The 72089-nt window shown below is 39.3% G+C and overlaps 1 long non-coding RNA gene across 1 annotated transcript; it reads right to left on the reverse strand.

Moving 5' to 3' along the window:
* Window positions 1-25328: 25328 nt before the first annotated feature.
* On the reverse strand, window positions 25329-44624 carry LOC129010123 (uncharacterized). Its single transcript, XR_008492929.1, has 3 exons — window positions 44500-44624; window positions 41771-41921; window positions 25329-25943 (listed from the first exon to the last, which is right to left on the reverse strand). It is a non-coding gene; the product is annotated as an uncharacterized LOC129010123 (long non-coding RNA).
* Window positions 44625-72089: the final 27465 nt, after the last annotated feature.

Here is a 72089-nt window from a genome sequence, read left to right on the forward strand (position 1 = left end):
TTGTAAGTTGTATTGCTAGGTATTTTATTCTTTTTGTAGCAATTGTGAAAAGGAGCTCACTCATGATTTGGCTCTCTGTTTGTCTGTTATTAGTGTATAGGAAGGCTTGTGATTTTTCGCATTGATTTTGTATCCTGAGACTGCTGAAGTTGCTAATCAGCTTGAGGAGATTTGGGGCTGAGACAATGGGGTTTTCTAAACATACAATCATGTCATCTGCAAACAGCGACAATTCAACTTCCTCTTTTCCTGATTGAATACCCTTTATTTCTTTCTCTTGCCTGATTGCCCTGGCCAGAACTTCCAATACTATGTTGAATAGGAGTGGTGAGAGAGGGTGTCCTTGTCTTGTGCTGGTTTTCAAAGGAAATGCTTCCAGTTTTTGCCCATTCAGTGTGATACTGGCTGTGGGTTTGTCATAAATAGCTCTTATTATTTTGAGATACGTTCCATCAATACCTAGTTTATTGAGAGTTTTTAGCATGAAGCGTTGTTGAATTTTGCCGAAGGCCTTTTCTGCATCTATTGAGATAATCATGTGGTTTTTTTCATGGGTTCTGTTTATGTGATGGATTACATTTGTTGATTTGCATATGTTGAACCAGCCTTGCATCCCAGGGATGAAGCTGACTTGATTGTGGTGGATAAGCTTTTTGATGTGCTGCTGGATTCAGTTTGCCAGTATTTTATTGAGGATTTTTGCATCAATGTCCATCAGGGATATTGGCCTGAAATTTTCTTTTTTTGTTGTTGTCTCTGCCAGGTTTTGGTACCAGGATGATGTTGGCCTCATAAAATGAATTAGGGAGGATTACCTCTTTTTCTATTGTTTGAAGTAGTTTCAGAAGGAATGGTACCAGTTCCTCTTTGTACCTCTGGTAGAATTTGGCTGTGAATCCATCTTGTCCTGGACTTTTTTTGGTTGGTAGGCTATTAATTACTGCCTCAATTTCAGAACTTGTTATTGGTCCATTCAGGGATTTTACTTCTTCCTGGTTTAGACTTGGGAGGGTGTACGTGTCCATTGATTTATCCATTTCTTCTAGATTTTCTAATTTATTTGCATAGAGGTGTTTATAGTATTCTCTGAGGGTAGTTTGTACTTCTTTGGGTCAATGGTGATATCCCCTTTATCATTTTTTATTGTGTCTATTTGATTCTTCTCTCTTTTGTTCTTTATTAGTCTGGCTAGCGGTCTATTTTGTTGATCTTTTCAAAAAACAACCTCCTGGATTCATTGATTTTTTGAAGGGTTTTTTTATATCTCTGTCTCCTTCAATTCTGCTCTGATCTTAATTATTTCTTGTCTTCTGCTAGCTTTTGAATTTGTTTGCTTTTGCTCTCTAGTTCTTTTCAGTTGATTTTAGATCTTTCCTGCTTTCTGTTGTGGGCCTTTAGTGTTATAAATTTCTCTCTAAACACTGCTTTAAATGTGTCTCAGAGATTCTGGTACACTGTGTCTATGTTCTCATTGGTTTCAAAGAACATCTTTATTTCTGTCTTCATTTTGTTATTTACCCAGTAGTCATTCAAGAGCAGGTTGTTCAGTGTCCATGTAGTCGTGTGGTTTTGAGTGAGTTTCTTAATCCTGAGGTCTAACTTGATTGCACTGTGATCTGAGAGACTGTTAGGATTTCCATTCTTTTGCATTTGCTGAGGAGTGTTTTACTTCCAATTATGTGGTCAATTTTAGAATAAGTGTGATGTGGTGCTGAGAAGAATGTACATTCTGTTCATTTGGGGTGGACAGTTCTGAAGCTGTCTATTAGTTCCGCTTGGTGCAGATCTGAGTTCAAGTCCTGGATATCCTTGTTAATGTTCTGTCTCATTGATCTGTCTAATATTGACCATGGGGTGTTAAAGTCTCCCACTATTATTGTATGGGAATCTAAGTCTCTTTGTAGGTCTCTAAGAACTTGCTTTATGAATCTGGGTGCTCCTGTATTGGATGCATATATATTCAGGATAGTTAGCTCTTCTTGTTGCATTGATCCCTTTACCATTATGTAATGCCCTTCTTTGTCTCTTTTGATCTTTGTTGGTTTAAAGTCTGTTTTATTAGAGACTAGGATTGCAACCCCTGCTTTTTTTTGCTTTCCATTTGCTTGGTAAATATTCCTCCATCCCTTTCTTTTGAGCCTATGTGTGTCTTTGCACGTGAGATGGGTCTCCTGAATACAGTACACTGATGGGTCTTGATTCTTTATCCAGTTAAAAGTCTGTGTCTTTTAATTGGGGCATTTAGCCTGTTTACATTTAAGGTTAATATTGTTATGTGTCAATTTGATCCTGTCATTATGATGCTAGCTGATTGTTTTGCCCGTTAGTTGATGCAGTTTCTTCATAGTGTTGATGGTCTTTACAATTCGGTATGTTTTTGCAGTGGCTGGTACCGGTTGTTTCTTTCCATGTTTAGTGCTTCCTTCAGGAGCTCTTATAAGGCAGGGCGGGTGGTGACAAAATCTCTCAGCATTTGCTTGTCTGTAAAGGATTTTATTTTTCCTTTACTTATGAAGCTTAGTTTGGCTGGATATGAAATTCTGGGTTGAAAATTCTTTTCTTTATGAATGTTGAATATTGGCCCCCACTCTCTTCTGACTTGTAGGGTTCCTGCTGAGAGATCTGCTGTTGCTCTGATGGGCTTCCCTTTGTGGGTAACCCAACCTTTCTCTCTGGCTGCGCTTAACCTTTTTTGCTTCATTTCAAACTTGGTGTCTTGGGGTTGTTCCTCTCAAGGAGTGTCTTTGTGGTGTTCTCTGTATTTCCTGAATTTGAATGTTGGCCTGCCTTGCTAGGTTGGGGAAGTTCTCTTGGATAATATCCCGAGATATTATCCAACTCAGTTCCATTCTTCCCTTCACTTTGAGTTACACCGATCAAACGTAGATTTCGTCTTTTCACATAGTCCCCTATTTGTTGAAGGCTTTGTTTCTTTTCATTTTTTTTCTCTAATCTTGTCTTTTTACTTTCTTTCATTAAGTTGATCTTCAATCTCTGATATCCTTTCTTCTGCTTGATCGATTCAGCTATTGATACTTGTGGATGCTTCACAAAGTTCTTGTGCTGTGTTTTTCAGCTCCATCAGGTCATTTATGTTCTTCTCTAAACTGGTCATTCTAGTCAGCAATTCCTCTAACCTTTTTTCAAGGTTCTTAGCTTCCTTGCATTGGGTTACAACATGCTCCTTTAGCTCAGAGGAGTTTGTTACTACCCATCTTCTGAAGCCTACTTCTGTCAATTCGTCAAACTCATTCTCCATCCAGGTTTGTTCCCTTGCTCGCGAGGAGTTGTGATTCTTTGGAGGAGAAGAGGCATTCTGGTTTTTGGAATTGTCAGCATTTTTGTGCTGGTTTCTCCCCAACTTCATGGATTTATCTACCTTTGGTCTTTGATGTTGGTGACCTTCGGATAGGGCCTCTGAGTGGATGTCCCTTTTGTTGATGTTGATGCTATTCCTTTCTGTTTGTTAGTTTTCCTTCTAACAGTCAGGCCCCTCTGCTGCAGGTCTGCTGGAGTTTGCTGGAGGTCCACTCCAGACCCTGTTTCCCTGGGTATCACCAGCAGAGGCTGCAGAACAGCAAAGATTGCTGCCAGTTCCTTCCTCTGGAAGCTTCATCCCAGAGGGGTGCCTGCCAGATGCTAGTGAGAGCTCTCCTGTATGAGGTGTCTGTCGGCCCCTACTGGGAGGTGTCTCCCAGTCAGGATACATGGGGGCCAGGGACCCACTTGAGGAGTCAGTCTGACCCTTAGCAGAGCTTGAGCGCTGTGCTGGGAGATCTGCTCTCTTCTTAGCCATCAGACAGAGACGTTTAAGTCTGCTGAAGCTGCACCCACAGCCGCCCCTTCCCCCAGGTACTCCGTCCCAGGGAGATGGGGGTTTTATCTGTAAGTCCCTGACTGGTGCTGCTGCCTTATTTTCAGAGATGCCCTGCCCAGAGAGGAGGAATCTAGAGAGACAGTCTGGCCACAGTGGCCTTGCTGAGCTGCAATGGGCTCCACCCAGCTTGAACTTCCTGGCGGCTTTGTTCACACTGCGAGGGTAAAACTGCCTGCTCAAGCCTCCTCAATGGCGGACGCCCCTCCTCCCAGCAAGCTCTAGCATCCTAGGTTGACCTCAGACTGCTGTGCTGGCAGCCAGAATTTCAAGCCAGTGAATCTTAGCTTGCTGGTCTCCATGGGGGTGGGACCCACTGAGCCAGACCACTTGGCTCCCTGGCTTCAGCCCTCTTTCCAGGGGAGTGAACGATTCTGTCTTGCTGGCATTCCAGGTGGCACTGGGGTATGAAAAAAAAAAAAAAAACTCCTGCAGGTAGTTCAGTGTCTGCCCATATGGCAGCCAACTTTTTGCTTGAAAGCCAGGGCCCTGGTGGCATAGGCCCCAGAGGGAATCTCCTGGTCTGCAGATTGTGAAGACCATGGGAAAAGCGCAGTGTCTGGGCCAGAGTGCACCATTCCTCATGGCAAAGTCCCTCAGGGCTTCCCTTGGCTGGGGGTGGGGGGAATCCCACCTGTGCTTCCCAGATGAGGCAATGCCCCACCCTGCTTTGGCTCACTCTCCATGGGCTGCACCCACTGTCCAACCAGTCCCAGTGAGATGAACTGGCTACCTCACTTGGAAATGCAGAAATCACCTGCCTTCTGTATCGCTCTCGCTGGGAGCTGCAGACCCAAGCTGTTCCTATTCGGCCATGTTGCCAGCAAATATAGAAAAACTTTTGATAAACTTACTAAGTTCTCTTTTTGCCAATAATATACTTCTTTTCATTTATTCTTTATTTTAATTTGTTTGTTTTTAGAGATTGGGACCCCCTGTGTTACTCAGGCTGGTCTCAAATTCCTGGCCTTAAACGATCCTCCCACCTTGGCCTCCCAAAGTGCTGGAATTGCAGGTGTGAGCCCATCATTTATTCTTTTGAGTTCTCTAGGTATGGGAAAAATAATTTTTCTACTTCTTTCCCATTTCTATACTGGATAGTATTTTCTGAAAAGCTGAATAATACTGGAGATACTGGGTATCCTTGTCATGTTCCCAGTGGTAATGAGAATTTTTCTACCATCTCATCATTAGGCATGAGGTTCTTTATGCCTACTTTACTAAGATTTTGTATCTTAAAAAGTCAGGTATGGCTGGATGCGGTGGCTCACGCCTGTAATCCCAGCACTTTGGGAGGCCGAGGCAGGTGGATCATGAGGTCAGGAGTTCAAGACCAGCGTGGCCATGATGGTGAAACCCCATCTCTACTAAAAATACAAAAATTAGATGAGCGTGGTGGTGGGTGCCTGTAATACCAGTGAATAGTTTCTACTTAGGAGGCTGAGGCAGAGAATTGCTTGAACCCGGAGGTGGAGGTTGCAGTGAGCTGAGATTGTGCCACTACACCCCAGCCTGGGTGACAGAGTAAGACTCCATCTCAAAAAACAAAAAAGTCAAGTATATATATATATTTTATGTATATAATTAATTAATTAATTTTTAAGAGACAAGGTCTTGCTCTGTCACCCAGGCTGGAGTGCAGTGGTGTAATCACAGCTCATTGCAATCTGGAACTCCCATGCTCAAGGGATTCTCCCACCTCAGCTTCCTGAGTAGCTAGAACTACAGGCATGGGTCACCAGGCCTGTCTAATTTTTTCAATTTTTTGTGAAGACAGGGTCTCACTATGTTGCTCAGGCTGGTTTCAAACTCCTGGCCTCAAGTGATCCTCCTGCCTTGGCCTCCCAAAGTGCTGGGATTATAGGTGTGAGCCACCACACCCAGCCAGGAATAGATTTTTTATCTTGTCAAATGCTTTTATAGCATGTAGGGCTTTGAACTTTTTATTATTTTCTTACTTGACTAATAAATATAAATTATATAAACATATTTATTAACTTTGAACCATTTTTGCATTCTAGAATCTCTTGACTTGGTTATGGTGTAATACTCTTTAATATATTATCTAATTATAGTTGCTAAAATCACACTTAAGATTTTAATGCCAACATTCATAAATGAGCTTGGTCTTTTCTTTTTAGACTCTATTTAGGTCAGATTTATGTATAAGTATTATGCTGACTTTGCAGAACAAGCCTTTCTTTTCACAGCCCTTTTTTCCCCCATGCACTCTTGGAAAGTTTAAATAGTATTGAAATTAATTTCTCCTCAAAAGTTTTAAGGATTTCCCTTATGAAACATGGTACTTTAGGCAATTTAGGATTTTGGTAAGTTTCTCAACTTATCCCATAGTTATCAGTCTGTGTTTTCTGTCTCTTCACGGTTCAGTTTTGGTGATTTTTTTTTTTTTCCAAAAAAAATTATTTGTTTTCAGATTTATTTGCTTTCAACATTGCAAAGACTTTGTTAGGAGCCTTCCTATGTCCCATTCCTCAGATTTCTATTGATGGAAGAGAATGTATGAGTATGATATTTTTGACTGCTCTGTCACCCTTGGTGCCTCTCCCTAAGGGCGGGGGAGTGACTTCTCTGGCTGTGAAACTGGGAGCTTAGCTGAACACGAGTGGCTTGACTTTATCTCTTTCAAAGGAGCTGCTCCTCAGAATTCACATGCTCCCTTTGGTTTGAGGAGACTGGCCTGGCCCTGCAGGGCCTGACAGTGGATTGGATGGTTTTTTATCCAAGTTCTCTGGAGTGTTTGGAAGCTCATTGGGTTGCAATTCTAAGCCTTATATTCTAATCAGCTTAACAACAACAGGTCTGACTTTTGATCTTTATTGATTTCATGCCTCTCTCCCAGTTCTCCATATTTTCTCGCTTGGGAGGAGGAAAGAGTGGTTTTATTCATTAGGACCTTCAAACCCTTAATATTGATTTTAATAGATGGCTAAGGACTAGAATTTAGGGGATAAAATAATACATAGAAATGGAACCTTCTTAAAGGCCAGCTTGGGTAGTTTGGGACTATGTCAAGACACTAGGTATTTGAGAAGTGGTTTATAACCACTATTGTCCTGTACCTGGTCTTCACCTGGCATGGGCCTCAGTGTGGGGAGAGAGAGAGGGCAGCTCTGTAGCTCATTGACACCAAATGCTGCACCTTTGCTTTCACCAAAGCAAACAGCTAGGACAAGGATTAAATGATCAGAAAAGAATCTTTTAGTTTTAGTTAAAGCAGATTGAGATTCAGTGTGCAGATTTTGTAAGTATTGTGGGTGCAATGAATTTCTCTCTGTAACTTTTTATTCTCAGCAAGGACTGCAGAGAGCTAAGTTATGTAAGATCTCTCAAACTTAGATGTGCAAACAAATCTCTCGGGGGGTCTTGTTAAAATGCAGATTTGGATTCTGTAATTCTGGGGTAGAACCCAAGATTTTGCATTTCTAGCAAGTTTCAGGTGATGCTGCTACTGCTGATCTGAGAGATGCACATTAGTGAAGTGTTAGACTTCGCTTAGCAGAACCCAGTTTGATTTCTTGTTATCTTGTTTTGAACAGCATTCAAGGTGAAAGAGGCCATTTTGGACTCATGCAGCTTGTCCTAGGCTTTGGGTTCAGATTAACCTCCGCCATGTGGCCTCCAGTTGGCGCTGCATGTGCTAATCACATAAATTCTGATCCAGCTTCAAATGTCAGTGACATAGGCTATCTCTTTACTATGCAGAAGTGGTAGATTTCATTAATAAAAAAAATTAAAAGTAAACTGAACTTTTGTTGTATAGCAAATATGTCATCTTCTTGGTTTGAAATGGAGAAACAATTCAGTGAACTTATTTCAAATTTGCAGGCTAAAGCAGGCGATTTTAGAAGGCTTGTGCCTGGAATACTCTGAGAATCATTTTTCCTGGGGAAATCAAGGAGGAACTAGATTGGTATTTAAAAATATGCTTTCCACTACCATTGGTATTTAAAAATATGCTTTCCACTACCATTGGTATTTAAAAATATGCATGCCCACTACCATTAAAACAGGGATTATGGGCAAATGAAAGAAAAATTAAGGAAGACAGACTTAAGAAGAGAGAGAGTTTCCCTCTGAGAAAAAGTGAGACCTTACAGGATAGACTAGCTACATATATAGAAAATATATATACTCATATCCAACTGCTTTTAAATATAGGCTTGCAAAAGGAAAGATATTTTGGTATTTATCTGAAAAGAGAGGGGTTGCTAGAGAATAGAGAAATCTAGACAAAAATTAGAAGAAGCAATGCTCAGATACTAAGAGCAAAGAAGGTCCAAGAGTGCTAGCATTATACAAGATTGAGAAAGAAAGGAAGCCCCTTAAGAAGGAGGTTAAGCATTTAAAGACCTTAGCTAGGCCCTCCTGAAAGGAGAGAACCCCAGCGGGGAAGAACACAGTCCACTGCAGGTAAAGCTGCAGCAGAATGATCATCACTGTAAGCCCAGAAGATTCAGAAGCAGAGGAAAGAAAGGGCCTTCAGGAGATCAGGACAGTTATTAGCCCTCATGAAAGCCCTCAGGGCACAGGCTTCAGACAGCCTCATAGGCACTCCTGCTCGGAAATTGGCTGAGGATCCTCTAGCAGAAACACATGTGAAGACAAGGAGAAAAACTGTTCCTTGGAGCCAGGTGTCATGGGCTTCAGCAATCACATTGCAAGAGACAGCAGTAGCTGCCACAGTGTTGCTGACAGGTGCTGCTGAGTCTCTGGGATGTGATAGACCCCAGTGGCATGTATCAGGTTCTACTAAGAACTGGTTCTGAGAATGTTATTTTGTTACGTTAACTGCTCTAGGGGCTGTGGATTTACTTGAATTGTTTTAAACTTTGGCAGGTGTGAGGCTGGTGCGTCACATTTGAGATCTTTTAGTCCTTTGAACTTTCCACTTTTAATCAAAGAGAAAACAAAATCCCATAAAAGAAAACCAGCACACAGGGAAAATGTTTTGTAACAAATGTGACAAAGGCTAATTTTCTTAATGCAAAAAATCCTAAAATGCAGTAGAAAAAAATGGGCAACAAATATGAACAAGCAATTTACAGAAGAGATAATATGAAAGCCCTTTAAGCAAATGAAAACACTCAACCTCAGCTGTAATTTTAAAAATGAAAATTAAAACAAAGTCCTTTTTTACCTACTAGATTAGCAACAAAGTTTTAAATGTGAAAATGCACTATGCTGAAGATGTGAGAACACAGGCATGTATGCATTTCTGGCAGAGTGTAAATTGAAAAACTTTGTTTGAGGCGGGGTGCGGTGGATCATGCCTGTAATCATAGCACTTTGGGAGGCTGAGGCGGGCGAATCACAAGGTCAGGAGTTTGAGACAAGCCTGGCCAACACAGTGAAACCCCGTCTGTACTAAAACTACAAAAATGGTGGGGCGTGCTGTATTCCCAGCTACTTGGGAGGCTGAGGCAGAAGAATCGCTTGAACCCGGGAGGCAGAGGTTGCAGTAAGCTGAGATTGCGCCACTACACTCCAGCCTGGGTGACACAGTGAGACTCCATCTCAAAAAACAGAAAAAAGAAAAAACCTTCTTTGGAGAGCAACTTATCAATATTAATAAAAATGTTTTAAGCCCATAGTCTTTGACCTAGTGATCCAACTTGTAGAAAATATTTCTACAGAAAAAAATTACATGTATGCACAAAGATATGATGACTGTGTGTCTATGAGAGTGTATTTCCCAAAGCATTGTTTGTAGCCTGAGAGCAATTTCAATATTCATTAACTGGAAAATGGTTCAATATATTATGATGCATTCATATAATGAAATGCTACGTAGTCATTAAATGAGTAAGATTTATGCTGATGTGGCTATAGTCTGCAAGATAGATTGCTAATCAGTTAGAACAATGTACAGAACATTGTGAATAGGATGCCACGGTTTGTAGGGAAAATGTGGGGTAGTACATTTATATGCATAAATGCATTGGATATGTTTTATTCTCTATTTCAATGCAATCGGCACTTACCCCTAACTCCAGCCACTGCTATGATGACCAGTTCTTTGCAGGCTTCAACAAGCTTCACACTGGTGCACTGTGACAGTGTCTCTTCTCAGGCCTGCAGTGTGTACTATTTGCTCCTGCCTGTCTTAGTCAGCTCAGGCTACCGTAACAAGTACCATAGACTGGGGTGGCTTAGAAAATCCAAGATCATGGTGCTGTCCATTCAGATCCTGGTAAGGGCTTTCTTCCCAGTTTTCAAAAGGCTGTCTTCCCTCTGTGTCCTCACATGGCAGAGAGAGTGAACTTCAGTCTCTTCTTTTCTTATAAGGACACTAACTCCATCATGGGGCCTCCACCCTCATGACCTCATTGAAACCTAATTCCAACAAAGGCTCCACTTCCAAATAATATCACATTGAGGGGTTAGGGCTTCATCATAGGAATTATGGAGGGACATAAACCTTCAGTCTATGACACTATCCCAGGGCTTCTCTGAAGCTGCGGAGAGAGACTCTCACACAAACCCATTCAACATTCATGCACTTGCAGTGTAGAAGTGCAAGGGAATTAACTGTTTGGATACCCTCCATCAATAAAGCACAGGAAAAACTAGATAAATGCCTCTCATTTCACACTCAGGTGGACAGTTGAGAGTCACAGTTTATGAAGCTTTCCAGAAGCCCCATCAGAATCCAGCTCTTGTTGCTCACAGTAGTGGCCAATTCAATGCTGCATTTCTTTATTGCCTGTTTCTCTTAACTTGTTTAACTCCCCCTGACTGCTACTCCTCCTCCTTGGGATCATGTTGTCAGACTACCTACAAAAAAGCTTTGTATCAGCTCTGATTTCAGAACAACTCAAGCTAAGAAAATATATATGCTTGCATATGTGTAAAATTGTCCTAAAAAATAAAATATGTAAACAATAGCTATTATTTACCTCTTTGATGGAGACAGAGCTATGAGAAGAAAATCCTTATTTTTAGTATATATCTTCCTGTACTTTTGAATTTTTAAAAAGGTGTACATGAATTACATACTAAAGAGTTTTTTTAAAGTGTGACATTTTGGGTCACACCTTCACTCAAAATTTTCAGACTTTGCTGCATTATTTTGACATTGATAATTGCTGCAGTAAGATTTGAGGCCAGTCTCAGATACTTTTTTTCCTTATCAGTGACTTACTATTTCTGCCTTAATTGATGAAAAATTTATTCTTGAGTTTATATTTGATATTCAGCAACTTTACCAGGATATACTTTGTGTCAATGTTCTGTATCAACATCTCCCTAAACATATGTACTTTTAGTTTGCACATTTTCTCTTCCATTTTGGAAAATGTTTGTTCCATTTTATCTTCAGGTTAGTTTTTTCTCTGTTCCATGAATTGGGCTGTCACCTTCAAAGACTCCAATTATACTTGTGTTGAAATATCATTGTCTTCCCACTCTGTTGTCTTTTTATTTACTTTATAGATTTCCTTCTCCTTTGCATTTAGTTTGCTTATTTTAAGCAAGTTTTTTCTTTGGTCTATGTTACCAATGTTCTTAGCCATATATATATATATATATATATATATATGTATTTTTAATGCCTTTATGTTTCTAGTGCCATGTTAAGCATGGAGTAATTGGAACCAGAGAGCCAGATTTGAATCTTAGCTCCAAAGCTTTCCAGTTGTGTGACCTGAAGCAAATTATATAGCTTCTCTCTGAGGAGGTTTCTATTTTTAAGTATTCTTCTCTTACATAATTATCTACATCTCTGAGTAAGAGAAACTTTCAAGGTTTGTATTTCATAATAGGCAGTCGTACAAAGTCCACTTGGCCTCTTGAATTGCTGACAAAATGGTTTCTGGTGATTCCCAGTTCTTTGAAAGAGGCTACCCTTGCTCTAAGGTTTGTTATTTTGGCTCTTCATTCAAGTCCTGCTGAGAGGCAGTATATTATAATGGCTGAAGAGTATGGGCTCTGAAATCAATCTGCCAGGTTCAAATCCTGGCTTTGCCGCTTCAGAGCTCTGTGTTCTTTGGAAAGCTACTTAACCATTTGTACTTCAAATTCCTCATCTGTAAAATGAGAAAACAATAACCCTTACCTTACAGTGTTCTTGTGAGGATTATATGCATAATGTACTCAAAATATTTTAACAGTGTCTGGCTCATAGTAGGCTCTTTATAATTATTCAGTCTTATAACTACTATTATGTGCTCATTTTATTCATTATTTTTATAATAGTGTTTTTGAGCCTTAATTTGTTTATGTAGTTTTCCCATTAAATTTTTCATCTTATATTGTTCTATCATCTTTTTTTGCCTGTCATTTTCATTGTTTTCCTATTCCTCTTAAGATTAGAGCACTCATAATGGGAAATTTTCTTCTGATCTATATTCAGTTATGTTTTCTCCCAGAAAGGATGGTTTATCTACCATATATATCCTTTTTTTGCCTTTTTAAAAATGATAACATCTTTTGCACAGTTGCCATGCTCTCCCTTTCTCCTTTCCGTTTTTCTTGCAGTCAGCTTTATTAAGACCTTGTGTGTCTGTCTCATAAGTTTAGCTTGCTTGTGGAGTGTATTTTGTTTTCTGTATCCTATGGCCCAGAGAATGGATAATCAGTAGTAATTTTGTTTAGATTCACCTGCTAGGGCCCTTCCTACCACTGTGGGACTTTATCATATGTTAGCGGGTAGCGTCTTTAGACTTCAGATCATTTCCCCAATTCAACATGGGGCCTTGGAAGCTCTACTTCTGACAGAAATGATTGTCTTAGGTGTTCATTATCTGGCATTGCTGTCCTCCCTCCAGCTGCCATTGCCATACTTAGCTAGTAGAGAAAAAAAGAAATGCGGAACCACGAGTTTGGCAAACACACATATTTTCAAGTCAAGTGGCTTCAGACAGGATGACTGTCAGTTCGTAAGTGAAACTCTTTCTCCTGGGTCTCTTATTCCTTAGAAGTTTTCTCCTTACTTACCTGTGGTCTTCTATTCTGCTTCTATTCTATTCTTCTATTCTGTTTATAGCTACATGTACTTTTCATGTTCCTACTTTGCTTTTGAGTTTCTTTCTCGCCAAAAAAAAACAAAAATATGTATATATAGTGTTAAGCTCCAGGAGGTTTTCCTGCTCCAAGGAGGTGTTGTGTGTATATGGCAGGGCACAGAGGTGTGCTACTATTTCCACGTGGTTTCCTTCAGGATAATTATACTAGGCCCTCTGTTTAGTTTTCTTCAAATTAGTGGCAGGGGTAGGAAGGGAAGTTTAGGACCTTTGCTGTTTCCTAAAATATTACTTCCCTTCTTTCTTTGATTATTTCTGGTGGTGTTTTTTGTTAGTTTGTTTGTTTTTGCTAAATGCCATGCTTTTTGTCTTATTTGAGAGAGGCAAAGAGTAATGATAGAAGCTATCTTGAGAATGTAAGTTTTAAATAACCATGATGCCCAATTTTCCACTTCATATATCTGTAAGGTAGACATCAAATTTCTGCTTGAATATTCTCTATGATGATCATTTATAATTTCAGTTACAGTCAGACCATCTTACTGCGGAAGGGGAAGTAATTCTAATTAGTAATATTTTGTTTCTCTGAAATTTGACCTGAATACTCCCTTATTTTATCTTCTATGTATTGCACCTAAGTCTGTCACGTGGAATTATACAAAATCAATTGAATAATTAAAGAGTTTACACATCTATATTTTCAGTTTTCTCTCCTGTGGGCCAGTGGTTCCTACCTCCTTCAATCCCCCTCATGTGATATGATTTCACAATTGCTCATTGCTCTCCTAGACGTATTGGTAAATATCCAGATATTAGATATTGGTAAACATCTAAATATCTAGATAATTGGTAAATATCTTTTAAGATGTTGTGACCATAATGGAATATACCAATCCAGGTGACTAGAAGAGGCAAGTGACTCTCCTGGTGTTGAACCACGCATATTAGCAGTCAGTAGGAAGGAGGATAGGACTCTCTGATTGTAGGTGGTGTCGCCTGAAGAAACAGGATGAAGAACATGTTTCATTAGTGTTTCACGGTTGTATGCCTGAGAATCTAACTCTGGCTAATTGAATCAGAAAGGGAATGTGTCAGAAGGGTATTGTGGATTTCACACAGTTGAATGAAAAACCAGAGAATCAGACTGGGAAATAAGACAGAAACCAGGACAAAAATTACCTGTTTGTTAAGGTATTACTGCTGGAAAAAATGAACTTCAGCAGTTTCTTCTATCTTCACAGCACTGTTTTCAGCAGACAGAGTCCTAAGTGGATGCCTGATTGGCTGATCCTGGGACACATGCCTGCTCGCTGGATGTACTGAGGCCATGAGAAGAAGGATCTGGCAAAACAAACCTCAAGGACCTCAGCAAGAAGGCAGAGGACCTGGACTAACCATGGCATCCAAACTGAACACAATTTTAGAGATAATTCCCACAGAAGAGACAGGATTTCTAGAAAATGGAAGTAGCCCACTCTTGGAAAAGAATGGGCATTTACTGAGATGCAACTATAAGCTGGTGAAATATAATTTTGTTTAAAATCATTTAATTTTATTCCACATCATTTTCCTTTGAAGATATTTGAATTGCCAGGGACATTAATATTATCAAGGAGCTTTGCTGTTTCACCCAAATATGAGATGTCCACTTTGGGATTAGATCCCTGCCTCATTCAAATTTCCTTTTCCCTTAGTCTTTTCTTGAGTTATAGACATTTGTTCATTTTTTTCAACTTATTCAACAAGTATTTATTGAACAACTACTAGGTGCCATATACTGTTTTTGGTTTGGTATGGAAAGCCTGTAGGAATCTCTGTTGTAATTTTGGGAATTTGCCCAACCTGCTCTTTAGGTGGTGCTATGAACTGACTTGTGTGCTCCCAAAATTTATCTGTTGAAGCTCTAAGCTCCAATGTGGTGATATTTGGAGATGGGACCTTTGGGAATTAATTAAGGTTAGATGAGGTCATGAGGATGGGGCCCTTATGAGGGGATTAGTGCCCTTATAAGAAAACACACCAGAGTGCCTGCTTGCTCTCTCTCTCTCTCTGCCATGTGAAGACACAGTATGAAGGCAGCTTATTGCAAGCCTAAGAAAGAACGCTTGCCAGAATTGGACTTCTGGTCTCCAGAACCATGAAAACATAAACTTCTGTTGTTTAAGCCATCCAGTCTATGGAATTTTGTTCTGGAAGCCCAAGCTGACTAATATGGTTGGAGTCCAGTGCTTTGCCTGAAGAAGGTACATCTCTAAAACTAAACATTTTGCTCATTGAAGCTTGATCTGAAATAATTAAGACTTTGGTCTTGAAAATCTTAGACAGAATCCATTCAGTGACTACCTTTATTCTGAATTGGCAGGCAGTTGTTCTGATAGATCTGAGAAGATTCTTTTGACAACAATTTCTCCAACTTCAGATATGTTGAAAAACAAAATAAATATGTTAATAATTAACATGATGTAATGAACTTCAGTAGTAAATTAAGACTAGAACAGATAAGGGGTACCAGGAACCTTGGTTGTAAAGTGGCATATATAAACATAGTTGCATCAAAACTTGCTAAAGTGGCCAGGTGCAGTGGCTCATGCCTGTAATCCCACACTTTGGGAAGCAGAGACAGGTGGATCACCCGAGGTCAGGAGTTTGAGATCAGCCTGGCAAACAGGGTGAAACCCTTTCTCTACTAATAATACAAAAATTAGCCAGACATGGTGGCTCATGACTGTAATCCCAGCTACTTAGGAGGCTGAGGCAGGAGAATCGCTTGAACCCGGGAGGCAGAGGTTGCAGTGAGCCAGGATCGCACCATTGCACTCCAGCCTGGGCAACACGAGCAAAACTCTGTCTCAAAAAAACAAAACAAAAAAAACCACACATAAACAAAAACACAAAACAACAATGACAAAAAAAACTTGCTAAAGCATTGGAAGTATTGAGGCCATTTATTAAAGAAATGCCGTATAAAATAACAGCAGAAGAAATGAGAATGGAAAGAGATTTCTGAAAAAGAATTATAAGTGACTGTAGGGAAGTGTTAGTTTTGTTATAGGGTAGTCGGGAGTGCAGAATACATAAAAGACTTGATTTTACCTATAAAGCAGTAGTTTATTAAAGAATATAGCAGGAGGAATAGATTGTTGGAAGGATAGTTTGGTTCATCGTCAGAAACTCACTGCCTTATAACCTATCCCTCCGTCCTTAAGAGGCATGCCCTACTGGACTTTAAATTTCTTTGGCTCAAAGCACAGGAACAGCTTAAGTTGTACATCTTTTCAGTTGGTTTCATACCTTTGCAGAACATCCAAGGGCAACATACATATCACTATGATATTTGGATGGGGGAAGTACTGACTCCACTTTGCTCATTTTAATCAATACTAGTCTCTTTTCCTATTTCATACTCAACGTAATTTTGATAATATAAAGAAAAATATTTATAGTTCCTCTATTAGCATATTTATTGGAGGTACTTCAATACATAATTTCTATAAGTAACTTTATTGAATTATGCATGTGGAACCAGATCTTAATGACAACCTCCTCTCTCTAACCTCTAACAACTATGCTGTGATGGGCAGGATAATGCACCCTGCCACACACATACACACACACAAAGATGCTCACTTCCTAATCTCTGGAATCTGGAAATATTTTATGTTTCATGACAAAGGGGAATTAAGATTGTAGATAAAGTTAAGGTTGTTAATGAGCTGTTGTTAAAATAGGGAGATCATCCTGGATAATCTGGATGAGTCCAGTGTACTCACAAGGATCCTTGCATGTGAAAGATGGAGGCAAATGAGTTTGTGTCAAAATGTGTGATAAGGATGTGATCTGTCATAGCTGGCTTTGAAGATGAAGGGAGCCATGAGCCAAGGAAGGCAGGCAGCCTCTAGAAGCTTGAAAAGTCGAGGAAACAGATTTACACCTAGACCTCCAGAAAGGAACACACCCCTGCTGACACTTTGAAATCAGCTCAGTGACACCCATGTTGGACTTCTGATCCCTAGGGCTATAAGATAGTAAAGGTTGACAATGTAGGGGGAAGGAGCCAAGATGGCCGAATAGGAAGAACTCCAGTCTACAGCTCCCAGCGTGAGCGACGCAGAAGACGGGTGATTTCTGCATTTCCATCTGAGGTACCGGGTTCATCTCACTAGGGAGTGCCAGACAGTGGGCACAGGTCAGTGGGTGCACGCATTGTGCGTGAGCCGAAGAAGGGTGAGGCATTGCCTCACTCGGGAAGCAGAAGCTCAAGGGGTCAGGGAGTTCCCTTTCCTAGTCAAAGAAAGGGGTGACAGACGGCACCTGGAAAATCGGGTCACTCCCACCCAAATACTGCGCTTTTCCGACGAGCTTAAAAAACGTCGCACCAGGAGATTATATCCTGCACCTGGCTCCGAGGGTCCTACGCCCACGGAGTCTCACTGATTGCTAGCACAGCAGTCTGAGATCAAACTGCAAGGTGGCAGCGAGGCTGGGGGAGGGGCGCCCGCCATTGCCCAGGCTTGCTTAGATAAACAAAGCAGCCAGGAAGCTCTAACTGGGTGGAGCCGACCACAGCTCAAGGAGGCCTGCCTGCCTCTGTAGGCTCCACCTCTGGGGGCAGGGCACAGACAAACAAAAAGACAGCAGTAACCTCTGCAGACTTAAATGTCCCTGTCTGACAGCTTTGAAGAGAGCAGTGGTTCTCCCAGCACGCAGCTGGAGATCTGAGAACTTGCAGACTGCCTCCTCAATTGGGTCCCTGACCCCTGACCCCCGAGCAGCCTAACTGGGAGGCACCCCCCAGCAGGGGCAGACTGACACCTCACAAGGCCAGCCGGGAACTCCAACAGACCTGCAGCTGAGGGTCCTGTCTGTTAGAAGGAAAACTAACAAACAGAAAGGACATCCACACCAAAAACCCATCTGTACATCACCATCATCAAAGACCAAAAGTAGATAAAACCACAAAGATGGGGAAAAAACAGAGCAGAAAAACTGGAAACTCTAAAAAGCAGAGCGCCTCTCCTTCTCCAAAGGAACGCAGTTCCTCACCAGCAACGGAACAAAGCTGGACGGAGAATGACTTTGATGAGCTGAGAGAAGAAGGCTTCAGACGATCAAATTACTCCGAGCTACAGGAGGATATTCAAACCAAAGGCAAAGAAGTTGAAAACTTTGAAAAACATTTAGAAGAACGTATAACTAGAATAACCAATACAGAGAAGTGCTTAAAGGAGCTGATGGAGCTGAAAACCAAGGCTCGAGAACTACGTGAAGAATGCAGAAGCCTCAGGAGCCGATGCGACCAAATGGAAGAAAGGGTATCAGCAATGGAAGATGAAATGAATGAAATGAAGCGAGAAGGGAAGTTTAGAGAAAAAAGAATAAAAAGAAACGAGCAAAGCCTCCAAGAAATATGGGACTATGTGAAAAGACCAAATCTACGTCTGATTGGTGTACCTGGAAGTGACAGGGAGAATGGAACCAAGTTGGAAAACACTCTGCAGGATATTATCCAGCAGAACTTCCCCAATCTAGCAAGGCAGGCCAACATTCAGATTCAGGAAATACAGAGAACGCCACAAAGATACTCCTCGAGAAGAGCAACTCCAAGACACATAATTGTCAGATTCACCAAAGTTGAAATGAAGGAAAAAATGTTAAGGGCAGCCAGAGAGAAAGGTCGGGTTACCCTCAAAGGGAAGCCCATCAGACTAACAGCGGATCTCTCGGCAGAAACTCTAAAAGCCAGAAGAGAGCGGGGGCCAATATTCAACATTCTTAAAGAAAAGAATTTTCAACCCAGAATTTCATATCCAGCCAAACTAAGCTTCATAAGTGAAGGAGAAATAAAATACTTTACAGACAAGCAAATGCTGAGAGATTTTGTCACCACCAAGCCTGCCCTAAAAGAGCTCCTGAAGGAAGCACTAAACATGGAAAGGCACAACTGGTACCAGCCGCTGCAAAATCATGCCAAAATGTAAAGACCATCAAGACTAGGAAGAAACTGCATCAACTAACGAGCAAAATAACCAGCTAACATCATAATGACAGGATCAAATTCACACACAACAATATTAACTTTAAATGTAAATGGACTAAATGCTCCAATTAAAAGACACAGACTGGCAAATTGGATAAAGACTCAAGACCCATCAGTGTGCTGTATTCAGGAAACCCATCTCACGTGCAGAGACACACATTGGCTCAAAATAAAAGGATGGAGGAAGATCTACCAAGCAAATGGAAAACAAAAAAAGGCAGGGGTTGCAATCCTAGTCTCTGATAAAACAGACTTTAAACCAACAAAGATCAAAAGAGACAAAGAAGGCCATTACATAATGGTAAAGGGATCAATTCAACAAGAAGAGCTAACTATCCTAAACATATATGCACCCAATACAGGAGCACCCAGATTCATAAAGCAAGTCCTGAGTGACCTACAAAGAGACTTAGGCTCCCACACATTAATAATGGGAGACTTTAACACCCCACTGTCAACATTAGACAGATCAACGAGACAGAAAGTCAACAAGGATACCCAGGAATTGAACTCAGCTCTGCACCAAGCGGACCTAATAGACATCTACAGAACTCTCCACCCCAAATCAACAGAATATACATTTTTTTCAGCACCACACCACACCTATTCCAAAATTAACCATATACTTGGAAGTAAAGCTCTCCTCAGTAAATGTAAAAGAACAGAAATTATAACAAACTATCTCTCAGATCACAGTGCAATCAAGCTAGAACTCAGGATTAAGAATCTCACTCAAAACCGCTCAACTACATGGAAACTGAACAACCTGCTCCTGAATGACTACTGGGTACATAATGAAATGAAGGCAGAATAAAGATGTTCTTTGAAACCAACGAGAACCAAGACACAACATACCAGAATCTCTGGGATGCATTCAAAGCAGTGTGTAGAGGGAAATTTATAGCACTAAATGCCCACAAGAGAAAGCAGGAAAGATCCAAAATTGACACCCTAACATCACAATTAAAAGAACTAGAAAAGCAAGAGCAAACACATTCAAAAGCTAGCAGAAGGCAAGAAATAACTAAAATCAGAGCAGAACTGAAGGAAATAGAGACACAAAAAACCCTTCAAAAAATTAATGAATCCAGGACCTGGTTTTTTGAAAGGATCAACAAAATTGATAGACCGCTAGCAAGATTAATAAAGAAAAAAAGAGAGAAGAATCAAATAGATGCAATTAAAAATGATAAAGGGGATATCACCACCGATCCCACAGAAATACAAACTACCATCAGAGAATACTACAAACACCTCTATGCAAATAAACTAGAAAATCTAGAAGAAATGGTTAAATTCCTCGACACATACACCCTCCCAAGACCAAACCAGGAAGAAGTTGAATGTATGAATAGACCAATAACAGGAGCTGAAATTGTGGCAATAATCAATAGCTTACCAACCAAAAAAAGTCCAGGACCAGATGGATTCACAGCCGAATTCTACCAGAGGTACAAGGAGGAACTGGTACCATTCCTTCTGAAACTATTCCAATCAATAGAAAAAGAGGGAATCCTCCCTAACTCATTTTATGAGGCCAGCATCATCCTGATACCAAAGCCGGGCAGAGACACAACCAAAAAAGAGAATTTTAGACCAATATCCTTGATGAACATTAATGCAAAAATCCTCAATAAAATACTGGCAAACTGAATCCAGCAGCACATCAAAAAGCTTATCCACCATGATCAAGTGGGCTTCATCCCTGGGATGCAAGGCTGGTTCAATATACGCAAACCAATAAATGTAATCCAGCATATAAACAGAACCAAAGACAAAAACCACATGATTATCTCAATAGATGCAGAAAAGGCCTTTGACAAAATTCAACGCTTCATGCTAAAAACTCTCAATAAATTAGGTATTGATGGGACGTATCTCAAAATAATAAGAGCTATCTATGACAAACCCACAGCCAATATCATACTGAATGGGCAAAAACTGGAAGCATTCCCTTTGAAAACTGGCACAAGACAGGGATGCCCTCTCTCACCACTCCTATTCAACATAGTGTTGGAAGTTCTGGCCAGGGCAATTAGGCAGGAGAAGGAAATAAAGGGTATTCAATTAGGAAAAGAGGAAATCAAATTGTCCCTGTTTGCAGACGACACGATTGTATATCTAGAAAACCCCATCATCTCAGCCCAAAATCTCCTTAAGCTGATAAGCAACTTCAGCAAAGTCTCAGGATACAAAATCAATGTACAAAAATCACAAGCGTTCTTATACACCAACAACAGACAAACAGCCAAATCATGAGTGAACTCCCATTCACAATTGCTTCAAAGAGAATAAAATATCTAGGAATCCAACTTACAAGGGATGTGAAGGACCTCTTCAAGGAGAACTACAAACCACTGCTCAAGGAAATAAAAGAGGATACAAACAAATGGAAGAACATTCCATGCTCATGGGTAGGAAGAATCAATATCATGAAAATGACCATACTGCCCAAGGTAATTTATAGATTCAATGCCATCCCCATCAAGCTACCAATGACTTTCTTCACAGAATTGGAAAAAACTACTTTAAAGTTCATATGGAACCAAAAAAGAGCCCGCATCGCCAAGTCAATCCTAAGCCAAAAGAACAAAGCTGGAGGCATCACACTACCTGACTTCAAACTATACTACAAGGCTACAGTAACCAAAACAGCATGGTACTGGTATTAAAACAGAGATATAGATCAATGGAACAGAACAGAGCCCTCAGAAATAACACTGCATATCTACAACTATCTGATCTTTGACAAACCTGACAAAAACAAGAAATGGGGAAAGGATTCCCTATTTAATAAATGGTGCTGGGAAAACTGGCTAGCCATATGTAGAAAGCTGAAACTGGATCCCTTCCTTACACCTTATACAAAAATCAATTGAAGATGGATTAAAGACTTAAACGTTAGACCTAAAACCATAAAAACCCTAGAAGAAAACCTGGGCATTACCATTCAGGACATAGGCATGGGCAAGGACTTCATGTCTAAAACACCAAAAGCAATGGCAACAAAAGCCAAAATTGACAAATGGGATCTAATTAAACTAAAGAGCTTCTGCACAGCAAAAGAAACTACCATCAGAGTGAACAGGCAACCTACAAAATGGGAGAAAATTTTCGCAACCTAGTCATCTGACAAAGGGCTAATATCCAGAATCTACAATGAACTTCAACAAATTTACAAGAAAAAAACAAACAACCCCATCAAAAAGTGGGTGAAGGACATGAACAGACACTTCTCAAAAGAAGACATTTATGCAGCCAAAAAATACATGAACAAATGCTCACCATCACTGGCCATCAGAGAAATGCAAATCAAAACCACAATGAGATACCATCTCACACCAGTTAGAATGGCAATCATTAAAAAGTCAGGAAACAACAGGTGCTGGAGAGGATATGGAGAAATAGGAACACTTTTACACTGTTGGTGGGACTGTAAACTAGTTCAACCCTTGTGGAAGTCAGTGTGGCGATACCTCAGGGATCTAGAACTAGAAATTCCATTTGACCCAGCCATCCCATTACTGGGTATATACCCAAAGGACTATAAATCATGCTGCTATAAAGACACATGCACACGTATGTTTATTGCGGCATTATTCACAATAGCAAAGACTTGGAACCGACCCAAATGTCCAACAATGATAGACTGGATTAAGAAAATGTGGCACATATACACCATGGAATAGTATGCAGTCATAAAAAATGATGAGTTCATGTCCTTTGTAGGGACATGGATGAAATTGGAAATCATCATTCTCAGTAAACTATCACAAGAACAAAAAACCAAACACCGCATATTCTCACTCATAGGTGGGAATTGAACAATGAGAACACATGGACACAGGAAGGGGAACATCACACTCTGGGGACTGTTGTGGGGTGGGGGGAGGGGGGAGGGATAGCATTGGGAGATATACCTAATGCTAGATGACGAGTTAGTGGGTGCAGCGCACCAGCATGGCACATGTATACATATGTAACTAACCTGCACATTGCACACATGTACCCTAAAATCTAAAGTATAATAATAATAAAAAAAAAAGATTGTAAAGGTTGATTGTTTTAAGCCACTACATTTGTGGTAATTTGTGACAGCAGCCATAGGAAACATATACTTGCTATACAGTAATCCCTTGGTATTCATGGGGAATTGGTTCCAGGACAACCCCCTCTCCCATGGATACCAAAATCTGCGGATGCTCAAGTTTCTTATATAAAATGGTGTAGTATTTGCACATAACCTATGCACATCCTCTTGTATACTTTAAATCACCTCTAGATTACTTATAATACCTATAATACAATGTAAATGTTATGTAAATACTTGCTGTACTGTATTTTTAAAATTTGTATTGTTTTTTATTGCTGTATTGTTATTTTTTATTTTTCAAATATTTTTGATCCTTGATTGAATAAACGAGTGCAGAACCCACTGATACAGACAGCTATTGTACGTAATACCTCAAAGGCAAAGGAGGTATTTGTTTAGAGAGATCAGGCAATTCAAGAATATGGCTATCTACCTTCTAGAATTCTGGTTAAAGACATTCAGGAATACAATATAAAAAGGTGGATCTCTCCAAATACTGATATTTGCATCAGAAGAGATTTTGGTTATTCATATAATGATTGAGATGAAAACCACAAAGGCTAGTGAAGAAAATACCTTTTTCTTCAAATGTAGAACAGCTTTATGGAAGGTTTAAAATTAATTTTAAATTTCAGTTTCTTCTGAATAAATGGATCCTTGGAACCCTTTTGTTGTTTATCAGATTGGAGGACATCTAAAATGAAGCATGATGAAAATTCCTTCCATGAAAATAGATCTTTGCAAAATGTCATAGTAATTATTCCCAGTCTCAAGTCCATATGCAAAAATCCAATATAGGGTTTTTTTTTTTGGCAACTGTAACAATAGGATTTCCCATGTACCCAAATTGTGAGTCCTGCTTATTAGAAATAACTAAGATAATAATAATGCATTGCTCCTCACTCTGTCTGGTGTCTTTAGATGGACCTGGCTGTCCACACACTAGTGTACCTGGAATGTGCAAAATCTGCTGCAGGAGTTAACGTCTTATCTCTGACTATTCTGATCCGACCTGTTGCTGTTATTCTTTATTTCCTCAGTTCCTTCTTAGGCTCTCAGACTCAGCTTTGATAATTTGCCCTTGTTCCCCACACCTTTGTTCCCCATGCCATTGACTAGTCTATTCGGACACACTTTCCTGTTTTCCCTTGGGACTTTAGGACCTCATTTTTGCATTTGCCTTTATCTTAGTCTGCTTGAGCTGCCATAACAAAATACCATAGACTTTGTGGTTTAAAAAACAGATTTATTTTCTCACACTTCTGGAAGCTAGAAGTCCATGATCAGGGTGCCAACTAGGTACAGTTCTGGTAAGGGTTCTCTTCCTGGCTTACAGATGGCCGCCATCTCCCTTTGTGCTCACATGATTTCTTCTTTGCATGAGCATGCATAGAAAGAGAGAGCAAACAAACAAGCTCTCTGGTGTATCTTCTTATAAAGGCACCAATCCCACCAGGAGGACCTCATTTTCATGACTTCATCTAAACCAAATTTTCTGCAAAAGGCCACATCTTCAAATACCATCTCATTGGGGGTTAGGTCTTCAACACATGAATAGGAGGTTGGGGACAATTCAGTTCATTGCAGCCTTTTTTGTCTCATGAAGCTTGATTCGAGGTAAAAGACAATCAGAAGATGACTTTCAAATGGTAAAAACTTAATCTCATTGATTCTGTCTTTAAGGAATATGCTGCCTTTATTGTTTTCTTCAAATTGATAGCAATGTATATTTTTAAATTATTATTTAATTGCAATAACACTTAATATGAGATCTATCCTCTTAACAAATTTTAAGTGTACAGTGCATTATTGTTGACTATACATATGATGTACAACAAACCTCAGAAACTTATTCATCTTACCTAACTGAAACTCTACACCTGTTGATTAATAACTCCCATCTCCTCCTACTTCCAGCTCCTGGTAACCACCATTTCAGTCTTTGTTTTCTAAGTTTGACTATTTTAGATACATCTTCTAAGTGGGATCATGCAGTACTTGCCTTTGTGTGTCTGGTTTTATTTCACCTAACATAATGTCCTCAAGGTCAATCCATGGTGTTGCCTATTACAGAATTTCCTTCTTTTTTAAGGCCGAGCAGTTTTCCACTGTATGTATATACCACATTTTCTTTATCCATTTATCTGTTGATGGACATTTGTTTTCACATCTTAGCAATTGTGAGTAGTGTTGCAGTAAACATAATAGTGCTAATATCCCTTCAAGATCCTGATTTCAATTCTTTTGGATACATACTCAGAAGTGAGGTTGCTGGATCATATAATAGAAATATATTTTTAAGGACCTTTTAAGGTTTACCATGAGCATTAACTACTAATTTTCTTTTTCTGTAAGATCTTTTATTTCATGAATCTGAATTCTTCTACCAAGGGGATTTTTAGGAATCAAATTCTCATAGTTGGTGAGAAACTGGTATATTGAAAATATAAATTAATTACAGTGTACAATGTTTGAGATTTTTCATTAGATATCATCTAAAATATAACATTAATATTCATTCATTGGCTTTTTGGTATAAATCTTACTTTTAACTCAAAGTATAGAAGAGATTTTGAGGGAAATGCTCTCAGATAGCATAGCATAGATGAGACATAATTGATTATTTTCTTATGCTTCAGTGCCAATTGTCTTTAAGATCCAGTAGGGAAACAGAGGGTGGCATTAAAAAAGTTTGAGTTGTGATTCAAATACAAGGTGTCCAAATGGAAAACTCTATATTAGAAGCACATTTTTCCGCACAGTTTTATCTAAGATGGGCTAGAAGGGATCTGGCGACCTGCAGGAATGTGTTTAGGGATGGCAAAGATAAAAGTCTCTGAGTAATGTGGGAGGAAGACTGGGTGTTGATGGTGTTTCCTTGACTGCTGTGGTCCCAGTAGTTTCCTCCTCTTGAGTCTGACTGTGTTCACTGTTAATGTCAGGAAATCAGGCAGCATTCTATGGAATGATTAAGAGGATCTCAGATAAGTGAGAATTAATTACATGGGATAGGCATTGCCTAAAAGCTGTCATTCTTCAGTTGAGTGCCTGCAGGGGACAATCGGATCCTCCTGCAGTATAATTATCACCTTACAGTGGAGTGACCTGATTTGCAAAAATACAGCAATAATAAAATAGCATTTACATAGCAATTTATACTTTACAAAGAGATTTCATGATCATTTCTTTGTTTTATCCCTGTAAAAACTCTGCAAAGTAGATAGGGCAGGGAGAGCTACCCTTTTTCTAAAAGATGAAGAAACAGAGAGAGGTTGACTTGCCCCTAATCATACAACTATTATGTGGGAGAATCCTGGTCTCCCGGGTGCACTCTTGCCACCACACCTTGCTCCACTGGTGAGTAGGAAAAGCCACCCAACTCTTCAGACCCACAGCAAAAGAGAATGTGCAGCCTGCTGCAAGAGTGTGTGTGCATGGATATGTGGCAGTTTGCGGTAATGCTGCAAACAGGGAGCATCACAGTAAAAGACACTATTTTATATAAGAGAGGTGGCACAGGGAGAAAGAGAAAGAAGGAGAGGGAGAGAGAATGGGAGTAAAAGTGAGAATAAGAGAGTGGATCTTGAGGAAAGAAAGAGGGCAATGGAACCTGAAAACCATACACTAAAACTAAAAACCAAAATGTCAAAACATTTTTTGTTTTTGTTTTTCAAGACGGGGTCTTGCTCTGTTGCCCAGGCTGGAGTACAGTGGAGTGATCACAGCTCACTGCAACTTCCAGCTCCTGGGCTCAAGTGATCCCCCCCACCTCAGTCTCCCAAGTTGCTGGGACTACAAACACACACAATCATGCCTGGCTAAGTTCTTTAAAATTTATTAATTAAAAAAAATTGTTTTAAAGATGAGTTCTCTCTATGTTGCCCAGACTTGTCTCAAACTCCTGGCCTCAAGTGTTCCTCCCACCTCAGCCTCCAGAGTTGCTGGGTTTACAGGTGCGAGTCACTGCACCTGGCGTAAACATTTTCTAAGGGAACAAAATAAAAGGGAGAGAACTCACAGAAATGAGACCACTGAAGTCTCAAGCCCTATCTAGCATAAGCAAAACACTACCATTATAAAGAAATGCCTGAATAAACATACAGTCTAAACTCACAGAGCTCCTTACCTGGAAGGAGCATATCATCTAAAAGGATGAATGATATCTGTAAAGCTCACTGGAGACAGGCTCAAGGTGGTGGGTAGTTGAATTTTCCAGGATCGATAGATTGCTTGAGGCAAGTACCAGCCACGGAGCCAGTGGATGGCCACCTCTAAGAGGCTAGGGTCATGTTTCAACTTTTCTTTGTAAGGGAAACTCCCTAGCCCCATGGTTCCCGGCATTCAGGGCAGCACAAGAACCATTAATGGGAACAGAAGGTAGATGCTGGACTCAAAATCTGTACTGGATCTCTCTGCCACTCTGACTTGGCCACTCCATTTAGAGGCCTCTTATTGCAGGGCTTTGGTCAGGAGCTCTTTTATAGGCCTGCCCATGCAAAGGGTATAGTTATCATGTGAAGGAAGTTTTCTCTGACCCCTGAGGGTACAGAAAAGAAAAGGCTTGTGTGAGTACTGAGTGCCAATGAACCTGTTTAAAAGATGTTCTGTTTAGTGCACCTCCTGGAGCACTTGTTCAATCAGTGCATAGAGCCTGAGTATACTTTAGAACTGGGAGGGAGGGCAAGTGCCTGAGGAGTGCACCTGTCAGACATTGCTTGTTAACCACTGTCTCTTTCCACTAAGCCTGAACATAGCTAGCCAAGCCACTGTCATCAATAACCAGTCTGAATTGTCATAATAAATAACATCTCTTTGCCAACTTTCTCCTAGATATTTGGGTAACGTTACACACTTGTTACACTTTTGTGATAGGCAATGAACAGTTTTGGGGGGGGACATGCAACATTATGAGAAGGTGAGACAAGCTTAGGTTCCCCAGGTGAATATTTGGCCCTATTTTACCATGGGCGAGAGTCATTAAATGCTTTAGTCCTTTGAAAGATGTAGCAGCAAGAATAGAAAAGGTGATGAACCACCCAGGTATGGAGCCCTCCAAATGCTATGGGGATATAAGCACTCTTGGAAACATATCTGGCCACTGTGAATGAAAACAAATGGATCAGAACCAACTACTTTTAGGATAAAATATCATCACAATAAAAGTACGGTAAAAGAAAATAAATAAGAAAAGGAAAAAAATCCACAGATCATTGGCTGCTTGGATTTTTCAAAAAAAAGTGTGTAGCTGGTGCTATTTTTACACATCCCGGGTTATTTCCAAGGCCACAAAATGAGTTGACGATGATTTACTGACTTTTGAACATAATTTGCAGCTGCTTTGTATCTCAAACTGAGTCTCAATTTAATCGTGAATTGATCGCAGCTATGGTAAAATGCAAACTTCAATTTAGCATTGGGAGAGAGAGTAAAGTCAAAACAACCACTTGTTTCTTGATTCAACGGAGTAATTGGTTGATCTGGGGAAGAAGAAAACAATTGTTTGAGAGAATTGGTCAGAAAGATCTCGGCAGACTCTCAACACAGGCCTAGCCACTGAGCCTGCGGCCATGTCATTATTGCTCTTTCCCCAATAGACTTTTCCCTCAATGGCACTGAGGTTCTGCGATTATCTGATGAGACCACTAGAAACCCTGAATGGCTCAGTTGTCTCTCCTGCCAGTCTCCTTTCCTCATACTAAGGCTTATTATGTGTGAAAGAAATAAATACATTAAGTGGGAAAGTGATAGAATTGAAAAGACAATGAACAGCTGCATTGAAATATATCTTTTCAATTTAGTGCTTTATTTAAGGGTTTCAACTCAGCATAGAGACATTATGTTTTCTTGAGCCATCCAGGAAATCATATCAGTTACAAGAAGGTTGGCTCACTTGAGCCTCTGATTTGCCTGCCCATTTAATGGAGAAGATAAAAGGCTGCATTAGGCTCTCTACTTTGTTCTTCATGGGACTCCATCTCAATTCTCTTCAGTCATCCACACTCTTTTTTTTCCAAAGACCTATTGACTTCAGGGAGGGTTATTATTGCAAATGCAATTTGGTTAGATGCTCAAAAGAAAAATGCTTGACTATCAGAAACCACTATCTAAGCTAATTTCCCTTTGAGTGCAAAGTAATAAAGCTGAGAATCCATGGCAAAATTAAAAATGCATCCAACCTGACAATTTTCACCTTGTGTTTAAGGTCAAATTACTTATACTTATTCATAAATGAACTTTCCCAACCTTGCTTTATGATTAAAAAATGTACAGCACATTGAATAATTACATAAATATCCTTAGTATATGTTGGATACATTAATAGTGTTATGGGGATAGGGAAGCTATGCAAGGCCCAAAACTCTACCTCTAAAAACTGTATCCTTTTATCATGTGCACACCCACAGCCCCTTTTATATTTGTTTAATACTTACCTTATTATCTTAAAGTTCTATTTTATTTATTTACCTGTTTATTTTACTGGTATGACTTTCCATTTTGATGACTGCTCTTTATACCTGTTGGGAATGCAGACCCCCTGGGGGCAGCTGACCAGCCTTAAAGTGAAAACTAGTGTTCACAAGTTTATCACATTGTCCATGCTGAAGTATTTTAAAGTAGATTCTGGTTAACATACAAATCTCTTGTGAGATCAAAGTTAGGAAATATGGTAGAAGTCAAAGGGTGTAATGGTTAATACTGAGTGTCAACTTGATTGAAGGATACAAAATATTGATGCTGGGTGTGTCTGTGAGGGTGCTGCCAAAGGAAATTAACATTTGAGTCAGTGGGCTGGGAAAGGCAGACCCACCCTTAATCTGGGTGGGCACAATCTAATTAGCTGCCAGCATGGCTAGAATATAAGCAGGCAGAAAAATGTGAAAACAGAGACTGGCCTAGCCTCCCAGCCTACATCTTTCTCCTGTCCTGGATGCTTCCTACCCTTGAACATCGGACTCCAAGTTCAGTTTGGGGACTAGGACTGGCCCTCCTTGCTCCTCAGCCTGCAGATGGCCTATTGTGGGACCTTGTGAGCATGTGAGTTAATTCTTAATATATATATATGGGTTTATTAAGAAGGAGGGTATAGATAACTGTGCATTTTTGCTAAAAGGGAAATGGATCAGTGGGTTACCAGAAAGTACTTTGTTTAGATGCAAAGCAATGTAGCATGTTTTCAAAGCAATGATATAGCAGAAGGGTAAATAGGTGATTCAAGAGAAGGAATAATTGCAGAGTCAAGTCATATATACCCATATATGTATGTATATATTCCATTAGTTCTGTCCCTCTAGAGAACCCTAATACAAAGGGACTTCAGAAAACTCTATTAGTGCCATCTTTATCTCTTTCTTTTTAATTTCTTCTTCCTTTTTAGCTTCTTCCAACCTTCCTTCAACATTTCCATTTATAATAAACAATCTTAAACACAACTCATTCCTCTGCAAAGATGTGGAATGTTTTTCCTATTTTCCTTACATTAAGTGAGTCATAACTTACTGAAACTTAGTGGAAAACCTACTGACAAAAGAAGAGTATTGACAATATAAAACCACTGGGGAAATGGTGTGAAGCAAGGAGCAGGTCCCTATGCCTCTTGAACAGGGCTGATAAGAGTGAAATAGGTGCTCTTCAGAGTCAACGGAAACAGTAGGGATGGTGGGGTTTATTCTAGGACCACATAATAAGAGGAATGAAAGTGCTGTCTATAGTAATTACATTTTTTACACCTACCATATTGGCAAAAAAATTGATAACATGAAGATGTGTGGAAATGCATTAATAAATTATTGGCAAACATACCTTTTTACATTCTTTATAGATGTCCATTTGCCAATATCTATTAGAATTGCCATTGCATATAAATTTTGATCCCAAAATTTCACTTCTAGGAATTCATTGTTCAGTTCCATGTACATGCGCAAAGACGTATGTAGGAAGATATTTCTTGCAGCATTGTTTATAGTAGCAACTAAAATAAACAGTAATAAGGAAATGGTAAAATAAATAAAATATGGCACATACAGCTTGATGCTATATGTAGTCATTTATTAAAAAATGAGGGTGCTCCATATGTACCCATAGACATGGAACATTCTTTGCCTCAGTTATCTATTTCTATCATAATGTTATGTAACACATCATCAAAAATTTAGTGGCTTAACACCATAAACGTGTATTTAGCTTAATCATCTGTAGGTTGATGATTTAGGCTATGCAGTTCTTCTGGTTTCAGCTGGGCTTTCTTGTATATCTGTGGATCAGCCAGATATTGGCCAAAGTGATCAGAGGAGAATCTTTTCCCCCTCCACCATCAAATGTGCCATCATACCTCCATTGGTGTCCATATATTGTGTCTTCCCTTGTGTCATAGCAGGTGTGCTGTCCTGGCTCCGGTCTGAGGCTCACCCCTCTATGAGGTTATCTACTTATTGACTTGAGTCTGCAATTATTCCTTCTCTTGAATCACCTATTTACCCTTCTGCTATATTATTGCTCTAAAAACATGCTACATTGCTTTGCATTTAAACAAAATACTTTCTAGTAACCCACTGATCCATTTCCCTTTTAGCAAAAATGCAGAGTTATCTATACCCACTTTCTTCACTTCCTCACTTTCCATTCTTTCTTGAACTCACTCCTGTTGAGCTGTTGTCCCCACCAATCCACTGATACTGCTTTTGCCAGTGTCTTCATCGATTTCCATGTCGCCATGTCAAATGATTCCTTCTTCGTCCTCATCTTACTCAACCTCTTGGTAGCAGTTGGCATAGTTGATCACTTTATCCTTCTTGAAACTCTCTCTTCTTTTTTCTGCAAGGAAACCTCCCTCCTTGTTTTCCACGTATCTCACTGGTCACTACTTCCCATTTTCTTGGGCTGAATCTTTTTTATCTTCCTAACTCTTAAATGTTGGACTACTCCAGGCTCAGTCCTCAAATCTCTTCTCTCTTCTTTCACAACTCATTTCCTAGATGATTTCATCCAACCCCATAGTTTTAAATACCAACTGTATGTTGATAGATCTTAAATATACTTCTCTATTTATCTTATGAGAAATATTATTCCCTTTCTGTGGAAAAATGCAATAAATAACCCTACACATATGTCTTTCATTAGTATTGATTTTACTTCTTAGAAGTTGATAGTTGGGAGGAATGGTATATTTTTCAATTCTGTTGCTATTATTAAATTGCTCTTAAAAAGACAGCAACATGTCACATTTCTACCAGAAATAGTGGAGAGTATACTTTTTCTTGCAACTCTGCAAGTAATAGGTATTCTCATTTCATTTTTGTGTCTGATGGGTTCAAGGAGATGTCGACTTTTAGTAAGCAGTGGTAACAGTCTATCTAGTGTAACTGACTGGCCAGAGTAGCAGAGTGAGAGGTGGTAGGAGGGTTATTGTTGAAATAACCAATATCCTGTGCTGTGTACTGTAAGAGAAGAAAAGAGAGGAGAAGAGAATGGGGTTTTCTGTAAAGGTTCTAGTAGAACAGCTGACCAAGCTTCCTAATGTGATGAAGATTGTGGTCCAGAGACTTTTGGAAATATAATAAATGTCCACTTTAGGCAATTGTATTGATTAATATCAGGTGCAGGGTGCAGCTAAAAGTAACAGAGACAATAACAATACAAAAAATAATAGCTCATGTGATAGTCTGGAGGTAGCAATTCAGGATTTCAGGGCTGGTAAGGCCCTGCCCAGTGTCAGCCTTTTCTATCTGTTGAACTGAAATTCGTGGCTTCAGTTCCCAATGTCACCTCATAATCAAGTGTGGCTGCTGGAGCTCCAGCAATTACATCTACATCAAGTGGAAAAAGGAAGAAATTGAAGAAGAAGACCACATTCCTTCCCTTTAAGGAAATTCCTAGAAACTGCGCACACCAATTCTGCTTATAGCTCATTGGCAAGACCAGGAAATGTCTATTCCGGATGGCCAGCTAAAAATTGAGAGTTCTTTTTCCAGGTTGACTGAGAGAAGTAGAATGTATAATGGAGGAAATTAGAAATTTCTGCCACAGCTATCACTGAGTCTCAAGTAGAAATTGTCTAAGAAAAGGCTTAACTACAATGATGATGACAAGTTCCTGGGTTTGGGTTATTAAACAGAGCCTTAGATAGGAACTGATTATCTTGAACTAAATAGACATGATTGGGTTCATTTCTACAAACTTCCTCACTTGTGGTTCTCAACTAGCATTGATTTTACCCCCCAAGAGACATTTAACAATTTGAGACATTTTAGTTGGTCCCAATTGGGAGATGGTGGATGACACTGGCATTAATGGGTAAAGACTAAACCTCCTACAACACACAGGACATTCACACAATAAAACTTATCTAGTCCAAAAAATGTCATTAGTGCTGAGGTTGGTAAACCTTTCCATAAACAATTCATAAAGGCTTTCGTCAAATTTCAGGGTCTAAGCAGAGAGCTGTGTGCATTGCCAATTTTGAGCGATTAAAATAATTAAATTTCATATTACTCTGGCTTCATTTGGGCCATGGAATTCCTCATTTGATCCACCGGGTGAGAAATTAAGTAATTATTTCCCCAAAACACATGATCTCTTTTTATGTAGACTTTTTATGTTGCTATGTGGCAGTGTGACCTATCGTTATAATATTAGTACGATCATTTCAGAATCATTTTCAACCCTCTAGACCAACCTACTTTTCTATCCTTCCTGAGATGGGTGATGTTTTCCTCTCTCATATTTCCTGTTTCTCACTGCACTTACCACATTGCACAGTAATCACATGTTGACACATCTGAATCCCCTACTGGATCACAAGGTCCTTTAAATCAGGGACAATATTTTATTTATTTTTGTATTTCTAGTGCCCAGTGCAGAGTATGCAACTTAGCAGGAGCTCATAAATACACATTGAACTGAACTGAGTTCCTGTTTATCCTTGGGCCTCTCTTCATTCCAGGCCTGCTTGGATATCTTCTGGTTTGGCACTCACAGCAAAGAACCTATCACTAAAATGCTTCCCATTCTGGCACTTCATCTAAAATCCAGAGGACAGGAAAATTCAGAGAACAGGAACTAAGGTGTTAATAATTTAGTTTCTCCTGTGCCCTCTCTGAGTCAGCCGCCTCTCTGTGGTTACATTTTCTCCCAACCACAGCCAGCTTTCAAATATAAGTATCAACTAAAAACTCATTGAGGTGGTTTTTGATGTAGGCAACAGAAATTGAGTGTGTTCCATTTTAAAATTTTCTTAAGGGAAGGATGATACCACCTGGCCTGAAGTTGGCAGGTTGGTTCCAAGGAGGTTGAGGAACAAAGGTGGAGGAGGTAGGAAGCCATAGCAGTGAAAATGTTGGCAGGCCCAGGAGCAGGATGAGAATTTACTGCAAACTGGCGGGTGGTGTCAATTCTCTATTTTGGTTCGTGGAAGAGGTTAGCTATGATGAGAGTCCACAGGCCTATCCACACATCCTTCAGCAGGCTTCTATTGAAGGATTCTTCTGCCTGGAGATAGTTAGATAGTTAAGGTAGTTTCTGTTTCACTAAGAACATATCATATCCAACAGAATCCAGCACATTCTATTTAGAGATTTTCTTGAGACCAATTTATGTAACCTAACAACTATTAGGTAGAAAAGGATCTTCTCACAGCACCATGAATAGAGACAGCTTTTTCTGACCACTCATCCATCCTCATGTTTTTTTTGGGGGGTGGGGCAGGGGGTGATTTGGGGGTTATAGTCTATTTAATGAGATGAATGGCCAATAATCTTTTAAAAATATCAAGAATAAAATATCTTCTGTACTACTGTGATGCCTCTGTTGAGACTTACTGAATGGCCATGCATGGAACTTGAATTGACCAAGACCATTTACTCATTCATACATTCAGTCATGCATACATGCATTTAATTTATATTTATTGAGCTTTTACTAGGAGCTACATGTTCATGAAGATTGTAAGACACTTTTACTAGGAGCTCCATGTTCATGCAGATTGTAAGACACAGAGCATGGTTCTGTCCTGATACAATCCAGGCAAGATAAAGATAAAAGGTGGGATGGTGATAAGAACAATGGTGACTAAGAGCTTAAGAAAATGGTACAGAGTCAGAGTGTCAGTGAGTTCAGAAGAGTAAGCAGTTCTTCAACATAGACTCCAGAGGTCGGGAAAAACTTGATGAGAAGTTGAAAATTGAGCTGAGTCTTGCAGGGTGGGTAGGATCTGGACGTGCCTTAGGGCTCTACACCTGTGGTTCTTTCTTCATAGAATGCTCTAATGCTTGGATAAATCCTCTTAATTTTTTATATCTCAGATTAAAAGTAATTCCCTCAGAGAAGGCTTCCATGACCCACTGGATTAGGTAACATGCTACCTTTACGTGTCATCATAATGCCTTGTACTTCTGTGTAGCCCTTATCAAAACTAGGGCTTAAAGCTTCTGAAGGAGGGACTATGTTTATCTTGTTCACCTTTGAATCCCCAGAACCTATTAAAGTTTTTGAAACTGAGTAGGTGCACCATAAATATTTGTCCAAATAAATAAATGAATAAGTAGGCGTAGAGAAACGGTGGGTGTTCCTGAGTAGTATGAGCGGGTGTAGACATGAATGTGTGCATGGCAGGCTGTGAGGTTCTGTGTAGATTGCATAGTATACCTGTGTGTGGAGCAGTGGAACATGACTGTGAGGGTGGGTTGACTGTCTAATATCAGGGAAGAAGGTTAGTCTTTTTCTATTGGTCATGAGGCTGTGGAAACAACATACTGAAACTGATTATTTTGAAAATTAATCTGTTTATATTACAACAGTGAATTTGATGAGGAAGAGGATTTGTAGAGCTTTGCATCCTTAATAACTAACAGAAACAGGGCTTCCTTTCAAGAATCTGGAGTAGGAGCTAGTTTATTAAACAGTGACTTAATGTTTTCAAACTAGAGACAATAAGGGTCAAATCCCTACCTCATAGAGACATGGCAGTAACAATATATACATGGAAAATGGAAGCTCCTCATTCCTATGACAGGTTGTGTAACCCCCATGCAGGTTTATTCTGTGAGAATGCTAAATATACCAATCCGACTGCTCCTTCATTTAGGAAATTGCACAATGAAGCTTTAAAGATTAAAGTTTAGTTCCTTCCATGAGTTCATCTGAACTGAAATGTCTTTTGAAAACTCAGATTGCAATATCCTCTCCCACTACTCCCCCGACTTTTCCCTTCCTTGATTCCATTCCTCTTTAATTTCCTGAGCTCTTGCTCATATGTGGAGAATTTATTTCATTCTACAACCTCCCAAGCATTTACTCATAAAGGGATGTCCTAGAGGCAGAATGGAGCCATGTAATCCTGAACACTGATTATGTGGCTTCCACCATCCTGTGGGCTCTTCACTCTCCCCTTCATTAGACCTTCAATTAGACTATAAACTCCTTGAGGACAGGTCCAATCATAATTCGCCCTTGCATCCACTTATCATTACCTGCATTTTGTGCAGAATAGCTCTTTGGTATATTTGTTGAATGACTCAAGAATGGGTCAGAAGTTTAGATGCCATTTGCTGGCTCTCATCTGGGAATGAGAGAAAGTCTCATACAGACCCTCTAGAACTAGGACTTTTCTGGAATCAGAGTAGAATCAGCCCCACTAATTCTGGTGGGTTCTGGTTTCACTTTAGCCAGACTTGGCTACATGTCCTTTTAGTTATCTGACCAATTTAGTTATGCTACTAGGTCCAGGCTTCTTACTTGGGAGGTGGCCAGGCACATACTAATGATTCCAAGTCAGAGTTGCAGTAGAGTTGAGAGGGATAAGAAATACAAATGTCCCATTCTGTGAATGGAAAGTAATCTACTAGATCTATTAAGATTCCTGAAATTGACTCTCTAACATTATGGTATGTGTGGAATTGCTCACACATATGTGTATTACACACATGTAATAAACACGTAAATTAAGTTTGTTTTTCATTTCACCCCATCTTGTAAATACAATTGAGGCAAATGGAAGAGTTGGCAGAGTAGTGGAAAAGGCATTAGAATCAGATTCTATCTTCCCAATAATTTAATAAGACTCAGCCTTCTCACCCATAAAATAAGGAGTTGGAATACAACAGCTCTTAAGAGCACTTCTAGCTCTCAAATTCCATTATTCATCAGCCTGCCAGAAAATACATCTTCCCCTGCCAAATATGGACTCAACACCCCACCTGTTCCAGAAGTTCCCCAGATACCCCTACACACCTCCCTGGTTTCAGCCTCCTACTTCTCCAGCCTTCTCCAAGGCATTCTTCTCTCCCACAGCCAGCCCACACCTAAAAAAATGTCTTCTTTTTATCAGCTCTTTTCTCTTTGCTTCCTCTTTCTGCATTTAAACCAGATTCGTGTCCAATATTGTTTGTTCACTGCCTAATGAAGATCAGGTCTGCAGTATGATTCTCATGGGTCCCAGGCACTTTTGCCTTCATGGACCCCTTACTCCATTAAAAAATATTAAAGCTGTTATTTTACAACTGTGTTAGTATAAAGTTGATTATTTTAATACTTTATATTAAAACATTTTCTGCAGTCTCAAAATTATTTTGTATGTGTGTGTCTGTGTGTTGTGTGTGTGTTTACTACTATGCCTAATGGATAGGTTGGCTCTGGAGGAAATAAGTAATCAATTACAGTATAGTATGGTAATTATACACATGTCCTATGAATAAGCAATAGACCTACACCCAAGAAAATTATCATTTTTTCTTTAGTGGAGAGAAGGAAAGGTCAAAAACAATTCAGGAAGTTAGAAATGGTAGATCAGGGTTCAGGAAAATCCCCCTTGACTGTGCTGGTCTACTATGACCCTGAAAGTCCTCCATTTGGCAGGCAGCAGCCTACCTAGTCTCTGTGCCATCATTCACTCACTGAACATTGTATATGTTGCAGGCACTGTTCAGGTGCTTGGGATACATCTGTAACTAACACAAACAAGGTTTCTTCTTTTAACCTCCCTATCATGTGAATCTGAATATGGAGACACAGCTTCTTGAAATGCATTATTTCCCACTTTATGCAGTGGGAGCAAGGGGCTGATGCATTTCCCAGTGGCTTAGGGGTACGGAGACAGCAGCACTCAGAGCTCCCTGGCTATGCTCATTAGAGAAGGCTCTGCCTAAGGAGTCCCTTAGTGGCAGTTCATATGATTACTAAAGATTATCTTTCTGAATCAAGATTGCGCTTCTGAAGCATGTTTGGGGGGAGTTCCTTGCAGGTGCTTTATTTCTCTACGAGTTTCATGTTAAATATATTTGATATTGATGTAACTATCGCAACATAAATATTTTGCCTTAAAATAACAACCCTAGTTCCTTTTAAATTTTTGTGGGAAAAAAAAAAAGGATGACCCGATTTTATTTTCAAGGTAACAGGTGGAGGCTTCCAAATTTTCTACATGGGAGAAAGAAAAAGAACACCAAATGTTCTGTGTTTGCAGGAAAAACTCAAAGCATAGCTAATTCAAGCAATACCATTTGTTAATTTGTCACAAGTGGGAGATGCAAAGAGGACTTTTGAAATGAAGTCTAATAATTCCATATTAGGTGTGGTCCATGGTGCTGGCCATTTTTTATAGGTGAATTTTGTTCTTGTTCTTTGAAACTTGGTGGCTATTGAGAAGACTTTAGTGTTATTTTCCTATTAGTTTAGACTCTAGGCTGCCTAATCTTATTGTTTCCAAAGTTGTAGAGGAAATTGTTGGCTCCCACTGGGAAAGAAAGGAAGACATTAGACGCTATCTTATAAAGGGAGCTGCATCTTCTTTTGAGATTCATGCATAGAAATCAATTGGGTAGAGAGCAATTGCACGGGATGCTAACAATGGTAGAGATGTTACCAGTCATCATTCTAAGTCTTCACTGTCTCCAGGCCTACTATGGTCCATACACACTATTTTTCTCACTTTATTCTACATGCTGAGTGGACTGATCAAATTCAAGGAATAAACAGTCATTATTTATAGGGAACTTTTGGGATGGACTCTTACAGGACATAGGGTCATTCTTTGACCCCCTGCCCCCCGCACAAAAAAGCTACCTAAATAAGTCTAAGTATCTTTTGTTTATAGGAAGATTCTTATGAACAGCAAGCAGACTTTTAAAAACAGAAAAATCTCACTGTAGTGTGGATGGTTTGGGGCTTATACCATGAAATAATAAAGTCTGCATAATGTACTCTTAATTATGAGCTCATTTCTATGACTTTTTATTTCTCTCTCTCATCTTATTTTATATAAGGTGATTAATTATAGATTGACAATGAAAGAAACACAGACTTACATGCCCACGGATTAAAGAAATCGTCATTACATTTAATGGTGAGCCTAACAATGAGGGATGTGGGATGTACTTCCCTTATAGTGTTTCTCGTTTGGGGTTAGTGTTAACTAGAATCCTGAGGGAAATTTGGCAAGGAGAATACTATTAAATTAAAACTTCCCTGAGTCTTAGTCCATTGAGCTTAGAAGCAAGAAAGAAAGCCAAATTGGTCAGTGTGGAGAGGTCTTAATAAAAGCAGCCTTTGCTATTTATCATTTCGTGGCTGACAGTCCTCCAACTGCGGGCGCCTAGAGCCTTAGCCGTGGCCCCCAGGTCACAGGAGCATGCTGTGAGCCAAGAGACCAGGCTGAGCAGAACTTCATGTGGCAAATGCAGTAGGGCGGGGCAGCAGGGAACATTAAATGCATTTGCCATTGGGTAGGCAGCGTGAAGAGAGCTTTCATGAAGGTTTTAAAGGAGCTGGCAAAAAAAAAAAAAAAAAAATCACAGCTCCTCACAGACTCCTTCTCTGAGGAGATACCATGAAAGAGATAAGGAGCCTTATTTGCAATAATTAGAGGCACAGTGTCATCTATACATAAATATTTTAGATTTCAGCCATGTAATGAGTTTGTCGTGAATATCAAGACTGAAGGAATGGGAGTGAATGGCTGCACTGAATCCTGACACCAAGAAGATCTCAGAAGACAGTATAAGTGGTTCTGACAAGAAGATGGATTTCCGGGCCTTTTGAAAACCACATGAAATGAAGAAGAAAAAACCCATCGAAAACATCACATTTTACAAACCACCATATGTGATTAGAGACATAAATGCAGCAAAATAACATATGTACAAATGTGGACACAGAGTCCAATCTAGGTCCAGGTGATGCACGGTTTCATTAGAGAGAAGCTATCTAAGATACCTTGTCTTCTCCCCATGGCTTTCCCTGTGGAAAGTCTAAGAATTGTGACAAAGAAGTCTTTGCTTCTTTGGCTTTTTATGGAAATACAACTGAATTTGATTCAAGAAGTCAAATCTTATCTTCAAAGTTCTGAATAGGTTAGATTTGAGCTATCTCTTTAGGAAAGAATAATAATGAAACCACCAAAGTTTTAGAAATTGTAAACTCACTGGGTATAGCTTTTCAGGCACTGGAGACCTGTTATTTTGACGATTTTGAGTCAGGACAAAGAATGCCTGTGCTTGCACATAATTAAGTATGCTTGGAATAACCACATCTTCTAGGCCTACAAACAAAAGCAACATCAGCATCATATTAATTACTATTATTTGCATGTCTCTCAGAACCCCGGATGGCAGTTTGCAAACCAGCGTCCTTGACTTTGCTTCCACATAGACATTAAAGCTTTCTGATCAAAAGCCCTATGGTTATCACCCTGGAGAAAAAGCTGTAGTTTGGCAATATTGCTCAAAAAAAAATATTTTACCTCTTCATTATCAGGTCAACCAAATTTAGCATTTCAAGTGACCTTTACAGAAAACTATTTTAAATTGTGATAATTGCACTTTGGTTGTCTGGAAAAAATCTATAATGTGCAAGTAGAACATTTGAATGTTGCATATATCACCTTATATTGGAATTTAAATGCATTATCAATTCCAATATTAGGGGCTAATAAATTCTATGAGTGTGTTAAGTGGCATTATATGTTCATTGATTCTCTAGAATCTTCAGCCAATATTGGAAAACATGGAACAGGTTTTACCCTTGACCTAGTATGATAATAAATTGAGGAGTTGTCCAAATACTTATAAATATTTAAAAATACAGCAACAATCCATTATCCACAATTCCAAGGTCTCAAAATTTCTGAAAACTGTAACAACTGACTTGGTGGCAAAACTTAAGCTAAGTTTCTGGCAGTGCAACCTAACACAACCTAGCCTTATTGACATAAGAATATTTACAGTCTTTAATTTATTCAATGTAAACATTAATAAATGTTTCTGTAGAAATATCAGCGTGCTTGATTACAGAGTACTGCATTGGAGTTACCATGTAATAATATAAAGAACACTTACTGTTATATCTTTAAAACCCAAAAAGTTCTGAATCCCGAAATGTGTCTGGCCCCAAAGTTTTGTTGAGGAATTGTGGACTTCTTTAACCTGTGTGTTAGGCATGAATCTCAGGGCCCAAGCTATGCTATGCAAAAACATTACTTTGGATGTTTCTTTTCAAACAACTTAAAGTTGAATCTGAGTCCCCCAAAGTCATGGCTGGAACACTCTGTCCCGTCTATGTAACCCCCCAATTGAAGAAGACATACCAGGTGCCCACAGATCAGGACAAGGTCTTCTAATCACCACTCCATCATGGTTGCCCCTTAGTTCTCCCTATAGTAACAAAATCATCCTGATTTGCCTAGAATTTTCCTAGTTTTAACACTGAAAGTCCTGTATTCCATGAATTACCCCAGATAACATGGGACAGTTGTTCACTCCAGCCCTTCCCCAAGCCTTCCAGCATTTTGCTGACTCTACCTTTTTGCTTGGGTCTTGCTCTTTTGAGGTACTCCATGCAGTTTGGAGGTCTGTTGCTTCCTTGAGACACGGTAAGGAGTGGTTCCAATTTGGGGTGCTCACGGAATCCACAGATCTCTCCTTTCTTTCCTCTGTCTCCCCATCTCCTGATCTGCAAAAACATGCACTTTCTCTCAGTCCTTACCAAGACATCTCCCATTGTCTTTCAGTGGGCTCATTTTTACACAAACAACAGAAAGAACACTAAATTGAGATGGCATCTGCTTTCTTCCCAGCAAAAATACCTGAGGCACAGAAGCTCAAAAAGCCTACTTAAAGTTGAGGAAGGGGAATACAAAGAGAACAAGCCCAAATTAACACATTAATAAACTGCCTGGCCACACATCGTCTGTTTTACAGAGGCTCCCTTCTTCATTAATTCAACAGACAGTGAAGCCTTTAGAGGGAGCACCTTTGTTCTCATAAACCCTTCTTTTGGACAGTGAGGCACAGGTTGTACTATCATCTTACACTTCTTTAATTGTTGTATGCTTTACAACACTCTTTCACATACGTTATCTCATAGTAGGGCAGATATTATTATCCTCACATGTAGCTGGAGAAAGAAATAAAGACCTGAAGGAGTGTAAATGATGTCATCATCAGCACCCCTCAATCAGTATTTTTTGGCAACTCCACGCAGTTTTTAAAAGTCTCAAAAGCCAAATATTACCATCTTGATAGCTGCTTTGGTTTCGTAAATTCAGAGGCTTTTTCTTTTTTAAAGTCTTTTGAATGAGTCTCTAAGGATTGATATCCCCAAATAATATTTGCATTTGGCACTGTATAGTGGATACAAAAACAAAAACAATCAACAAAAAAGAATACTGCTCTTTTATTCTTGTGAGGACAACAAAACCTTAAATGCATCTAGACACAAAACATTTTCAACACACAGTTCATAGGAATGTCACCCAGATACAGTAACTGAGAGACAAACGGGATTATTTGACTTAGAAGAAAGTGCATCGGTATTGTGATGGTAAGCCAGCCTCCTCCATTGCCACTTTGTTTCTTCCCAGCAGAATCACAAATTCATTTAGGTACCTACTCCACCCCATGAACCTCAGGAGAAGTTGAGTTCCAGGAGTGGATGTAATTGGTCTAAACCTAGCATTATCTCTTTTTTCCAAGAATTAGCCAGAAATTCCATGTGACCCATTCTGGTCAGTAGGATGGAAGAAAAGATTTTCTGGAAGTTTCTGGAAAAGCTTTTACACACGTAAGACACAGAAATACAGTTTCTCTCTTCCTGCTGATGGGAGTGAAGATGCTAGTACTTCAAGCCTTCCTGGTAGCCATCCTAGATCCTGAGGGACCTGCCTGAAATGGTATTGATGGGAGGATAGAGAGGAAGAAGTTCCCAGGTCATTGATAAAATCACTGGACAACTGGGTCAGCCAATTCTGAAGCCTGTCTTACCTGTGGACTTTTTTTTTATGTAATCTAACATTTGTCCTAATTATTTGAGCCAGATAGAGTTTGGTTTTCTGTTCCTTGCTGCCAAAAGCATCCTAACTGACACAAAGAATTATTCCTCTTCCACATTTGTCTTCCTTTCACAGATGAAGAAATAGGGACCCAGAGAAGCCACATAATGTATGCCAGGGTCACACAACCATGATTAAATGCCTTTTTTGTGTGTGAAATGGGGTTTCACTCTGTCACCCAGTTTGGAGTCCAGTGGTGCAATCTCAGCTCACTGAAACCTCTGCCTCCTTGGCTCAAGCGACTCTCGTGCCCCAGCCTCCTGAGTAGCTGGGACTACAGGCATGTGCCACCACACCCAACTAATTTTTGTATTTTTTTGTAGATATGGGTTTTGGTCATGTTGTCCTGGCTGGTCTCGAACTCCCGAGCTCAGGCAATCCACCCACCTCAGCCTCCCAAAATGCTGGAATTACAGGCGTGAGCCACTGCACCCAGTCTGTTTAAATGCCAACTTTATAAACCTAAGATTAGTTGTAAAGGAAATTTTAGAGATGGCTTTCAACATAAGTTGGGTAGCAGATTTATAACAAAGTTCTGGCTGACATTTAGAATAGTGATAAGCTGAGTAATAATATTCAACAGGGAATCTCAGATAACTTCAAGGGGCCTTTTGGAGTCCTGGAGTTTCAATCTAGAAATTCCTTATCCTCTCAGCATTATGTCTGCCAAGACTACACACCAAGAAACCTCGCCCTGGGATGTTCTAGACAACAAGAAGTTCCATTTAACCACCTTCCTTTAAAGTCAAGGGCCAGACTTAGGAAACCAGCTTCTTGCTTTCTCTCTTCAAGCCCCTACCCGGGTGCTTCTAGAGTATGAGAATCAAGGTGCCCAGAAAACAGAAACCAGCAGCCCAAATTGGAGAGAATTTAGACCTTAAAATCTTCATGGGCTCAAAAATTTTCTCATTAGTATCTGCCTTCTGATCATAAAGGTCCCAGAAAACTCAAAACATGTCTTGAGGATCTGAAGCCACCCTGCATCTCCAGTGTTAGAGTAGCTCAATCCCCTTTTGTTTTCTACGTTCTTCTCCTTCTCTTCTACCGTCTTTGCCCACACCTCCCACATCTCCACCATATCCAGCCTGGGAAAGGTGCAGCCATGGCTGCGGAGGGGAAGGAAAAGGAGGAGTGATGTGCCGTCCCCTCTCCGAAGTCTCAGCCCCAGGGTGGGGTATTATTCTACCTCCTAATCCTTACATTTCTGCAGTGGTTCCTGTCTCTAAAGCCTTCACGTCTCCCTCCACAGTGTTTCTTGATGACACCAGAATTTTATTTGAGAAACATGGAAAAACTGGCCAGTAAACCCCTCAACCCCAAACCACACCCCCTTTGTGTGGCAGCACAATTAATACGAAGTCCCAGTGTTTGTGTCTGTAGCCTATGATATCGTTTGCCGCCTGCCTTTGGGAGAGGCAGACCTCCTTCAGGGTCTATCAGCGGCACCTTATTGTTTGTATCTTCTATTTAAATTTTTAATACGGATACATTGATAATTTTAATTAAAAATAACTTTCTGCATTACTTCACAACCTGTTTCTTTTTTTTAGTTTGCGGTAATATGTTGAGAATAGTATGTGATACCTGTGGCAAGAGAGAGGAGTAGATTCCTTTTAAGGCAGTTAGAGGAACTCCTTGTTGTTCAGGCAAGCACCAAGGCAAGAAGCAGTGACAATTTCTCACTGATAGTGCCCCAAACTTGCCCTGCAAAGCTTAAAAGGAGACGCTCCTCTATGAGGTCCACTGCTTGAATCCAAGGCATGTGCTATGCTTAGTGGAGTGTGTTTAGAGCTCCTTTTTCCAACATGCCAAAAAAAAAAAAAAAAGAGACGTTCATGCTACTTCTTGCTTTCTATTTCTTTCTTGCCCTTAGGCTTAAAAGTAAGCATGATGGAGAACAAGGGAGAAGGCGTGCCCTGGCAACCATTGCCAGGAAACAGATTTCACTGAAGTCATAAATTAGAAAGATAACCCACTTACCGGAGGTGGGTTCATATGCAATGCTGAAAAATCTGCCAGTATAGAGAATATTGCTACCTTTAGCTTCAGTTTTTTTTAATCTCTCATGTTCGATAATTATAAAGACGTTTAAAGAAGAAATCATGATGTATAATCCTATCACTGTGTAAGCTCTGCTGATACTTTTTCTCATATAAATATTTTCTTATGTAAAAATAATAAATACACATGGTAAAACAAAAATCAGACAGAAATATACAAAACAGAAAGTAAAAGTCTACTTAACATATGCTTCCTGCTTTCTTTATTTTTTAAGCTTAAATTTGCCAAAGGAGCTTCCTACTTTCAAAAACTTTACACACATATATATAAATGTGTGTTCTTTTTTATTATTTATGTAAAAGAGATAATGCTGCTCACTTTTTTGGTCTTATATCTTTATTTTTCACTTTTTGGAAATCTACATCAATATTTTAATTCTGCTCTATGACTACATCATATTTTATTGAACCAATCTGCTTTGCAAATGAATTGGTGGATATTGTTGTCAATGAATGATTAAAAGACTTTAACACATTAGAATTAAAATGAAGCTATGAAATCACCTCAATTACCATTTACGAATTTATTGTCTCTACTTAACAAGTGTTTATTGAGCACCTAGCATATACCAGACATTTTCTTAGGCGCCAGGGATGTAAGTAGGATAATTGTCTCTGAGTCAAATGGGTCATAGCCTAAGTGGAGGGAGATAGCTCAGCAAATCAATAATTACTGTCACTGCTGAGATATAAATAACAAAAGATGCTGTAGCCACTGAGATTAGAAGCCCAGTGTAAGCTAAAGTTAAAGAGTTAATGAGGAGAAAATCTTAGAGCAAGCCACATGTGGGAAGGCTTGAAGACATGAAGTAGCACAATGTATTCATGGAGGTGCAAGAATTTGGGGGTGGTCAGAGCACAAGTTTCGTGAGGGAATCCAGCCTAGGCAACAGAGCAAGAGCCCATCTCTAAGGCCGTTAAGCTAGAGACAGAGGCTGGGGTCAAAGCCATACCACAAACTTTATCCCAAAAGCCATAGGGAGTCATTGAGGTTTTAAGTACTGTGGGAAGAAGGGAAATGGGAGTGACGTGATAATTTTTAAATAATTTAAGAAAAAAGCAAAAATTAAAGATTAAAATAGAAAAACATCTGGCTACAAATTCACTCTCAGTGTAGAGAAAGGAAATAAGAGCTAGACAAGAAAAATAAACGGGCTGCAGGTGCAGTGGCTTATGTCTGTAATCCCAGCATTTTGAGAGGCTGAGGTGGGAGGATCACTGTAGTTCAAGACGAGCCTGGGCAACCAGGTGAGACTCTGTCTCTACAAAAATAAAAATTAAAAAAATTAACTGAGCATGGTTGCTTATGCCTCTAGTCCTAGCTGCTTGAAAGGCTGAGATGGGAGAATCGCTTGAGCCCAGGAGTTTGAGATTATAGTGACTATGATTGTACCACTGCACTCCAGCCTGGGTAACAGAATGATGAAAACCCATATCTTAAAAAAATGAAAGAAGGAAGGAAGGCGAGAGAGAGAAAGAAAGGATGGGAGAAAAGAAAGAAAGAAAGGAGGAAAGAAAGAAAGAGAGAGAAAGAAAGAAAGAGAAAGCAAGCAAGCAAGCAGGGAGGGAGGAAGGAAGGAAAGAGAAAGGAGAAAAGGAAGGAAGGAGAGAGAAGAAAGAAAGAGAAAGAAAGAAAAAAGAAATAAAGAAAAAGAAAGAGAGAAAGAAAGAAAGAGAAAGGAAGGAAGGAAGGAAAGGGAAAAGAAAAGGAAGGAAGGAAGGAGAAAAGAGAAAAGAAAGAAAAGGAAGGAAGGAAGGCAACAACAAAAAAACCAGATTTCAAATGAAAAGTGAGTACGACAGGATACTGAGAGTATGAGCAAGATAACAAATTATTAAAGGATAGTTAAGAAAGGTAAATTAAATTTTTGATACAATATTCTAACTTAAATCATTCTAATTAATTTAATTCTCAATAAGTATGCTTCATAAAATCCATCAGGTAAGATGATCTTTGGCAAAGAAAAACTAGGATCCTTCTGAGTGGTGCACTGGAGCCAGCTAAATTGCTCATGGTAGGAGTATTTATACCATGGAAATTGGCCAACACACAAATCAGTTTTGGTTTTGCTTTTGTTTTCCCCCAGAGTGCTTGTTGTTAAACATTTGTCAGCACACGATTGATCCCTCCTTGAGTGAAGCAACTAGGAATCATTGAAAACATCCACAATTTAATTCCTTCCAGAGACACCAAACTTTCTATGCCTCCTCCCAATCCCCTCAAGTCCTAAAACCTATTTCATTGTCGAGATTATCAGCACATCAAAACATGTATTGTAAGTCACATCATTACATTTGCAAGGAGATAAAGAAATTAAAAAGCATAAGCATAAAGACAGGTCCTATGACTCTTGTTGCCCAGCCCTGGTGAAGACTAAAAAGCTGATGACTAGTGACAACTCTCCATTTTAACAGCCTGTTTCCCACAGGTGAAAGGGACCCATCATAGGCCTGCAGTGATTCTGATGACTCACAGGAAAGCAGTCCAGCTTGTTTGGCCAGTTCTTGGGTTATTGGACAGTCATTAATAGCTTTGGAGCTACTGAAGTTTCCTCTGGTGCCCTGAAGCTTCATTATTTCCATGAAATTCAGAGAGAGGTATTTATTTTACTGTTACCACTTTGGTATCATTTTATGTTTTCTCTTTACAGAAACTTCTGTGCCAGAGCCAAAGTAATGGGACTGGATCTGTCTTTTTTTTTTTTTTTTTTTTTTTTTTTTTTTTTTAAGTGTTCATGATCATGCAACAGATACACCCACAACCAGTGAGTTTCAAAGCCAAAGGAAAACAACAGACCTTTGATTAGGCTGTACCTACTCCAGTGCAGGAGGGCACCGCAGCAGCTGGGGGAGCCTGGCTGCACCACCTCTTTTCATTCTCCAGAGATGGGTGGAAAAGAGTGTGTGGGTTAGAATTAAGGAATTGGGTTGACTAGCCCAAGGCTGGTTGGGAGCCTGCAGTTCAGAGAGAGATTATTGCTTTATTGGCTCTGGTAAAAAAAAAAAAAAAAAAAAAAAAGTGACCTTCTTACATCATCTCAGCAGGACTGAAAATTTCACATGATTATCAAAGTGCATGAAATGCTAGACAGATCCTTGAATGTGAGTGGAAAGGGAAAGGAGGGGTTGGTGGAGCAGAGGTAGATGCCCACTTTCTCACCAAAATAGAACATCAGGACCTACTAATGGGTGCAGGAAACTGAGTCAGATCTGGCCTTAAGGAAGTATCCTGAATACCCACCAGTGCTCAGTTTCCTTATTGATATATCACTAGATACCAGCTATCAAGACTTCTCTGCTCCTTTCCTGTCAATGACCACCCAGCTGAACCCTGCTCTGAAAAACTCTCCTTGCTTCCAGAGGGATTGCGTGGGCTTAGCTCAGGTTCATGGAAACACCCTGCTTGTTTCTTTCCTGTGGAGTGGTTGGTGAAAGGAGTTGGTAGCAACAGTCAGCTTTTTCTTATCAAGTAACTTCATTATTTCTAGGGCAGCCACATACCCTTGTTTGTCCCAGACAGAGGGGTTTCTGGGACACAGGACTTTTATTGCTAAAATCAGGAAAGTTCCTGGAAAATGGGGATGAGAAGTCACCCAAATTGTCACAGTATCTGATGAGGTGCCAAATGAGTAAGGGAGACAGTCAACACTGATGAAGGTTGGAATTGGTAGCTGGGAGTTTTGTACAGTGCTGTGTATTTTACAATGCACTTTCACACACACTCTCTCATTTTAATCTTATAACAAATTAAAGAAGGCAGAGGAGGTATTACTATTGCTTCATGTTGATGAAAAAAATTGAGCCACAAAGATTAAGTGACTAGCTCAATGACACAGAGCTGGTTAGTAACACAAAACTCGGGTGTTGCTTCCAACTCTCTGTGGAGTGAGATAGGGAACAATTGATAGCTGGAGTCCAGTGTTCTTTCTGCTGTACCATGTCTCTCTGGTTATAGGGAGAATGGAATTCCTTTTTCTCTCATTACTTGCCTTTGTTTTTTCTTGTTATGATGCTCTGTTGTAGAGTGACAATCTTGCAGTGAAGAATAATTCAATGGAAATTCACAGCTGTGTCCCCAACCACCAACAACCAGGAAGCACAAATGCTCAGACATTAGCTGTGACTTCTACCCAAAGGCAAGGTAAAATGTCATTGCCAAGGATTACAATCAAATGACCTGTAATGTGGTTTTCTGATGGAGGGAAGAACTGAAGACAACACTAGTTCATCAGAAAATGCTGAGTGGAGAATCGCAGAGGTAGGGAGAAGAGAGAGCTGTGCATCTTAAGGCAAGATGACAGGCTCAGAAGTCAACAGCCTCAAGCAGAAGCATGCAGGGTTCTGGGATGAGAAACATGACTCAGCATTTATCCTTTCCTATGAAACATAGCAGCGTGTTAAGGCTGCATTTGAAATTTTACACTAAGGCCAGTGATAATATCTAAATTACAGTCATGACATGCATAACTTGATATCCGGTAGACTAGAAATTCTTCCTAAAATTAGAGAAGTTACAACCAAACCCAAACCTATCATTTCTGTATCCAATGACAGTCACAAAAGTATGAATATCTATGGGGAATTATAATGAATCTAAAATTTCTCTGGCCAGTTCTATTTCTTTTAGAATGTCAAACAGCATTTGATTTATGATAATGGCTCAGATTTTCAAGATTAAATTCATGTTGGTATACTGTCTTTTAAAGCATGAAAACCCATTTGCTACAAAATGATATAATCATAATCTGCACTATAAATGAAAAGGCTTTATGCTGGCAAAACAAACGTCTCTGAGATGCAGTAGAGTGATACGGTATACTGGTATGTATGGCATGAAAAAAAGAGCTAGGGTTTTGCAATCAAGCAGATTCAAGTTCAAATTCCAGTTGTGTTAGTGTGTGATGTTGGATGTTAAGTCTCAATTTTTTCATCTGTAAAATGTAAATCTTGTAGATTTGTTATACTCTTAGATTTGTGGCCTCATAGATTTGCCTCCTCAGCTTCCTCCGTCTTGTTGCTTCTGTGGACAGCACATGGAACAGGGAACACAAGAAGGTTTCAAAAGATTTAAAATCATGGTTTTTAACATGTCTAAGATGTTATATGGTAATTTCCTTCCACCCATCAGCACTATCTCTCCTATACCAGGAGTAAGCCATAATATTTGTTTTACAAACTGCAATACTTAAATGCTTTTGGAGCAATTGAAATGCTTAAAAAATAGAAAAAACATGTCCAGTTCACCTTACCAAAAGCTGCAAGGACCCCTTCTTCCTTTATATAAAAATATTGACACACCTAGGCACACTAAGGGGCATGTGAAATAGATTGGCAATTCAGATCTCCTGTCCCTTCACACTGGTCAATACCCACTTAATGCCACACTTGAGGCTTTTCCTCACATGCAGGGAAGCTGTAAGAGTTTAAATGACCTAATGGCTATAAAAGTTCCTAGAAGGGTACCTAGCTCAAAACAATGCATTCTCCCTTCCAACTTTGTTTTCGGGGTTCCATAGTTATTGAGACATTTTCCATTTGATATCACACAATTTTTTTTTGCCAGTGTACCCAGAAGAATGCACTCTGACGATTCTATGTGTTTTTAGAAGGAGGGCCTAAAGACACAAATTGTATTCAGTCATCTAAAAGTCTGATGGCATGAAGTGATATTATTATTTCAGTTGTTAGAAAACTACATAAGTATAGATAAGATAAAAATTGAATCATGTTGCTTCTAGTCATCTATCAGCTTTTTTGTAGTAGTGATTTAATATTAACTTAATATTAATATTTTATGTTGTAAAAAGTTAGGAATCCTGTTTACATGTTAGAAATAGTTATGTTGCTGTCCTCCCTAAAATCCATAAAGCAGAAATTATATATAAATAAATTTACAGGTGCCTTTAGTCATGATGAAGGATTTCTCAGAATTCTTTTCTTTTTTTTTTGAGACAGGGTCTCTCCCTGTGTTGCCCAGGCTGGAGTGCAGTGGCGTGATCTCGGCTCCTTAAGCCTTGGCCTCCTCGGCTCCAGTGATTCTTCCACCTCAGCTTCCCTGGTAGCTGGGACTACAGGCACACAACACCCTGCCTGGCTAATTTTTGTATTTTTTATAGAGATGAGGTTTTACCATGTTCCCCAGGCTGGTATCAAACTCCTGGACTCAAGCTCTCCTTCCACCTTAGCCTCCCAAGGTGTTATGATTACAGGTGTAAGCCACTGCACTCAGCACCTCAGAATTCTTGAATACAGAAGTGTTCTGATTTATTTGACTATAGAAATGACTGAAAAATCTCAGCATTTTAAACTTTTTTTGTATATCCTGTTTCTAACTGCACTAAGATAAACAGTACAGTTATGTATGTATATTTATATATTTTTTCCATGTTGGAGTATTTTCTGATCTTTCTCTAAAAAACCATATATGACAATTAGCAGTAAGATGGAAAAGATAAAAGATATATTTGAGTTAATTTGGATAAAAAATAGATTGTTTTCTATTTAAGATTTCAGAATATTAATGACCTGAAACAAAACAAATTTTACTGTTGGTCAGTTTTACTCTGGTTGAAGTAATGCATCTTAGAAATAAAAGAAATCTTAAATAAGGACCATCTTCTAAATGTTAGCCAGGGGAGAAAAAAAATAACAATGAGTCTTATCTACTGTTAAAGACTGTTTGTATCCTCCCAAAATTAATCTGTTGAAGCCCTAACCCGCAGTGTGATGGTGTTTGCAGACGGAGCCTTTGGAACATAATTAGGTTTAGATGAGGTCCTGAGGGTACAGCCCTAATCCCATGATATTAGTGCCCCTAGAAGAAGAAACACTAATGAGTTTGCTCTCTCTCTCCACCACGTAAGGACACAGCAAGAAAGCAGCCATCTGCAAGCCATGAAGAGAGCCCTCACCAGAAACAAAGCATGCCGGCACTTGATCTTGGACTTCTAGACTCCAGAACCATGAGAAAATACATTTCTGTTGTTTAAGCCACACAGTCTGTGGTGTTTTGTTACAGTGGCTTGAGCAGATTAATCTGTTTACCAAAGGGAAGATGGATGTACACGCTATGGCTAGGAAGGAATGATAATATATCATTGAACCTAAATGTAGGGGATGTCCTGCCTAAAATTTTGACCATGCTTTTATTTGTGTGTATGTATTTGTTTTTTGTTTTGTTTTGTTTTTGCTCCTGGGTCAGCCTTGGGAGGGTAAATCACTACTGAAAGGAATATGGCTTCGTCCCCCAAAAAAGGATGAACATGTAGACCCTCTAGGAGTAATCAAGGCCTAATATTAAGGAAAGACAGGGAAAGGTCAGGAGGCCTTTACTTCTGTGAGTGTCTGGGACCCAAAAAAGACAATAAAAGCCTGCTGCAGATTAGGGCCTCAAAGTCAGTAGCTTCCTAGCCTCATTCTTGGTATTTACATCCCCAGGAAGAAAAAAGGGTTGCTGGCTGGGAGTCCTCAAATGGTAGGCTACTAGGCCACTTGTGACATGGCACTCTTGAGACAACTGGTGCATTGGAGGATAGTTTCAAAGTAAACAGTGAACCTGGAGCTCCTTGCCTAAGCTTGGATTAGAGCAAAAAAAAAAAAAAAATAGCCTTGTTCAAAAATCCAAAATGGCAAAACCAGCTTCCTGAAAGACATGGATCCTCATTTCCATCCACCCCCAAGGACCTGGGCCAGAAATATTCCTCAGTGCCCTTTAGATCTTATGGAACAAGTTTTCTTCAGTGATACCACATGTTGGTGAGAAGCTATGACAATAAATGTCTGATCTCTGCCTAGGTGTGGAAGTCAGACAAATTCCTCTATTAACAAAACCCCACAGATTGAGTGGCTTAATCTGTGTTTGCCTTTAGGCTTCTTTGATATTGAATGACAAAGGGTAGTCTCAAGAGTAAGAGACTGAACTTGATAATCTGGCATGTGTGTGTTCGAGTTGATTTTTAAATTTAATTTAGAATAGAAAAGAAATGTGTATATCTCTGCAGTTGACAAATTTGATTAACTACAGGCATAACTGTGGCAGTGTGTGCATAGTAGTTGTCAGTAAGTGCCCTTTGAAAGATTTAAAGTCAAGTGGATGTTGGTTCAGAAAGGGATCATGGTCCATGTGTTTCTTTTCAAATGAATGAATGAATTTCTTTCCTGGCCGAGGTTGAGAGACTGCAGTGAGCTATGAGCTATGATCGCACCACTGCACTCCAGCCTGAGTGACAGAGCAAGACCCTGTCTCAAAAAAGAAAAAAAGGAGAATTTATTTCCCAAATGGTTAACATGCTGTTGAATATGAAAACTAAGTGAGACTGAAAATGACAAACTCATTTCTGTATTTGATCTTTTTAGCAATATTCTCTTAATTCCTCTCTCAAGCTACCCCCATGGATAAACAGGAAAAACAAGTAAGATCTAACTCTGCAAAAGAATAGAGTTATAATTTTATTCACCATTTGTGAATCTCTATGAAAATGGAATATCTGGTGAGAACAAATATAGTCAGAGTAATATCCTGATGAATAGATCAGGTATAAAATCTGGATACTAATGAAACATATTAATGTACCCAATTAAGTGTTTTAAGGTGAAAATCAATTATGCTTTCTGGTGTTGTCTTAGTTCATTCACGCTGCTATAACAAAATACCTTAGGCGGAGTATTAAAAACAACAGCAATTTATTTCTCACAGTTCTGGAACTTGGAAGTCCAAGAGCAAGGCACCAACAGATTTGGTGTCTGGCGAGGGCTGCTCTGCTTCAAAGATGGCACCTTCTTGCTGCATCCTCATATGGCAGAAGGGGGCAAATATCTCCCTTCCACCTCTTTTATAAAGTCACTAACCCCATTCATGAGAGCTCCACCATCATGACTTAATTATCCCCTAAGGGCCCCAACTCTTAATACTATTACATTGATGATTCAGCTTCAATACATGAATTTTGAGGGGACACATTCAGACCACAGCTACTATTAAATGTTTTGAAGTAGAATTAAGTTTTTTCTTACCTTTATGAACACAGCAACACTTCCAGGTCTTACAATAATTTCAAATGAAAAAGAGACTGGTTTCAACCACAAGTTCTCTTAAGCTCTCATATGGTTTGGCCACGTGTTGAGGTAAGGAGCTGATTGGATCAACGTGGGTGGTTTCCCCCAGGCTGTTCTAGTGATAGTGAGTGAGTTCTCAAGAGATCTAATGGATCTGTAAGGTGCACTTCCCACTTGGCTTTCTCTTCTCTCTCCTGTCGCTTTGTGAAGAAGGTGTCTGCTTCCCCTTCTGCATGATTGTAAGTTTCCCAAGGCCTCCCCCAAGTTATGCAGAGTTTTGAGTCAATTAAACCTCTTTTCTTTATAAATTACCCAGTCTTGGGCAATTCCTTATAGCACTGTGAAAACGGACTAATACAAGCTTTTTATCTTGGCATCTCTTCACTTTCCTTCCACTCCACACCTAAATCCCACCCCTACTCCCAAAAATGTATTAAAAAAAGCTTTTCATGCTTAAGGCCAGGTGTTCCAGACTAGCCTGGGCAACAAAGTGAGACCTTATCTCTACAAATAAATAAATGTTAAAAAACAAGTAGCTGGGCATGGTGGCATGTGCCTGTGGTACCAGGTACTTGGTAGACTGAGGCAGGATTGCTTGAGCCCAGGAGGTTGAGGCTGCAGTGAGCTATGAGCTATGATTGCACCACTGCACTCCACCCCGGGCAACAGAATAAGACCCTGTCTCTTGGGGGAAAAACAAGCTTTTCTAGTGAACTCATTAGCATTAGCATTCTGGTAATATTCTTAAAGATCTGATTAAAAGAGAGTATACAGATTTTAATAATTATAACATGGAGAATCTCATTAAGACCAAAAAGTACACATTTCTTAAACCTCCAAAATCAGTCTTCTTTCCCTATGTTTTAAACCCATCATGTATTATGTAAAACAAAACAAAAAAAATCTTAATCATATTTGAATAATAATTAGGAAAATAAAATGGTGAGTACTTGGTTGACTTTTTGATGTGTAGGAAATATACTTGCACCCTGAAGAGTTGAAGCATCTATCCTGTTATGCAAATGTGAAGGTTATGGGTAACTTATCTTGCCATGACAGAGTATTTTTTTAAGTTGTCAAAATTATTGTGGCCTTGACTTTCAACAAACATTTAATGCATCTGCAGATTAGCAGGTTAATAGTTCTCAATCTGCCATTCCTATTCAAACACAAACTCTAGCTCTTGTCTAAGATTTATTAAATTGGCCATTTTGTCTTTTCTTGTGAATTAGCTCATATTCACACATTGAAATCTCAGATCATATCTGTAGTTGGCAAGGAAAACAGCAACATTGAGCTGTGCTGTTAAAAGGTAGATGACCTGTTAAAATAAGGAATAAACAAAGAGATAAAAAAAAGAGAGAGAGAGAAAGTTTCTGCTCTTTTTGAAATCCATGTTTTCTTAATATGATTCAGCCTTGTTTTGTGGCTGGTGAAGTGTTTTGCATTTGTAAATTTGGGCTCAATAACTGTTTAGCTCAGAAAAGCCAACTGTATGTCATTAATTGTTGGACTGTTTACAGTAGTCTCATTTCTAACTGGAAAAGGCCCCTGGAAAATGTTTTCAGAATCCAAAAAGACAAATTGTTAATGTAGAGCATTTAAAATAAAACATCATTTTTCAATATATCAATTGTTTTAAAGTATTTTCTATGCTGGCATTTGCAATGTATATCACTGTCGATGATAGGGTATCTTAATCCTCCTCTTATATATTGGAAATTTCTAGTGGCTTTCACTGTATCTATCTATATATATATTTAATAAGGGTTGGCAGGTATTGCAATTTACATACATTTTACATAGAACTGATCAACTATGTTTTGTTTTGTTTTTTGAGATGGAGTCTCACTCTATCCCTCCTACTGGAGTGCAGTGGCGTGATCTCGGCTCACTGCAACCTCTGCCTCCTGGATTCAAGCAATTCTCCTGCCTCAGCCTCCCAAGAAGCAGGACTAAAGGTGTTCACCACCATGCCTGGCTAATTTTTTGTACTTTTTTTTAGTAGAGACGGGGTTTTGCCATGTTGGCCAGGCTGGTCTCGAACTCCTGACCTCAGGTGATGTAACCTGCTCAGCCTCCCAAAGTGCTGGGATTACAGGAGTGAGCCACCACACCTGGCCGGAACTAATCAACTATGTTTTTGTTGCATCTTTGCCTGTCTCTCCCACTGGGCTATAAGCTCCTTGAGACCGGGAATTGTGGCTTTGTCTTATATACTTCTGCCTAACACAATCCCCTTGTTGTTTGCATGCATTTGTTTTTCTGTAAACATTCACTGGATACTTGCTAGGTGTGAGGCAAGCTGCCAAGGTTTCTATTTGAGTTACCTCATATCCTCAGAACAACCTAATAGCTTAGGCATATTATTGCCCTCAGTTTTTTAGGTGAGGAAGTGAAGGCATAGAGAACATAGACTTTGACAGATGAGTGGCAGCCTCAGGCTTCAAACCCAGGCAGCCTGATTTTAGAGACTTTGCTTTTACTTTCAGGACTAGTGCTTTACATGAATTAACTGGGGTGAGAGAACAGAGGCAAGGATGGTCCTAAAAGGACGCTGAGGTAGATAATAGTGTTCATTTTCTTAAATCCTGAAGCCAGATCTTTGAAAGTGGTTGATTGCTCAGCCCGTCTTCATACCCCCAACCATTCTCTTATATGACCTGTAATTTACTTGAAATACCTCTATATCCACATTTTGTATATAGTTATACTCCCTAAACTCAGTAGAATAAGATCTGAAGTGCTCCAATCAGAAATCCATACTTCGAAGGTAGTTAGTTAAAATTGGAAGGATCTCAATAAGGAAGTGTAGTATTTTCTACAATCTAGTAGCAAATATTTTAAATACTACTATACAAATATGCCCTCCAAGGGTTGATGATGCAACATAAGGATACTAGAAGGTGCTTTACTATTGGTGAAATAAGCTGTGTTTATGATATATGGTTACATGGAAAGATTTATATAGAAAACTCCCTTACTTGTATGAATAAGAAATGGGGATCCGGGTAGCCCTGTAGCCGAACACCTTTTATAGAGTGCCTAGGTCTAGAACTCTAATCGGTCATGCCCACCACTTTATGGAGGATTTTGTTGGCCAATCCACCTAGCTGATCCTGCTAATAGAATACATGTTGTATTTGCTCAGGAGAGCTACTTTCATGCAAAGTGCTTGTCAGAACACCCAGAAAGTCAGAGAGCCATGATTTCACCAAGTTTACAAGAACTGGTTTTAGGGCTATGTTTTGTATATATGTCAAAATCTGGTCTGAAATTTGCTAATAGGAAAGTTGTGGAAATGCGGGGACATAAAATTCCCACTGTCTTTTGATTATCTGAAGCTACCAACAGTGGTAAATTTTAAATGGCCAAGGTGGCTTAGGGAATTTCACAAAACCTAACTTTCTTCTTTTATTGAGATATAAACCTTGGCATTATCTCCAGCATTTATGACTCTTTAGTTAATAATAATAATTAACTATTCAAAAAATTATTCAGCCAGGCACGGTGGCTAATGCCTGTAATCCCAGCACTTTGGGAGGCTAAGGTGGGAGGATCACAAGGTCAGGAGTTCGAAACCAGCCAGCCCAATATGGTGAAACCCCATCTCTACTAAAAATACAAAAATTGGCCAGGTGTGGTGGCACATGCCTGTAGTCCCAGCTACTCAGGAGGCTGAGGTGGAAGAATTGCTTGAATTCGGGAGGTGGAGGTTGCAGTGAGCCGAGATGGTGCCACTGCACTCCAGCCTGGGTGACAGAGCAAGACTGTATCTCAAAAAAAAAAAAAAAAATTATCCATTACATGATGCCATTTACCTATTTTTGGAATTCTCTTACTTTGCACAAGATCAAAGTTGTATAGACCATCTTTGTCTATTATAGGAAATCATACCTGGTCTATTATAGGGACATTTTTATGAATGTTTTCTGGAAGTATGAACAGATGATATAAGACTTATCCAGAGGGCTTACAAAAAAAGTGTTGACACTCTATGTCCCATCAAATTATTCTACAACAAACCAGGGATAGACAACTGCAAATTTGAGCATTGAATGACAGAATTTCCAGGGACACCAGAAAACTCTCATGGCTTCCTTCTCCATTCTAAAAACTGTGAATTTAGTGGTGAATAACAAAAGGAGGATTTACAAAGCTAGAGTTTTGATCCTAGTTGGGGAAATCAACTTCCAAAGGATGTTAGCAGAAACATCCAATAGTTCTTCTAAATGCATCTTTGCAAATTATTACCATTAAATCTATGTTAACTGGGGGAAAAAATCTACCACTCAAGGATTCACATAATAAAGAAGATGAAACTAGAATTCTCTGCTTTTCCGCCATGACTATTATATCTACCATTTGGCACAAATATTTCTTTTTTTAGGTTGCTTTTATTTTTAATTGACACACAATAGATGTACATATTATAAGAAACAACATTTCAGTACATGTACATGTTGTGTAATTATCATATCAGGGTAATTAGCACATCCATAATCTCATACATTTATTGTTTCTTTATAGGGAGAACATTCAAAATTCTTTCTTCTAGCTATTCTGAAATATACAATACATTGCTGTTAACTATAGTCACCCTACTGGCACAAATATTTCTGTAAGGCTGTTTATAGTTTTTTATTTAGGTACATATTCCACAGATGTGGATTTTAATTGAAAAATCAGAACTGCTTATGGCTAGTGGAAAAAATACTACAAATTTTCAGGGCAACAAATCTCCAATCAGAAATTCCACAGTGATCTAATTATTGAAGAGGTTTTTGAGAAAGTCTTTCAAATGTGGTCTTTTTTGTGGGAAAGGATTTAGGGGATTTATCAGGTTAAAGCTATTTGGGTTCACACCTATGAACTCATGGCTAGAAAAGACTCTGAGACTCCATTTTTATTCCTTTTTTCTAAGTTAAAGTGTAAAACATTTGGGTCAGAATGTCACTGATACTGTCCTTCCTTAAACATGTATAGACTGGGAGATCCCATATCATCCTTTTATACCTGTGGAACATGCATGTTACATCTCTGTTTTTAAGCTTTACTTTACTTCATTTAGTGGAAATGTTTAAGCTGTGTTGCCATAAATTTGGACTTACTCTCTGGCTTAAATTAGGTTGCATTGGGAAAAGTTTGCAAAGTATTTGAAGAACTATAGTACTTAGTATTTACTAAGTAAACTTAAACATTGTTTGATCATGATAAGCAATTTGATCCATCATACGTGTATCAAATGCCTGCTAAGTACCAGACACTCTGCCACACAAGGAGAACTTTAATGCATCCCTGCCCTTAAGGAGAACATCCTTGTTCATCACCAGGAGAAAAGCTACAGCTTGAAGTAAACTCATCCTACCAAGAGAAGTGGAATGACTACGTTTGAGCCAAAGAAATGTCAAACACAAGAGTTACTACATGCCACTGTACTGGTATTGCTTTATAATTTTGTTTCTCTCTTCCTGCCTGGCTAAGAGGAGAAAGAAGACTAACATTGTAGAAGTAAGTAATTGAAAGCAAAATCTTTAATGACTTTCTCCAACTCACTAGTACGCTCCAGGTTAGAACACTTTTCCAGAAGCGATGAAACTTACAGAAATGAAAATGTTAACATACCTTCAAAAACACGCCACAACTGGTACTAGCCACAGTTGGTTTACAAGGAAATAAAAGCTAGAAAACAGGATTCCTAGCCTTGTGTTTCAGTCGTGGTGTAATTTTTGCATGAGAAAAAGTAACTCTTTATACCCGAGCTTTCCAATATGGCAGCCACTAGTCACATATGGCCATCTAAATTTAAATTTAAATTACTTAACATTAAATCAAATTAGATATTCAGTTCCTCCATCACACCATCCTCATTTCAGTGGATGGCACTACAGAGCACCCAGGGTTCCTGGCTACTGTACTGGGGACACAGATCACCGCACATTTCCATGATCACAGAGAGCTCAGTTGGACAATGGCTGCTTCACATCAGTCACTTCCAGATGTCTTAATTTGAAGAACAAGGTTCAAGGTGGCTCAGACCTCCTCATTACTCCTCTGTGTGTAAAAGTGTTGTAACTGAGTGGCTAGAGCTAATGCTTGTTTTCATGGTAGAGTCCAGGTGTTATCTATGGAAAGGTAAGCAGGTAGAGCATCTCTGGAAGCATCAACACTATCATTATTTCCCTTTTGCCATAGCTATTGAGGAGAAGAAAGTCTTACGTCACAATGACGTGAGTAGTTACCTTTTCTCCAAATCCTCTGCTAGAAGAAACCCTAGATCCTAAGTCTACTCCTTCTGTGTCAACCTGGCTCACAGATCCAGCTCAGTGGTCACTACTAAAGGCACTGCTCACTGCTGCTCCCAGCATTGCCCACCACCTATTTCTAAGGCTCTAGGTATTGACCAAACCATTAGTAATTCCTCTTTGGTTTCAGAGATATGGAAATTATTCAATTACAGAACCACTGGAAGAGTGAATATTAAAGATATCTATCAATTTGGGTGACTAGGATGTATTCTGAAAAACATTTGTGGTATCCTTTGTTCTCACCAAAATTCAGCCATCATTTTAATTATCTGATGACTGTCTGGCATGTTAGCAATACTATGTCTTGATCTATTTTGGAAACAAACATATGAACATCTCCTTAGCAAGAGTGTAAGTATTCAAGTACTGATCCCTAGTACAATAGATAAAGTGTATAAGTACCCTTGTGTCCATTGAGATCAGGCTTTTCAACCATATGTGTCAAGATTAGGTCTGGTTTTATTACCAAAAAACTTTCCCCAAAAAACTTGGTTTTCAGAGCTTATTGGATTTTGGAATTGCAGAGGAGGGAGTGCAGACCATTAGCTCCCTCTTATTTCTCTTTCAGTGTCTTCTCCTCTGAGAACTTTCTGTGACCACTTTCTCTGACCACCTACACTAGGACTACATTTAAAGAGCCTCCAAAGGCAACTTGCAATTTTCTATCATATGTTATCACAGTGCAAGTTCCTTAAAGGCAGGGATCTGTCCCTTTTTGTTTCCTGCTATACCCCTATGTCGCCATACCAACTCAGTGCTGGCAAACAGTAGGCACTCAATAAATACTTATAGAATGGATGAGGGAGTGAGTGGATGTTGGATGAATGACTTCTGTCATAGCCTTCTAGCAGTGGCCTCTTTCCTCCAGTATCTTTCTATTTTAAATTATCCGTGGCAAGGAATGCCCTGTGTTTATTGACATCTGTTTTCTCCTGTTCATGGACACACAGCTAGCCTACATTTCCCAGTCCCTCCTGCAGTTAAGGAGGTCATGTGACTGACTTCTTGCCAATGAACTGCAGGCAGAAAACATGCATGTCCCTTCATGCCTGCCCCGTAAACTCTCTACATGCTCTCCTCTTTCATCCCCTAGCCAAACACAGAGGCTCCAGGAAAGAACTCTGAGTCTCTAGAAGATGGCAGAGCTACAGATGGAAAGATGCCCTGCAAGACTGTGTGTTTGTTTGCTACTACTGCCATAACAGAGCGCCACAAACTGGGTGGCTTCAACAACAAAAATCTATTGCCTCAGTTCTAAAGACTAGAAATCTGAGGTCAAGATGTTTGTAAAGTGGATTCCTTCTGAGGGCTGAGAGGGAAGGATCTGTTCTAGGCCTCTCTCTTGACTTGTAGATGGCCTTCTTCATGTTCACATGACGTATTCCCTGTAGGTGTGCCTGTGTCCAATTTCATAGGAAAACTAATCCTATTGGACTAGGGCTCAATCTACTCCTGTATGGCCTTATCTTAACCAATTACATCTATAACAGCTTTATTTCCAAATAACGTCATGGCCTGAGGAACTGGAGCTTAGGACTTCAACATATGAATTTTTTCAACCAGTAACAGGCCACATAGAAGGCCACTTGCCAAAGAAAGCCACGTGCATTACACTTTGCATAAGACACTTTCTGTTAAGCCACTGAGATTCTAGGGGTTTCTGTCACGGCAGCTAGTGTTTCTTACCAACACTAAGACACCATCTCGTCACACTAACCTTGGCTTTGAGAGTAATAAAAATAATAATACACTTATATATTATGCTTTTTGGAAATGCAAAAAAAAATTAGGTTTCAAGTTGTTCCTCAGCCTTCAGACTTATAATTCTGTTTGGATTTGCAGTGTCTGATTGCTCCAGTGGATGGGCTGTTGTCTGGAGAGGGTCGCTCTCAGTGTGCGGTAGCCAGAGAACAGGTCTTGAAGTTGGGGGACCTGGGCTTCAGTTCTGTCTCTGCCCCTAGAAATGCAGCATGACATTAAGGCAAATCATGTTTTCCACTGAGCCCTTGTTTAGTCATTGGAGAAAAGAAAACAATCCTTCCCTCTTGGTGTTGTTGGGAAGATTAATCAAATTAAATTAATCTTCCAATTAACACAGAGTCTGGCACGGAGTAAGTGCTTAATATGTTTTCTTTTTAAAACAAGAAGAGGCAGATTTATCTGGGAACTGTGATCTCACCCTTCTACATTGGTGTTCAGTGTCTGAGGGACATAGGACTTGGCAGCCTTAGTAAGACAAACCTAGAGGCTGATATTTGGAGTGATGGCCTGAAGAAAAGGAATTATGAGTGTTCTACATGAGTCTGAGGGCCATACAAGGAGTTTAACTCAATAAAGCTGTCCATCACTCAGTACTATCCAATGATGGGCAACATTTTAAGGCAAGGAGTTTTCTATCCAGCCGGCTAGACCATGGCTCAAAGAGTGGTCCTGCTAGGCCTGGTTTCTGGGTGCCAAGCATGGCATGGGTTGACACACAGAGAGGCAGTTTCCTAAAGTTTGGGCTGTGGGTTGGTTTTGGTGGGGTGATTTTGATATGATTCAGATAAGTAATTGGAGTAGATTTACAACACAGCCATTCTATGATTAGAAGGACAGCAAGGTGCATTCGCATAGAGTTAGACATAAAACACGTGCATTCTTATCGAGTATGAGGAAACAAAAAGTTTGCTTGAAAATGTGTGTGCTCTGGGGAGAAACTGGAGTGGTGAGCCATGGCAGCATGAATGGCCATGATGGAAAGTAGGGAAGAAACCACCAAAGGAGAAGAGTGGGGGTAGTGTGGGCACTCAAGAGCACACTTCCCTACCACACTTTTCATAGAACTGGTCCCACTCCCCACTCAGAAAGGGCAGAATGTTTGTCAAAACATATTTTCACTGTCACGAGCCTTAGGTTCTCCAGTAATCACCCCATCAAAACCAACCTACATCCCAAACTTTAGGGAATTGCCTCCCTGTATGTCAACCCATGCCATTCTCAGCACCAGAAACCAGGGCCTGGTAGGGCAGCCCTTCCAGCCATGGTCCACACTGCAGGGCTTCAGACTCCCTCCGAGGCACCATGCTTCTGAGAAACTAGAGGGCAAGCTGTTGATTCCAGACTTTAAGGACACAGAGTGGGAACTGCTGACTCCAACATTTACTAAGAGCTTGAGTGGGGATCCTTTGGAAAACCTCATAGTCAGTTAAACCCATCACGCCTCACTTTATTTTTACCCTAATGACTGGCTAGATATAAGCCTCTCTAATGTCTGTGCTCATCCCCAAGCTGCTCTGTGCTTCGTCTCTCCTATACAACCTCCTGCTGCTGCTTCTTGTTCCCTCATGAATTTTTCCTCTGAACCATGTGGAAACTCTCTCCACCATGGCAAATGCATTCCCTACCTCCAGCTCCATGGCCTGATCGAACTCTGGCTCTCCCTACAATACACCCAGCACTTCTCTTGCAGTTTTTCATTCTCATACACATATAAACAGCATGTACCCCCGAGGAGGTGGGCTGGGGACCAAGTATCCCCCCTACCCCCACCAGCACCATTTCAGGATTATCACTTCTCTCCCATAGTATAAGAAATCCTGCTTCTGGGAAGGCTTGTGCCATCTGGCTCTACTTTCAACCACATGCTTAATTGCTCCATAAATGGTAGAAAGGACTAATTTTAGCATTTCTGTCATTTAGCAAGTCACAAATTCTGCAGCATGAATTAATCCCATTTAATCTAGGTTGGTATCCTTGCTCTGTCCCTGACTAGCTATTTGACCTTTGGAAAAGTTATTTAATCTTTCTGAGCTTTAATATCTTAGAAAATGGGAGTAAAAATGCTTACTGAAGGAGATGACTGTGTGAGTAGAATGGCACAATGTACATGAAATCATCTTAAAAAGCACAAAATGTGAATTGAATTTGAATAGAAACATCTTTTAGGGTGTGAATATAACTCACCCTGAGGTAATCAGAAGTTAGTTATTGCTATTTTAGTTAGTTAGCACTATTTGGTAAAACAATTCTGTAGGATATGGTAATGCTGGATACATGTTATTATATATTTGTTAAAATCCACAGAATGTGCAAGACAAAGAGGGAACCCTAGTGTGAACTATGGATTTAGTTAATAATAATGTAGCAATATCGAATCATCATTTGTGACAAATGTACCACACTAATGCAGAATGTTAATAACAGTGGAAGCTGGGGGAAGAGGAAGGGAGTATTTGAGGACTCTGGACTCTCCACTTACTTTTTCTGTGAACCTAAAACTGCTCAAAAAAACTATTAATTTTTCAAAAGCTATTTATACAAAGCAGGTTTGTTCATGAGTTGATAATTGTTGAAGCTGATGATAGGGACATGGGGATTCATTATACTTCTTCTCTCTAAATCTTCCATGATAATAAAGTTTTAAAAAATGTATTTGCTTCAACTGAGTCTCTGACTTAATCAACCAGAGAAAGATATCTGACATCTCCAAATAACAGGTGTTTAATTAGTCTAGTATTTACTGGCAGCCTGTTAATCATCAAACTCAGTGTTCAACCGAGTGTAGGGAAGAGGTTCTAGAACACTTTAAGACAAGCTTGTGCAACCTGCAGCGGGCCACAAGTAGCCCAGGATGGCTTTGAATGCAGCTCAATACAAATTCATAAACTTTCTTAAAACATCCTGAGTTTTTGTGTGATTTTTTTTTAAGCTCATCAGCTATCATTAGTGTAAGTGTATTTTATGTGTAGCCCAAGACAATTCTTGTTCCACTATGGTCCAGGGAAGCCACAAGATTGGATGCCCCTGCTTTAAGACATGTTGAATTCCTCTCGCAAAAGTTTAAATGTTGTTGCAGAGGCAAGAGGGCTACTTGTGAAGTAAGTGAGCAACACCAGAAAACAACCTAGTAGAGAACTTAAGTCCATGGCACAGAAAATGGGAAGTTCTAGCAGAAGCCTGAGTAAAACGGAATCAAAATTCGATCGATAAACCTGAAAGTTTCTCAATATCAGAATGTTAGGGGTTCTGTCAGCAAAAATATAGGGATTTTTGACTGACTTTGAGGCATAGATTGTCACATTCTATTCAGCCTGGATATTTTTTTAACTCCAAAATAAAAGACATGATGCTAAAACCATGCAGTAAGAGCTCATTCTTGAACTGAAAGTAAGGAAAAGATGAAGCAATATAAAAGCATGCTTTAAGAGCTGAGTTGTGCCCAGAGTTGGGCTGGATGCTGTCTTTTGGGCAGAGAACAGTGCCAAGCATTGAGTTGTCAATGAAATGATCATTTAGGTGGTTACTGGTCTTAAGAATATTAGTGCAGGCTCTGTAGAGAGTTCAAATAAGGAGAACAGTTTTGTTTCTAACTAGTTTAAAATAACAACATGTTTCTGTGCATACATGTTTGATAGATGCATTTTGGAATTTGTGAAAAATTATCGAGACCTTAGAGAGTACTTATGGTAAACTTTGCCTTATTAGAGAATTAAATGATGGATCTGCATGAGATTTTAATGTTAATTCTCACAGAATTTGTATGTTGTGATTTATCAAAATGTAGGAATAAAAAATTGTATATTTAGATTTTCATAGAGAAGTGTGAAATTACTACTCCTTGGGAACCAGGAACATTTGGGACTCTTTGTGCAGGGCTATTTGTTACTCTAAAATTAGATCTCAAAATCAAATTTCCTGAAACATAGAGTCAAGGGGGTTGTGAATTTCAAATTTTGGCAGCTTGTGAAGCACACAGGTATTTTGTGATGACTTTTAATTTAGATCTTGGAAAAGGAGAGTAGGATTTAAATCTAATTTTTATCTCTCTCTCTCTCTCTCTCTCTCTCTCTCTCTCTCTTTTAACTTGTGGAATCTTTTAAATGGTAAATAAAGTTTTCAGAAGAGGAAGAAGAAGATCTCTGCTCCAAGATTGCTTTCCTCAACTTCTCCGGGGAGCTTTTAAATCATTCCCTGTGTTTCTAACTGCTGCCAATTCCTAGAAATTCCCAGGTTTTAAGAAATAAATCCAAGAAACCAATCTGGAGAGGAGAAAGAAAAGTATTTGTGCTGAGCGCACTTGAAACATAATAGTGTAATAGCAGTCATTTAGAGAATGCAAGTGTGGAGGTTGATGCTTCACCTGTCCTGATTCATACGACCCTGCAGCCACTCTGCCAAGGGGCTGCCTCTATTTTCAGAGGAAAAAACTGGCATTCAGTTTGGAATATGCCTAAGGGCACACAGCTAGTATGTGGCTAAGGAGTTGAATCTGGATCTGTCTGACCCTAAAGCCCCAACTTCACAACATGATGCTTTCACAGTTTTTTAGTTTGACCTTCACACTCAGTGTCCACAATGTAAGCAGAGGAGAATAGGTGAGGTTCTTGTTCCATTCCCGAAATAGAGACTCTCTGAACAAAGCAAAGAAGTGAGCCCCTCTTGGCATAATTTAAGGCAAGGGTCCCCAACCCCCTGGCCGAGGACCAGTACTGGTCAGTGGCCTGTTAGGAAGTGGGCCGCACAGCAGAAGGTGAATGGCAGCAAGCAAGTATTACCACCTGAGCTCCGCCTCCTGTCAAATCAGTGGTGGCATTATCTTCTCATGGGAGCAGGAACCCTATTGTGAACTGCACATGTCGGGGTCTGGTTGCATGCTCCTTATGAGAATCTAATGCCTGATGATCTGAGGTGGAACAGCTTTATCTTGAAACCATCCCCATCCATCCATGGAAAAATTGTCTTCAACGAAACTGGTCCTTGGTGTCAAAAAGGTTGGGGAGCACTGATTTAAGGGATACCCTCTTCTGGTCTAAAATATTCATGTTTCCCTCAATCTATGAAATGGCTATGCACATACACAGTACTGGACATTCTGCCATTACATATTCAATTGTTTGAGTTAAATATTGCTTTTTCTTGGTTTCTCTTTTTAAAAGGCAAATACACCCAAGAGAGGGGTGACCTACTGATTAAGATCATAGTCTTTATAATCACATACTCTTTCCCCTCTCAGAAGGAGTTGGGGTGTTCTAAGATACTAAAAAAGGAATGATATACTGGATGGATTCACAGCCTGGGGTTGTGAATTGCTAAGGGTGCAGGGATAAGGCAGCTAGGAAATTCGTAACTGAGAAGAAAGTGATTAGTAAGCTAATTTTGATATTAAAACAGAAATTATATGTTCACTGGCAAAGGGCTTCACATTTTTAACAAAAGCCCTTAGTTATTGTCTAGCTTTACATTGAAATAACAGTGTAATGAAATATTTTCCTGGAATCCCAGGGGGTGAACACTGGGGACCCAGCTCAAGCAGGAAAGCTCAGAAAGGAAGGGGCTGCACATGTGGTGGGCACATACTCTCAGACACCATGCTGGGGGCTTCATAGATCTCATTGAATTCCATCATCACAATGGCCCCAAAAGAGAGGTTATTAGACCCTCTACACAGATATTATTAACAGTAGCTATCAACATCTCTGATTTTAAAAAGATGCAAAAGCCAATTCTATGTACATATCATTTTATAGACAAAAATAAAACCGATGCTAGTTTGGGCGTCACTGGCATATGGAAAAGTACTGAATTTAAAGCAGAAAACCTGTTTTCAAGCCCTGTGCTTGCCAGTAACAAGTTGTGCAACTCTAAGCCAGGCTTAATTTAAGCCTCAGTTTCCTCATCTATAAAAAAGGGATATTCATAACGTATCTTACCTAACTTCAGATAAATTAGCTCATGCAGTTCGTTTGGGGTAACGATTCATGACAGGTACCCAGGAGAAGAGGCTGGAGAAGAGGGGAACAGATTGTGAATTAGGAAAACTGAGCCTCCGAAGAAACTCTTGGCCTATTTCAGTTTTACTCAAGGACAGCCCCCCGCCGCCCGCCACCTCAAATATCTACTGTATCTCATATACACTATTACAGTTTCTTATCCAACTCTGTCAGATTTCTATGAAATTGTCATAAATCCTAAGATTAAAAAAAGAAAAGAAATGCTTACATTCTTGCTATTAAGATCTCGAAAGTGTGTCTGCCACTTTATATCAACAATTAAACATACAGAATCTCTGGATTAGCTAGAGGGAACATCAGGTAAACACAGGCAAAACACCTGTGAATAGAAATCAAAATGATTTCGGTAGGCTGAGTAACTTGATTACACTGAGAACCTTGATTCCTCACCAAAAGAAGAAAAAGGGACAAAAACAGGAAATCATCAAAAGGGACATGCAAGGAGATCAGCCAAACAGTAGACATTTTCCTGGCACAAAGCAGACACTCAATATTTGATGAGATTTATAAGTAATTTTGAGGCTAACTCCTTCAGTCCTGAACATTTAAGGCTTAAAGCTAAAATCCTGTCCTCCATGTCTTCCCTGTGGCTAAATGGGGAGATTAAGTTTTTCTTGAATATTTCTGTAATGGTTTCCCATAGCCAGCTGCTCTCTGGAAGAGGTCAAGGTGGCTGCAGTGATATGAAGTTGTCCCTTGAATCCAGACCTGGCAATTCTAAAAGGCAGTTTAGAATGTAAGCATGTAACTACTCAGATGTAATCCTGGTGTCAGTGGGGGCTGTGGTCATCTGAGGCTGGAAAGTCCACTTACGTGGCATCTGGCTCATATTCCAGGTTCATAATGGACCAATCACCTAAAAGAAACCTAGGAAGGTAAGTGATTTCCAGGCTAAGCAAGCAGTTTAACAGAAAAGTTGTGCTCCTACCTGCCCCTCCACCATCCGGTATTACACTTGTGATAGTATTGTGCCCTTTGACTTGGGATTGCTCTGAAGGGAGCAGTGTCTTGCTGGAACAGGTGTGGAGTTCATACCATAGCCTTCATTGCTTGAATGAAGGAGGCTACATGTCTGTGGGACAATTGGAAGGAAAATCTAATGTCTGGCCCCACAGAAGTGCAGACTGAAATAAAATAGAAAATTTGTATCAAGTGTTCCAATTCCTGGGAGAAGAGGGCACTGGACAAATTACTTAGAAGTGCAGAAAGGTATGGAGAATGAGAAACAATCCTTGGGGGAAAGAACTGCTCACCCGAGTGAACTAAGTGAGCACTTTTAGGAAACTACCTTTCTAGAGAACTAAACATAGGTCCTGGAAGTGTTAGTGTGGCTTTATTTCTAGAGACTATTCAGAATTCCCATCACTGTAATCAGAAGGCTTTGAAACACACTCTATCTAAACAGTGATTTGAATTCCCACATACTCAGCTTGCTTTTGAGGGAGGTTTGGACAATTTGGGGCTTTAATTTTGTATATGGGCCACGAAGGTATAGAAAACTAAGCCAGCTGTGGAATGAGAACTCCCAAGAGAAGGAAGACCTACTGGGGATGCTTTGAACTCATTGAACACAACTGTCTCATAATGAAATGGAGCTCTGAAAACACTGATTTTCCAAGGTTTCAAAAGCAAAGACTTAATTAGAAAAATAATGCACGTGTTCTTAAAATAACCAATACTCATTTTTTTCTAGTAATAGCATTAAACTGCTTATCTTTAAACGGTTAAAAATCTTCCTTTATTTAAAAAAATAGAGATTATTGTTTGTTTATTTATTTGTATTAAGCCTGACACTGAGGCAGGATATCATTAAACAACATAACCAGAGGAATGGTATATACCAAACGGGGGGAAAAAATGGTGTGCTTCTGCCTGTAACGCCTGTGTGCAGGTTTGAGCAAATTGATCCGGAATCATAAATTAGCGTCTGTTCTCTTCCACACTTCCTTGTAAGGACACTTGGAGGTATATAAAATTTAGATGCTTACACATACATTTTTTTCCTTGTTGACTTTTACTTGAAATATTTGTCCTGTGAATCTATTCTTTAACAACAGTGCTTTTAAGATTTAGTCCATCTTAAGGGTCACTATAAAGCCAGTCTCTTTAATAATTTGGTAAATGTTAAAATATTCTATAGTTAGCAGCAAATAGACTGTTATTAACTTATTTTACTCAGATTAACAGCAAACTGATGGCATTGGTTTGGCATCTAGAAAATTGGTCATTGTCTTTAATTAAGGTATTTGGTCTATAGTGTATCCCTATATTTATTTTATACCATTGGCTAGGTCGAAAGATTTTGCTATTTTTCAACTGCTTAGCTATACTCTGAATATATTTCTTTTTTATTTAAAAATAATGTTGAAAATTTACATACAGAAAATATTACATAGATTTGTATATTAAAATACATAATTGTTATTAAAATAGAAAAACATTAGAAATATTAGACATATTTATTATAAATGCTAGTATAAAAATGTAATAAAAAATAAACCCCTGTAGGACCTCACCATTCAAAGATAATCGCTGTTCCCAATTTAATATATTTCCACTTAGTTTTCATTTCTATCACATATTATTTGTACATGGCCGAGACCATGTGTCTGAACCTTGTTTGCATCAAATGTCTCATTATGTCATAAGTATTTTCCCCACATCATTAATTTTTTCATAGAATGTTTAATGTTATATAACATTTCTCAATATGGATTTAAAATATTTTGTTTAACCTTCCTTCTTTTGCAAGGTATATAATTTTTCTGTATTTAAAATAATGCTGCAATTCAACTTTTTTTTGCATTATTTTCTAAAGAAACTTTTCCAGGAGTAAAAAGTACAGGAATATGCGATCCTTTTTTATGTTTATAATCCGTACTGTCACATTGCTTTTCTGATCCACTGAAAATATCAGCAATGTGAGAATTTCCCTATTCCCACTCCCAAGCAGTTCGAGACCGTGTCTTACTAAATGCCTATATTTTCACCCAAATACTCTAATATTCTTCTATTTTTCCTTTTCCTTGTTTTTTCTCCTCTTTTAAATTCACTTTAAGTATCTCATTACTACTTTAAATTTCTTTGGTTACTAGGGCAGCTAAAACATTTTTATCAGATTTATTAGCCATTTATGGTCTTCTTATATAAAATGTTTTCTGCAGTTTGCTTTTGAAATAGCCTCTATGTGACTTTTTCTTCTGGCTGGTGTCAAAACATTTCTAGGACCAATTCCAATAAATTTACTCATTGCCTTTTGATTCAGTAAAAATTGACAGGAATCCAGAAGTGATGATCTCTTGAATGTTGTTATTATTCCAAAGGTCCATATAGAACATTTGATTCAAAGAGGCAGTAACGTTTTGTAGGACCATTATGTAGCTATAATTATAAATTCTTATATCATATCCTGAATCTTGTGTCCCTTGTTATAAGAACTCATTTAAAGTAATATTTAAAATCAGAACTTAAGTTACATTTTTTTCTTTATTCCATCTTAGGACAGTATCCTAAATATCAGCTTGAATGTGAATTTTGAGAAATTCCTAGCCACAGGTCATAATGTTCCTGTGTGCCAAGATAAGTTGGCTGAGAAA

This window comes from Pongo pygmaeus, chromosome 10 (assembly GCF_028885625.2).
Source record: "Pongo pygmaeus isolate AG05252 chromosome 10, NHGRI_mPonPyg2-v2.0_pri, whole genome shotgun sequence".
NCBI lineage: Eukaryota > Metazoa > Chordata > Mammalia > Primates > Hominidae > Pongo > Pongo pygmaeus.